A 61,299-nucleotide genomic window follows, 5' to 3' on the forward strand; every position below is an offset into this window, starting at 1 on the left:
TAACGGTATCGGTTTTGTGATATTTACCAAAAAACCACCACAACAAATTTCAGCGAAAAGATGGCTCCTTTCTCACATGTAAGCTGCACTGCACTGCACTTGGTGCACATTTTGAACTGATCACGTTAAAATGTAATGGCATTTTGTTCCAGTCGTGCAGAAGTGGCATTATTTTGTTCCAGTCATGCAGAAGTGAGACTCCAGTTTGTTTCTAGGTCTATGGCTATATACCCCCCCTCCAAAAAAGAGACATAATAAAAGTGAGATTTTCTGCCAGTATCCGCGGGAATAAGAGTGACACGTTCCATAGAAATGTTGCAGACAACACTAAGAACTGTTGCAGACGGCACTAATTCAGCGCTGGATACTAGAAGTGTTGCCAAACCCTAGTGCGAGAAATTGCAAAAGTCCCTTTACCTTTTGACTTCCCCTCATATATATAGCTGCTTATGAGGTAGTGGCAGTTCCACTGCAGGTGTTGGCTACCATGCTGCACCCTAACTGCCTTAAGGGAGAAAACGTAGAACAGTATGTACATTATACAACAAATTGTTTTTTTCTTTCAATATTTTAAAAAGTAGCCTACTGCGTACCTGATGGAGCAGAGCTTTCCACACCTGAGTGGTACTTGTACATTTCAACTTTACGCTCGGCACAATTATATGAACCTGCAAAGGTATGTGTACAACAGTAACTCAACACAAAAGGTGCCACCTCGCATGTGTGATAATGAAACTTGTTGCATAGCAAGCTCAGTCAGCAGTGCAATTCCCTAAAGATACAAGAGAAGTTGCATTTGCCGTAAAAGTTGAAACACTTTCTATCCTTAAAAGACTGCCTTCTTGAACAAACACAAATTACTGCTCGATCTAAAAAAAAGAAAAGCTTTTGCAAAGCTGTGATTAATAGCTGGTGAAATAAAATGCACAATAAGCATTACACTGTTTTGTGCAGTGCTGGTTGGAGTGAACATTCGAGGAGTGAGTAAGCAATCTCCTTTTGAGAAGTAACCTTAGCAAAAGTTTGATAGAAAAACCAATAGTGTATGGGATTATAGGACATACCGGTAGTATAAGTGCTGCACAAGGGAATGTGATGACCTTGTTCTGACTAATCAGAGGGGTTGCACTGTTCACAGAACTTTGCCCATGGTGGCACCACCTTGCTGGACTCCACCTCTGATATCCAACCTCCGATCCTGCCTACCATGCAATGGTACGCCAATTGGGAAACAGGGATTTATGCTGTTTCCATGGAAGTCATCGACATTGGCTCCTTGCCACAATTAGCGGGCTCTCCGTGATGGTTAACTTGTAGCACTTTGAGGAGCCTGGCCTTGATGGTAATTACCATCTACAAAATGCAGCGGTTGCCGTCACCTCGAAGGTAGCTTCTTTGTTTGCCTGTCAACAGTCTGCGCCGAGCCCCGTCGTCATCTAGGAAAGCGCTGTTGAAAGGGTTGCTTCGTGGAACGCACCCAAAGAATGTCCATTGCAATTCTGATACACAACACAGCGTAGATATAGAAGTTTGCTATTCTTCTAATGCACAAGAGTTGATAAAGCATGTATAGAGGCTCGAAATATTGAGCTTGACTTCATTGGTCAGTTTAGCCTTTCATTAGTCTCTCTTCAGCTGGAATTTAAGCATTCAGCCTTCTTACAAATAACGAAATTATTTGAACTTTTATGCAGTTGCAACATGATATAGATAATTTTTAAATGTTAATTGCCACCTCATCTGTCTTTTGTACTTTTTTTACTTGTTACTACTATTATCTTTTTGACAGACTCTTGCTATGTATAAGCATTCATATATGTTACTCCTGCAACGACTGCTGCTGAAGTCGGCCATATTGTAAATAATAAATGTGCTCAGAATCTCAGTGGAAATATTTTTGGAGGTCTTGTTCTTGCAGTCCGTGGTAAGCATTGTAAACGAAAAAGTATTGCTACAGAAAGCCGGAATCTGCACTGGATCAAATGTGGTTTCTGTCTTGAGTGCCACTTTTTTGCGATTCTTTCCTCTCGAGGCAAACACTTCCCTACCGCTCCAAAACGATGAATCATTTTCTTACAGGCCCTTAAACTAATGTGACCTCTGAAGTCTACTTGCTTCAACCTACCCAGTTGTCTTTAAATATTGCTTTCCTGCACATATGGACATGACTTCCAAACAGTAGATTTCAGTCATGATACTGCAATACCATACCTAACAATTTGGGTGTCCCGATGCTTAGCTTAGAAGAGTATTTTTGAAGGTTCAGAATTCCCTGAAAATATGATAGGATCATGACACCAATTTCAAAACAAACTGCAGTTTCTATTAGCAGCGACCTCGCATGTAAAACTCAAACCATGACTGCACTGTTTGAAAATGTCTCTATTTGTATTTTAATGAATGTTTTGTTGGAATACATGATCGTACCAAAATGTTTCAAGGTGGACTCTGATTTTTAAAAAAAACAGTTTATATGTGCATTAAAACACTGTCACTTTCGAAATATACCCCTTGTGCAGCAATACTGCTCTCCCAGCATTCCTTCCGCTTTGTGAATATGCCCTAAAGAAGTCTTCTTTCTGAAAGGTGTCTAGCACCCTAGGTCCAGCGATCTCAGCTTGATTAAGGCTATTGTGCTAAAATAGCGACTTTTGAGTTGTGTATTTAATTTTTGGGAAGAGAAAGATACGCACCTTATTGAAATACAGCTGCTTATTTTCTCTCCCACAAAAGTTGGGTGGAATTTGTGTTTCAGTAACTAAAAGACTTGAAGCTTTGGCAGAAAACAGAAGTCAGCCAAATGCTTTCACAAGCATTTGGTTGTACCACAGATATTGTACAATTCCCCTTTGTCATGTGGTTCATAATATGTCATACAGACTGGAAGGAGCGTGAATGTAAGACTGAGGGAGCACAAAAGACGAGCCAGCCCTCTGTCTCAAATTGTAGTGCATTTAGACATACATGATTGCATGGGCTCCATTTTTCACAGAGAATTTTGTTGCCAGGCATGCGGATCGGGTCACGTGAGATTGTAGAGGCTTTCAGTGTTAAAAGACGCTCAACTAGAGCATCATTCACCCTTCACTTTTGCTTAGCAAGAAATAAATTCTATAACTGAATGTTTAATTTTATATTAATTTCACTGTTTACATGGTGTGCTTTGGTGTGTATATTAATGTATTTGTGTAATAAAACCTCAGTGCAGAGCACTTGTCCCTGTCATTTCTCGTAGTCGTGTGCACTATTTTAGTGTGAAGCACTGGCAGTAAATCAGTTGTGTGTTCTTTAAGCATGTATATTTAGTTATCAGTTTTTATCTCTAGAATCTTGTCAGCTGCTTAAGGCAGTTGACAACAGTCTGTGACAGTCTTCATTAAGTAAGCCACAAGACCACTGCACAGCGTCTTTTGCTGCTCGTGATAGTCTTTAGCAGTGTGTAGATTATTTGAGATAATGAGTTTGATGTCGCACATAGTAAATTATACATATGTGGCACAAAAGTAGCTGACCAAAAAACTTGCAGGGCGGTTCCCAGCATACAATGCGGTGGTAACCGTCCCTTTCAAACGTTACCTCTGATGCGAGCTGGGCGTTTTCGCTACAGATTTCGAGCTCACTGAATTACTTGGGGGTCTGAAGGCCCTGATTGCCCTATGATATTTCGGTGTAAAGGTTGTTTATAGAGTTCTGCTTTAAACTACTGTGCTCCTCTGATGCTTGAGTGCTCGTCAGCTTTCTAAGCATACACTAGCGCAGCTGAAGGTGGCATGACGGCTCCAATTGTATCCTTCAAATTCTGAGGTTGGCAGGTCTGCAATGGCATGACCACGGTATGATGAGGACTGAACAGAGCTGGAATAACGTTGAAAGAATGACCACAGTGGCATTACCACATTGACAATGAATGCATGACAACTGTGTGATGATGAGACAATGAAGATTCTGAAATGATGACGATGGTGAAACAATTGTGACATGAGAGCAATGAGACGAGCCTGTGACAACGACTGTATATTTGAATATCAGTGTGAAACAAAGGGGCACAACACAACTGCTTGTCTCATGTCCCTTTCTGTGTTGCGCTGATATACATTCAAACAGGCATGCAATACCAACTCGCCCAAACAACCACCTTGCTGGATGACTGTATGACATCTATATGATGATGATGGTGACACACATGCTGCACAGGAAAGGACTAGGCCAGACGAATAACAATGCATGTTCTTTTCTTTGCTGTCAATCAGTAAAAATATTGACATAGCTTCAGTTAATTTTTTTGTACAAAAATGTTTATGGTACAGGGCAGCCAGTTGTAAAATCTGTTTTTGATTTAAGGAAAAGTGAAAATGGTAGACAGTGACCTTTGTAATCTCATTTAATTGAGCTGCTATGTATCGCACATTATATTAGCCATTAATATTTGCTAATTTTACAGGGTTTCTAGTTGACAAGGAAAATTCATATGCATTCTGAAGAGCTCCAACCCTCCTTGAAACTCGCAGATGGGCTTGAAAATACAGCACGATTACAATAATACTTAGAACTTGTAACAAGAAAGTACCTCGCTATTTATAGAAGGTACTTAGCCAATGCATGTGCTCAATCCATGCTGAAGAAGTGTCTCAGGCTCACGTGCTAGAAAGTTGATCACATGCAAACATTTTTCTCGCTTTTCTTTTTAAGTGCACTGGTGCATATTATGTAAAATGCACTTTAGAATCATGGTATGATGCCTTAGCGCTGGCTTTTTTATATAAATGACAAGGTGGAATGACAATGAAATTACGTGCACACATTCAGCCTATAGGCATTTGTGACCAAGCCTATGGATACAGCATAGCTTGCCCCTGAATTAATTGGCTATAGGAGCATGGTACATTATGTGTCCCTTGTAAAGGATGATTTTATTTTCATTGGCAAAGTGCTTCTAGGTGGCAATACAAAACATGTCAAACAAGCCAGCTGTTGTGTTAATTCTGTATGCTCTGTGTTCAACGATGCAGACATATCCTATGTGCATATGGAACATCGCAAGAGCTAGGAAATACAAGACACATCACATTCTTATACAATTGTCTTACATGAGGTGTGATTCAGTAACATTCCTTTGTGAATTATTGTGCTTATGCAGCCAATGGGGAATGCTCTTAGCCTCCATTCAAGAAACACTAAAATGACAGCACACATAGTCTATATAGTCTATAGCATTTAATCTACTCTAAATGGTGCTTCAATTTGTTATTAGTGCATGAGATTAATTGTCATACGGTAATTTATGGCCACTGCATTTGCAAGTCTTCTCACAGCATTCTCCACTCTGTGTTCATATTGGCCAATTCCATCCCTTCTATAGAAAAGTAGAATTTTAGGCCAGTTGGTGATGCATATTTGACGTGAGAAGCAATAGATAGGTCCAAAGGCAGGCGAGAAGAAGGGACAAGCACTATTAACAATTGTGAATATTTTGAAAATTTTTGCTGCAGCAGGACAATGCTGCACGAAGAGCCTGCAGAAGACATTGTAAGTACCCTGCAGAAGAGGCGTTTGTTCAAGGTTGTGCCTTATGTGCATAAGTTTTTGCACAATCTAAAGAAAGTTGCAGGGAAGCATGGAGTGAATCTTGTGTTTTGTGCGCCATGCAAGTTGGCACAGCTGTGCAAATGCGTCACGGGAAGTCAAGTATAAGGTAATACGGTAGAATAAAACACAAGTATCAATATGTTCCATGTGCTACTTGTATACAGAATTCCTTTAGGCTGCAATCAAGTTTACTTGGGACAGACGGGCCAGTGCCTGAACAGCAGGCTGTGACAGCACTCTAGGTGTTTCAAATCAGGAGAAGGCTTGATTCTTGCTTTACACTGCACTAGTTGGGGTTGTTATCCACCGGTGGAGAATTACTTTAATGCTCATGCTTTTTCAGTGTTTATGTGTGCACAATATGCATGCATTGATCACATTTTAGCAGCCAATAAGACACAAGCCTCACTTGGTGGTAGTATAGGGAATCTATACTCGAGCAGTTTGATGGGTGTATAGGACCAAGAACTTTGCCGCTTTACATAAGCGAACAGGAGCTTTGCAGGTGCTATAGCTAGCTTGCACGTGTCCAGGTGGTACCACCATGTATGCCTGCAACGTGGACGCAACTTTGATAGCGTTTCTTTCATTTTCAGTTTCTGCTGTTTATTCAATGATATAGCATGTGTACAGCAGAGTTAATCTATAAAAAAACTATTGTACCACAAGTTCTGTCAGGTATTGTGATCAGCTACCCAGACACTGGCACTAATCTAATTCCTCGTGCATAGTTCAAGCTTGCGCTTTTTCAAGTGGTGAGGTTGTGCAGTTGTTTAGTTGTCGCAGCGGTTTAATTACCGTCTGTCTCATTATTTAACGTTTATTGAGCGGTAGGAAAAGGACGCGGGCATCGTAATTAACTGTTTCGCGTTTCCATGAACACCTGAACTACTTCGCGGCCGATGTAGGGAGGGAGCAGCTGAGCTCATAGGAAGAGGAAGACAGAGAAGTAAACATAACAGAACACACTTTCACACACACATGCGCGCGCGCCTGCATCGTGCACTAGCGCAGTCCGCGTTGACAGGATCGAATTTCGCTAGGCTCGCGAACGCTTTCTCACGAGTCCGCAATGTGCCTTGGGGAAAAAGCAGGGTGGCCTTGAAGAAGGACAGCAGATGACAACAAGCGGTACGTAGTGGGCGTCTGCGGGTATTCGGTGCATTCGTTCCAAGGTCCTTGGCGCAATCGGGGCAGGCGCTTCATGCATACTTACCGAAAGGCTGCTTTTAGCGTTGGGCTCCGGTTCAAGCATTAAACGGGATCGAAGTAGCAGCTTAGAGAGTGTCAATTGTTGCCTCTTCAACCAGTACGTGGCATGCACCTAATATGTACCGATATAATTAACGTGGGTCCCGCGGCGACATGAGCGGCGGAATGAAAATAGTATGTGCGTTATGAGAAAATTTTCTTTCCAGCATTCACAACTGCGGTGCACGATTTTTATTAGGCTGGTCAGGACGCGATAGACTGCTGCTCGCGCTAGCCCGTAGACGTTGCTTTCTTCGCCGCTTAAGCTCGCCGATTGTGGTGTTCGTATAGCTGTTTCTTTCGTATGGCTAGATTCAGAATGCGAAGTGATTTTAGAATATGGTGCTGGTTTGGGCGAGTTGGTAGCATTCCACATCAGAATTAATCAGTCCATGCATGCATCGCCGAATGCACTCGAATGCGCCGATGACCCTCCACAGTACATATAGCAAAATATCACTACTAGCCGTATAAATTTAATTTAGACGACACACTTATGAACGCACATACGACAATCGAGGCTACGCACGGCAATTGTGCGCATCAGCGCACTTGCGCCACAGTCACGCAACAATACGATCGAACGATCCAACACGGTAATAAAAAGGACATCGCTAATATAACAGCCTTCGCTATATATATGTGTGTGTGTGTGGTGTGTGTGTAATTATTATATTATAATATATGTATTACAATATATATAATTATAACGTACATAATAAGGAGAAGCACTTCAAATAATGGCCAGATCGAGTGATTTCGTTACAGTGTGCATGATTGACAAGACTTTAAATAAATCTATAGAGTGCATGGCGCATATGTACATACGTACTTATACAGCTCAGGAATGACCAGTGTATGCTGCGGGCACGCCAATATTGACATATCATTTTGTTTGACTGGCCAATATTAATAGGTGTATTAGTAATGACAGACAACATGACAGTGCATGTAACATTGAACGGGCGTTGTTGGCCAATGCATACCTGCCAAGTCTCCCGGATTACCCGGGAGAGTCCCTGATTTGGACCATTTCTTCTGGTTGTACGAATATGACAGGAAAATCTCCGGGAAATTGCTGTTGTGTCCCGTTCCCGCGTCCAGCGCTTTGTGAGGCTACATTGACAAAAAAAGTCCAACCCAATCTAATCCAGTTAGAAGTTTATTGCGCAAAACATTGTTAAGAAAGTAGTAGGGAAACCCTATACATGCGCTCTTTCGTTAACCGCAGAACCGCTCCTTACGCTAACGGGGTTGTTGGGTACCATAGTGGCTCTAGTCCCATTAGGTTGGCCAGCGAATGCCGCCTTCCGCAACTAGCAACACTAGACTCTCCATCGTTCTTCTCGGCCTCAGCCGCTCTGGCATTGCGTAGGCCTACGGTCAGTCATGGCTTTAAAAGCAAGGAGCGCTAGCGCAAAAGGTATCGTCAAGTATTTTTAATGTAATGCTCAGCTAAAGTGACGCTGGGTATTTTGTTGATACCACAGAGCAATGCAGAGTGCGAGCGGCAATTTAACGTCGTGAAAAGTACGAGGACGCAGTGCGGCTCGTCCATGTGTAGCTCGTTCAAGACGCTGGGAAACGTCAACCTCGCAAAATTGGAAATAAATGGCAAGCATTATCTCAATAATTTTTGAACACGTACCCGCCACGGTGGCTATGGCATTGCGCTGCTAAGCACGAGTTCGCTGTATCAAATCTAGGCCGCGGCGGCCGCATTTTGTTGGCGGCGAAATGCAAAAACGCCGGTGTGCCGTCCATTGGGTGCACGTTAAAGAAGCCCAGGTGGTCGTAATGAATCCGCAGTTCCCCACTACGGCGTGCCTCATAATCAGATGGTGGTTGTCGGACATAAGACCCGCGCATTTAATTAAATTTTAAAGAATTTTTGAAGGCAAAATTAGCAACAACGAAATGCTTGCAAAAGTGGGACCTTGATGTTCATGTATATGTATACAGATATTTGTATATCTGTAAACAAAATTGTAATGAAGTTCTCCTGTCAGTACTTGCAAATATAGACGTCGGGGGAGGGGGGGTGTCAGCATGGATGACAGCATGGGAGCACAATGTTTGCAAAGAGGCGCTCTGTGATCAGTGAAAGGAAAATATGTCGAAGAAGTGCGGCTACGGGTTCATTCGCCATTGGACCATGTGTGCACGTGACTTCGTCAATTCAGTGATGACCCTGTGTCATCCTGGGGATGCCTTGTTCCACGACTGGGCCACGTGTGGCGAGCACGCGGCGAAAGGCTTCGTGGCGGGACGTCGCACCTACACAGCGGCAGACGGAATAGCGCAGGACAAAGTGTCGGACGCTGGCGGTCGCTCCGAGCTGCGGTATTCGTGCTGGCGAAACGCTTGCTCAGGCTGCATGTCCAGGGATGGCCGCGTTCCCTAGAGACTTGATCGCCGGCGCCCGGCATTTGTGCCTGCGCTGTTCCGTCTGGTGCTGCGTAGGCGCATGACCCGCGCCACCAAGCATGTCGCTGCGTGCTCGCCGCACTTAAACTAAAATGCCTTTAATTCAATCAACAAACTATCTAATTAACACAAAAGAACGCCATAAATGCCGCCTTAATTTCATCGCAAATACTCTCGTTTGGAAATGATAAAGCTCCCATTGTGGCCTGCAAAACCTCCCAGTCAAATGGGCGTATATAGTGGGCATATTAAGGCGAAAGCCTTATATGTATCATGGTGCGGTCTCCGTTTCAAGGTCGTTTCAAAACCGCGTCGTCGACACGAAATGTTCCTCTTAGGACAAGGGGCGATAATGCGCACAAAACCGCAAATAAGGGTGGAAGAATGATTAAGCAAGTGAACTTGGTGATAATGGGTATACAGAGAGGTGAATTAAGAGTGAATTGATGGGAAATTAAGGGGGTTTAGTCGGGTGATAGGGGTCAAACGAAAGGTAATGATGAGATAGAGTGAGCTAAGATGAAGAGTAAATGAAAGTGAATGAAGGTAAATCAAGAGCGCTGAAAATTGGAAATTTGAAGTGGATACAGCAAACCAAGTGTGATGGAGGTGAAACCTAGAAGACTGATTGAATGAAGATGAACCAAAAAGTGATAGGGTGAATCAAGAGTGAATAAAGGGGTTATTGAGTGGGGTAGTGACTTGCAAAAAAATACATGCGAGATTTGACGGTCCAAGCGAGAGTGACTCGGTAAAAAAAGTGCTCAGTCACGGTTTAGTTTGGTGAAGGGCGACTTGCAAAAAAATATGATGACTTGCAAAGATGACTAAATTGTAATTTCAGAGTGATGACTCAGCCAAAAAAGTGCTGAGTCACGGTCTGAGTTTGGTGAAAAAAGGATGGCTTGCAAAAATGATATCAAAGTATGGGTTCAGAGTGACGATGACAGCAAAAAAAAAGTGCTGAGTCGCGTTCCGAGTTTGGTGAAATAAGGATGACTTGCAAAATGTAAATCAAGAAAATTTCAAAAGAAATTTCACAAAGCGTAAAAAATGATCGTCGTGGCATTGAGTTAGCGGCGCTCGGGCTTTCGCCGTCAGTCGTCTTAATTGTCGCTTATATAAGGGACCCCTAGTAATTTTTGCATACTCCCGTTGTATGCCGAAGAAATGCCCACCTTTATTGTACGCCAATTCAGTGGGGGAGCAAAAACATATACAGATGGGAATGCGCTAGAGGACAAGCGAAAAACGCCCATCCGGGTGTTTTTCTGCTTATTGTGTTAGCTGCTGAAGGGTAAGTCCACATTGCGCGTACCGGTGCATGCTGAGAGTCACCGCTGTCCTAGAGTGTACTAGAATATATTCCGCAGTTGCGTGGGAGTGGCGAAGAGCCGAAGAAAGTGCCGTCTCCTCAAAGAGAGAGAGAGGGGGGGGTGCTTTGAGGGCGAATTTGTTTTGCATGTTGACTCGTGTCAACATGCAAATTAAAGGAGGGTACTGCTTCGTTTCAAAAAAGAAATAAAAGTAGGTAGCTAAAAGGAAAAGAAAAGGACAAACGAAAGCCACAGATGATGCGGCAAGTTGGACTACCCAACATCCGAGTGTGTTTAATTTGGGCAAACGCCGCGTGGGCCGGGCTTTCAATGAGCAAGGTCGGTCAAAATTGGTTATTGATGTCCTCGTAATTTTCGTATTCGCATGATAATTTTTATCATGAAGCTAACTGCTAGAATAAACCGCGAAAATTTCTGCGGTTTTAAAAGCTAATGAACAGTCATACGTTATCATAATTAAGAGCTTATGGACCTGAAGGAACATAGCTTTTTACTTGCATTGATTTTGGCTGCTTCGCTATCTAAAGGACAAACTTCTCTCGGCGGGGAAGTTGAGCGAAGCGGTCAATGACTTCGGACACGTTGATGCCGACGTCTCTGTGGGTGTATAGAAGCGCCAGCCTAAGCATGCGTTAGCATGCGTTCCACAGACATTATAGATCGCAAGTAGTTTTAGATGCGAAGCATCTTATGCTCGGGGCTATGTTACTCCCTCCCTCCCTACTTCCCTCCATCCATCCATCCGCCGTGCGTCCACACCCCTACTGCGCATGCGTATCCTCCTCCCCCTCCACTCCTTGGCTCATCTCCTCTCCTCCCCCTCCTCTTCTCTCGTCTCATTTCCTCTCCTCTCGGCATTCCTCCTCTCCTCTCCGACGCTCCTCTCCGGATTGCGCAACGAATGGCAACACCTGCGGCTCCGCGCGCGATAATGCGAAGCAGCTTAAGTTAGAGACCCGACAGTAGGCGCCCCAGAGGCACCGGCAACAGTCACCAACGCCGCGCGCGTTCGGTGCGAACGCGGGCAAAACGCCGACGGCGTCGACAACAGTTCTGCGCGTTGCTGGTGCTGCTGCATGTCCAAGTTTATACAGCTGATAAAACTACCTTGAGTTGACCCCATGGCTGCTTCGCATACTACTCAGGGTTCCCCTACGCGAAGATGGTGTAATTTTTTTTAGTAAACTCTTGTTAAAAATATTCTCTCTGTGCTGGCAGTGGTCACTGGAAGGGTGACTAGAATCTGCAGCAGTATTTATACATTTACATAGAACCTGCAGTTGCAATGAGAGATGGGCATCTATTCCCGTGCTAAAACCTAAAACACTCCCTCGATGTCGTTGGCATACTTGTTTAGGTACCTAGCAAAACAGCAGGCTGTTCGATTCCAGCGATGTCCGTCCTTTCGTCAGGAAGTATGGAGAAGCAGCCTGCTTTTGCATCTATGCTTTCTTTGATAATTTCTCCACAAACTTCTATAATTTGGTTTTGTGCATCTGGGCTTAAATACGAGGCATTACTGGAGCAACTGTCCAAATGGTTCTTCGGATATGTATCTCCACAATCAGCTCTCATGCGAAGAAGCGCTTATTTTCAGCGGGGGCTATGCTTAAATCCATAGGGCCACTGCATGTCCCTGTGGCTACGGAGAGCAGACCTTGTCGGCCGCAAAAAAAAGTCCTCAATAATAGGCAGTTTACTTCCTTCTTTTTTCTCATATTTTACTTTGCCTGCCCTGGTCCAGCTGATCAATCACATTGGGCACGCTTCCTGAAATCTTTGGAGAAAATTATCAGCTGCTAGCTGACAGTCACGGTGATATTTAGTATTTTCGTGTGTGTGGAAGATTGCGAGTGCGTGCTTCCATTTCTGGAACGCCTTGGACACGAAGGCTCCAGTGCGCGCATGTTGGCCCAAGTTCATAAGAACATTGACCCCATAAAGTTCGAGAACTGAAAATGTTTTAAAACACGCCTTTGGAAATCTCAGGGCACCTTTCGCGTCAAAAGTTTATGGGAACGTTATACCCATAAAGTTTCGTAATTGAAATCCATGAGCTCCGTAGATTTCGAGTACTTTAGGTAAGCAGAATGCTTCAATTCACCATATGCCTAATGTTCGTGGTCTATTTTTCGACGCCACAGCACAGAAATGGCAAAAATAAGTCGTATACGCATATGTGTACGCCGTGACTGATAAATTCTTTTTAATGCGTTAGCATATTAGTGTGTGTGTGTGTGTGTGTGTGTGTGTGTGTGTAAACTGATGCAAGCCGGTTACATGGTAGAAATATGTATATATTAAGACGTCTCTGTTGGCACGACGTTTTATTCGGCCCGAGTACTCGGGAGCGAACCAGTAAAAGCACACACCCGATGATGATCACACATAACTGAAGGTGAGGATCGAGAAACGTAGAATGATGATGATAATATACAGATGAAGAAGACGTGCGTAATAAGCGCCAACACTAATTTCCCGCCCACGTGGAAGCGGCCATCCTGGCCGCAGGTCAAGGTGACGAAGAACGCCGCGTGAAGGGCTTCATGCGGGAGACATGAACGACCTCGGTGCTGCGACAACAGGAGTCACGCGATAATTGACGGGCGATGTCTGCTCCAGGACTATATAGGGCCTGATGAATCGCGGCTGGAACTTGTCGCACAAACCAGGCGTGCGAAGGGGCGTCAATAGAAGTATTTCATCACCAGGTCGGAAAGACACAACGCGATGGAAGGTGTCGTAAATGATCTTCCGCTCTTGTTGTCTGGCCGCTGTGTTTACGCGAGCACGCTGGCGGCATTGGGCGAGTCGTAAAACGAATTCTTCGCTAGACAATGCAGATGGGTTGACAGGAGAACTGAAGAAAGAAACGTCTAGAAGGGAAGTAGGCGACCGTCCGTAAACTAGGTAAAATGGCGAGTAGCCGGTGGTACGCTGAACGGCCGTGTTGTAGGCGGAAGTGACGAATGGTAGAAGCTTGTCCTAATTCTTGTGATCAGGCTGAATATATACGGCGATCATGTCGGCAAGCGTGCGATGAAATCGCTCTGTCAAACCGTTAGTTTGTGGATGGTAACTCGACGCTGTTTTGTGGGTGGTATCAGAGGCACGCAGGACTTCGTTTAAAAGTTGCGAAAGAAAGACCTTTCCACGGTCGCTTAGCAGTACCCGAGGAGCACCATGGCGCAGAATTATAGCTTGAAGGACGAAGTCGGGAACCTCCGAAGCTGAGCCAGTGATCACTGATGTCTCAGCGTAGCGCGTCACGTGGTCGACGGCGGTCAATATCCATCGATTGCCAGCTGCAGGTAACAGGAAGGGGCCCGTAAAGGTCGATGCCAACAACCTCAAATGGTGCGGTGGGACACGGAATAGGCAGTAATTCGCCGGCAGGAGCACAGGTTGGGAGTTTGCGACGCTGACACGGAGAACAGGAACCGACGTATCTCCCCACACTAGTAGAAAGGCCAGGCCAATAGTAACGGCTTCGTATGCGATCGTAGGTCTTGTGGAAACCGAGATGGCCAGCAGTTATGTCATCGTGGAATGCTTCAAGGACATGGGCTCGAAGAGAGCGTGGTAGAACGGGCACCCAGCGTTGACCGTCAAGGTGGTAAATGCGCCGATACAGCACGCCATTGTCCAGCTTGAATTGTGCGAGTTGGCGTCGAAGCCGCGCGTTAGGTGGGCGAGAAGCGCCAGAGAGGTGGTCTATTATACGCCGACAATATGGGTCAGCCCGTTGGCGAGATGCAAATGTTTGATCGTTGTCCTGAGAAAGGTGGTCTATTGAGGTAAGAGAGCAAACCGGCGTAGAAGTGACATCCGAAGAGCTGCTTTGCGACGCAGTTGCCGAGGTGTCGAGTGGGTGCGCAGGAAGCGGGCAACGAGAAAGAGCGTCAGCGTCTTTGTGTTTTTTGCCTGACTTATGAATAATGTGAAAGTCCTATTCTTGCAGGCGGAGAATCCAGCGCCCAGGCGTCCAGTCAAGTTCTTGAGAGTGGAGAGCCAGCATAATGCGTGGTGGTCCGTAACAATTGTGAGATGGACGCCCGTGCAAATAGGGACGAAACTTCTGTACGGACCAAACAACAGCCAGGCACTCTGCTCAGTTATCGTATAGTTCTTCTCGGCATCGGTGAGTACGCGGCTGGCGTATGCAACGACTGTCTCGCGCGAAGAGTTGTCGCGTTGCAGAAGAATGGCGCCGATGCGTGGCCGCTAGCGTCTGTGTGCAAGAGAGTCGGGGCAGTCTCATCAAAATGGCAAAGCACAGGTTCTGACGTGAGAGCGCCCTTCAGCATGTCAAAGGCTGCTTCACATTCTTGAGACCAGAGAAGGGTACGCTGGAAGCAAGTAGCTGTGTAGCGGCGCAGCGATGGAGGCAAAGTTCCGTATAAAGCGACGGAAATAAGAAGCGAGGCCAAGGAAGCTTCGCAAGTCTTTAGGCCTTTCTGGGCGAGGGAAGCGAAGGACCGCAGCAATCTTGTCAGGGTCAGGACGTATGCCCTCCTTGCTCACGACATGCCCCCGGACCTAATAGATCTGCTGGCGAAACGGCATTTCTTCGGGTTGAGCTGAAGACCAGCGTCGGCAAGGCACGTCAGAACTTCATCTAAGCGTTGCAGGTGCTGAGGAAATGTTGATGAAAAGAAGACAATGTCATCCAGGTAGCAGAGGCAAGTTTTCTATTTCAGGCCACGCAACACGGTGTCAATCATGCGTTCAAAAGTCGCAGGTGCATTGCTAAGCCCGAAAGGCATGACGTTGAATTCATAAAGTCAATCAGGGGTCGCAAACGCTGTTTTTTTTCTTTATCGTCCTCGTGCATTGGGATTTGCCAATAGCCGGAGCGCAGCTCGAGGCTTGAAACGTATTCTGCACCTTATAGTGAATCAAGGGCGTCGTCAACTGCGAGGCATAGGGTATACGTCCTTTCGAGTGATCTATATTGAGGGCCCGGTAATCGACGCAAAAGCGCACGGAACCGTCATTTTTTCGAACCAAAACAACCGAGATGACCAAGGGCTAGCTGAGGGCCGGATGACCTTCTGTTGTAGCATGTCCACGACATTTTCTTCTATGATTTTCCGCTCGGCTAGGAACACGCGGTACGGGCGTCGGCGCACTATGGACGCGTCATCTGTCTGAATGCGATGCGCTGCAGCTGTAGTTTGGCCCAGAGTCGACGAATGGACATTAAAAGAATTTGCATGTTTGTTTAAAAAGCAAGCAGCTGCTGCATCTGTGAAGGTGGCAAGTCACTGCTGATGGCTGCAGTAAGGGCGGAGGGAGAAGCAGTAGCACAAGTAGAAGGGTCCGTGGAAGACATAGTTACAAGGGGCACGATGCATACAGCCCTGGGTCGGCCGCGCAAGCCACTGTGTGTGTTTTGCGGAAGGGGAATTTCTCCGATGTCGCGTTCGTGGCGGTGACAAGCGCCGAGCCATTGGAAATCGAACTACACCTGGTGCAAAAACGATGCCTTTATGAAGACAACGGGAAGAGGGCAACACCAAGACGTCACCATGGTCGATATCGGTCGACATAATGGTAATGTAGTGGACAGTGTGCTTCGCGTCCGCCGAAGACGAAGACAAAGAAGAAGGTAGACATCAGAACGATTTCTTAAAAGACAGCATTTAAGCAAGGCAGTTACTGAGTCAATCCTTTCGCAACCATAGGATTCCTCAAATTCTTCATTGGAATTGGCGATCCATTCACTCTTCCGTAATAGATTTAGTGTATTTGGCATCGAAATTCTCCCCGGATATTATTGCACTACAAGAAACATGGCTTTCAACACATCAGTCTTTTCATATAAATAACTTCCGATCTTTCCGATTGGACCGTCCTTCGAAAGGCGGAGGCTTAGCATTCTTCATTAGCAATAGAGTTAGTCTTAAGGTGAAGATTTCATATAAACATATGTCCCCTGAAAGTGAAATTTTTGCCTTAGATGTAACCTTACCGGGCTGCCTACCATTCTCTTTAGTAAATGTATACTTTCCTGCGGGTGTGCAAGACACTCGATATTTGGATTCCGCGTTGACGTCATGGTGCAAGGATAAAATCCTTGTGGGAGATTTCAACTCCCATCACACGTGTTGGGGTTGTCGAACAGATCAATGTGGCAAACGCTTGTGGAATTGGTCAACAGATAATAATATGACTTGTCTCAACACTAGAACTCCTACATTTGTTTGTAATCGGTCGCGCTCAGCCTTAGATTTAAGTTTCATAAGTTCATCTCTCACTAGTTCATCTTGGGCAGCCTTGGACTATGCCACCAACAGTGATCACTGTCCAATAATATTTGAAATTGCTTGCCCGTTAATACCATCGTGCTCTCAGATCCGAGTATTCGTAAACTACAATAAATTTAAAAATGATTTAAAAGCACATTTGGCCCACCATTCTGAAGAGCGCGAAGAATCCAAACCTATGAAAATTTGTGCCGTAATCAAACGATCATACAAAGAAGCTGAATTTATTATTGAGTCTGCCAAGGGAGCCTCTCATAGTCCTTGGTGGAATCCAGACTGTACACGAGACAACAGACGAAGAAAAGCAGCTTGGAAGCAACTACTTTATAACCAGTCCCCCAAAAATTGGGCTGATTACAAATTTTACGCCGCTATATTTAAACGCACAGTCGCTCAGTCAAAAGAAGATTATGATAGGAAACACTTTGATTTCCTTTCAAATCCCAAAAACAAAAAAACGCTGTTTAGATATATGCGAAATCGCAAAATTCTGCCACCACCAATTAATATTGATTATGTAACTCTATCATCTGATGAAATGACAAAATCCCTAGAACAGATTGCGAAAGGCCTTGAGCGTAGATTCATGTCATCTATGTCACATAACTTGCAAAAACCAGCCCTAACGTCAGACTTTAATGAAGTTACTTTGCCTGAATTAGCTCAAGTAATTCGAAACTTACCCGTGTCAGCTCCAGGTCCTGATGGAATTACAGTGCATATGATAAAAATTTTATTCGAACTATTTCCTTCTGATCTCCTAAGCATTATAAACTATTCTCTAAACAACGCCTGGATACCATACGATTGGAAACTAGCTAAAGTAATCCCGATACCTAAAAAACAAGGATTAGGTTACACCATAGAAAATATCAGGCCTCTCTTACTTCTAATATGGTCAAACTCATAGAGAGGGTTCTACATTACAGAATTACTGTCTGGATGTCGGATAATTTAATATTAAATCCAAATCAAATAGGCTTCAGAGCTGACTGCTCTATATGGTGTGCCCATGCTGATTTAGAGAGCCGCATACAACTCGCTAGAAAAAGAAGACAATATGCCGCTTTAGTGACATTAGACATAGCTAAAGCATATTACTCCGTAGAACATACAGTTTTACTGAATGTACTACAGAATCATAATGTCCCAAAATATAGTATTGCGTGGTTGGCAGAATTTTTGAGATCAAGAGAATTTTATTGCTTTAAGGATGGCTGCTCTTCGTCTAAATTCAAACAGACTCGTGGTGTCCCCCAAGGAGCAGTCCTATCTCCAATATTATTTAACATATTAATGAGCTCTATTCCAGCCAGTCAGGACGTGCAAGTTTACGTTTATGCAGACGATATTGCATTCTTCGCCGCCGACAACGACATATATTCTTTATACCAAAAATTGCAGAGATACTTGAGTATGCTTGAGGTATGGCTTCAATCAATTTGCATGTCATTAAACGTAAGTAAAAGCGCAATACTGGTGTTCCCACTTATGCATCCGGTTTCAATCTCTATATTTTACAATCAAGAAAACAGTCCGCAGGTTGAGTCTCTTAAATATTTAGGTATCATTTATGACGGAAAACTCAACTGGAGGTCACATATAGAAAACGTAGCATCTAAGGCTCAGCGTGCTTTAGGTTTACTACGCAGACTGAGCAACCGAAAATATGGGCTACGTAGGCAAGCCCTCTTAATGATATACAAAATGTACATGCGTCCAATATTGGAATTTGGCTGTGTATTGTTCTCGGGAAGCCCTGCTTATAAAACTAAGCATCTGGTTCTGTTGTAGCGTGAAGCCCTGCGCCTGTGCCTGGTACTCCCTAGGTTTGTAGCAAACAATGTTCTTTATCAGGAAGCGCGCCTACCAACATTGCCCTGCAGATTCCGCACCTTAACGATACAAACATTTCTCAAATTTTACAGTTCTCCAATTAGACGATCTGAATATGTATTTATAAACGATCCAAACTCCTTTATTCTTGCTCAGTGGCCACGTTTTCACACCCCACAGATTATTTTTGTACAAAAGCAATTAGACAGTTTGAATGTAAAAATTCGAGACGTTATTCCATCATATGATTCAAATCAGAATTTAAAGATTGAATTAGATGAAATTTTCCCACAGAACCCTAAGTTTCATTCAGTCTAGTTATTAAATAATATGTTGCAAGATTACCTTGCACACGTACACACAATTAACATAATTGCCACTGACGCTTCCGTGAATGACGAAAAGGCGGGCGTAGGCATTTTCTCGCTTTCGCTTGGCTGGTCATTCTCCTTCAGACTACCAGATTTTACTCCCGTATTTGAAGCTGAGCTCTTAGCAATGATTCTAGCTTTGCGGAAACTCCCTTTAAATGAATCCAGCGCGGTAATTATAACAGATTCCCTTTCTGTCTGTACTGCGCTTGCAGCTTCAACAAATTCACCGGCTCTAAAGACGTTTCTAACATTAGTTCCCCCCCAGCTGAATCTTATAAAATTATTATGGGTACCAGGACACTGCGGATTACATTTAAATGAAATGGCCGATTCATTAGCGAGAGCATCCCTGAATGGACCGATACTATCGGTCCTTCCAGTGGTGGCACAAATAACAGCTATCAGATATCGGAGATATACAATTCGTAGAGATATCATGGAAACAATAACATCATGGACTTATTTCAGCACCTAAAATTTCCGTGGAAAATTCATTGGTGTCCATCAAGACAATCGGAAGTCATCCTTACAAAATTACGTTGCCGTCTCCCACCATTAAATCTATATTTACACAGGGCTGGTCTGGCGATATCGCCGCTGTGCCAATTTTGCCTAGAAATAGAAACCGTAGAACACTATTTTTTTAATATGCCGTCGGTATAAATTACAAAGAAAAAGACTTCTTGAAATACCGCTTGCTAAATTAGGGTTAAATTTAACATCAGAAACAGTACTCACGTTCGGTGCCTCGGTATTGGGCTTTAGCCACAGGGACATATTTGGTGCCGTTTGTGGTTTCATTCAATCAACAAAACGAATAAAATTTTAAATCCCCACTTTTACAATTCTCTGAGAGATATTTCAGTTTTAATTCATGGCATTATTATTATAAATTATGCAGTTCAGGAAAATTAATCTGTCTGTTGTCCTGATTACTAAATTGCACATTAACTGTAATTTCAGAATGCATATCTAAAAAAAGTTCAGGTGCTCAATTCTTGGCCAATCCCCCGAAGTGGGTACGAGCCATGTGCTGAGGACATCATCATCATCATCATCATCATCAAACCACCCATGTTCGATGGCATCGAGAATACATGGACGACCTTCAATATTCGACTCGAGGCGTACCTGGAAGCGCAAGAGATAACAGACGAGACGAAACGACGCGCCATCTTGATATCTTCGTTGCCCGACGCGGCAGTACGGGTCATTCAGGGACGATGTCACCCAAGGCAAGTCAATACCCTGACCTATCAAGAAGCCATCGGATATTTACAGTATTATTATGCGCCGGAAGTCAATGAGATAGCCTGCAAGTTACGCATTTTTTATGCGGACGCAGCAACCCGGCGAAACAGTACAAGACTTCATCGCAGAGATTCGGCGTCTGGCCGAACAGTGCAATTTTGGAATCGCTCTGCAGCGTATGCTCCGTGATCGAATCGTTTGCGGAGTTGCAGATGATGTTCGGCGGCATTTACTCACCAAACGTGATTTGACTTTGTCGGAGGCAGAAGACTGTCATTTCGGCACAGAACGCGAGCGAAAACGCCAGAAACTGGCACGCCTCGGAACAGGGGGTGATCCATATACGAGAATGCCGTCTCGAGAAGGTAGAATTAAGCAGCGTCTTCGAACGTGCCAGAGATGCAGAAGTGACACACATTCCGAAGAAGCGTGTTTTCATCAGCAAGCCGTATGTCGGAAGTGTGGTTGGCGCGGACATATCGCCCGGGTGTGCCGTTCTGGAACGCGAGGTAAGCCTCGCGGTACCTACACCATGTTAGCGGATGCCGATGACCGATCAACCGACCACGAAGCACTTAATACTCTCGTGGCGCATCAAGACAGCAACAGAGACATGGTGAATCCTGTTTTTAAGGAAATTGTCTGGAATGGGGTACCACTTCGCATGATCGTGGATACCGGATCGCCGTCGTTTCAGCATCGGTGTTTCGGCAGCATCGGCACCATTGGTCCCCGTTAACGAACACGACTGTTCGATTATCACGTTTTTTGGGAGAGCTCCCCGTAGTAGGTCAAGTACTCATGACCGCGTCGTGTGAAGGACAGATGGTAGCCGGACCTTTAGTCGTCGTCGACATCCCCGTCCCTGGCACTTTGTGGAATAGACTTTATAAAAGCCTTCAATCAATCTGGGGTAGCGATGCTGAAACTCAACCTGGTATCCATGATTCAAGCCCAACCGGATAAAGCTCAACAGACTTTACGGGATGAATTCAGGGATGTATTTGCCTCTGAACTTGGGAAATTCACCGGCCCACCAGTGAAATTTCAACTCAAAGAACAAGCTACTCGTTTCTGAAGGCTGGCTACCTACCTTATGCCTTGGTGGGCAAGGTTTCGGAAGCGTTGGATCGAATGGTGGCAGACGGCATCTTATCACCAGTAACGACTGCAGAATGGGCCCCACCTGTCGTGCCTGTTGTGAAACCGAATGGATCCATCCGCGTTTGTGGAGATTTGTCTTCAATCACACAGCCTTAATTCGCTTGAGGCTACGTTCACACTTGGTCTCGAAGCAGGCGGAAGCGGCAAAAACTTCGAAAAATCCGCCCGCCTAGGCGGCGAAGCGGGCGGAAAACCAGGCGGAAAGCAAAATCGGTCTCGGACCGATTTTTTCGCCATGGCGAGGCGGAATCGCGGCGGAAAGTCGTTCCGCTCGACCGGAAGCTCCACTAGCATGTAAACATCCGGTCGTAAAATTGTACATGGCACCAAAAGAGTAGGCTGCGATGCATGGTGCTCGACGCGATCTAGATCCACCACTTTCTCTACAACAAGAGTGGTACTAAAACGTACTGTCAGCAATACTCGCGATAGTATTCAACATCGCGCGACCGGAGGTGCAGCAACGAAGCCTTGGGGTGACCCAACTTCTCGCGCTTTTGCAAAGCTGGGCGAACCCACCACAGCCGCTTCGGAGGTGTCCGCTCCTTCCGTTTATTCATTGTCCATTTCTAGGAAACAAGTAGGTAGAAGTATGAAAAACAATTTCTTCGCCCACTTCTGCGGCAGAAAAAAGTTGGGCAGATTCCTCGTTGGCGCTCCGCAATTCTCCTCGCACGGGCGCGGTATGTTGCAAAAGTCGCAGGGCGCTTTTTTCGTTGCGCGGTGGTTTTCTCGTCGCGACAATAGATCGGGAGCATAGGTCTCACGTAGGACGCGCAGGCTTCGGCGAGCCCCAACACAAGGGCCAGCCCGGGTTTTAGCTTTGGTGTACTGGAGGCGCCGCCAGTAATACGAAATGATGAAATGTTATTACAACCTGTAAGCAAAAGTTATTAAAGAAATATAATCACGCCTAGGCACCAACCTTTGACTCAGCGCTACCGTGCCCGTACGAGGAGAATTACGGAACGGCTACGAGGAATTTACCGAAGGTCGCAGATGACACGCAAAGTTGCGCGAAATGAACACTTTTGATGACGGGTGGGACAATGAATGAACATACCGCTCGAAATGGTGCGATAATTAGCGCCACCACGCCGACAAACGTACGCAGACTATATGGATGTGGGCGAAAGCGGCAGCGGTGGCAGCGGCGATAGCAAAACAAATGTGAACAACTTGGACATGCGCGGAAAAGATTTTCTGGCCGCTTTGGCCTTTCCGCCCGCTTGCCGCTTCCCGAGTGTGAACGTAACCTGAATCATGGGTCCTAAAACCGGAATGTTTCTGGATCGTAAATCCTTTAGCCATGTGGCAACAGCGTCGTCTACTTTACTGAAATATCCAGTGCACAGTCTCTTGCGCGCGGGCCCAAGCTGCGCAGTTTCCGATGCGGCTGCGATTGCTTGACGCTGGCTCTTAATTGTCGACAATGATGACGCCGGGATCCCAAATGCCTTCGCAATGTCGACTTGACGCTCCCCGGAGTCCAGCCTACGCAAAACATCCAGTTTTATTGCGATAGCAATTATATGGACACTCCAAAGCAGATTTCTGCCGTCGGCGTCGCGGTCGTCGTCGCCGTGAGGTTCCGTATGACGTCAATGGAGATGAAATCGTCGCCGGTAAGTGGTTCTTGAGGGAAAGGGAAAGGTTGGCGCTATCTTCTGCAGCCCTTGAGGGAGCACGGCTCAGCGTCAACGGGGAGGGGTAAGTGGGAGCGAAAGAAGGGATAGAGTGGAGACGCCATGGCTGGGCGAAGCAAAACCGGCAGGCATAGGCGGCACGTATCAGGCCGAGATGGAAGGCCTTGGCGTGCTGCAGAGTCTGCAGGGGTGTTGTGCCAGGCCGGTCAGGCCCGGGGTGGAGTGGGAGGCCGTGAGGCCTTCCCGCTTGTAGAAATGTCCTTAGAGGCGTGCGGAGAGCCCTGACGAGTCAAGGAACTCCACGACGCCTCGAAGTGCAGAAAGGTGGTGTCGGCCGGGGAAGAGGAGATCTTCCTCCTTGCCACAGGGGAGGCCCAGGCGGCGGAACTCCTGCAGGAGTGGGCCCCGCTGCTGGAGGTACGCCGGGCAGGCCAGCAGGAGATGTTCGATCGTCTCCGGCTCCCCGCAGGAGCTGCAGGCCGGGGACGTCGCTCGTCCCAGTCGGTAGCTGCGTGCTGCCGTCCAGCTGCAGCCGATGCGGAGCCGGAGAAGGAGCGAGGTCTCCCTGCGAGCCAGGCCTCGCTGGGGGAGTGGTCGTGGGGGGCATCCCAGTGCCACCCGTTTGTCTGGGTGGTGGGTCGCCGAACGCTGTATGTGCGAGTGAAAGGGGCGAGGGATGCGCGCTTTCACGGGGAGTGAACCCACGCCGGAGAACAAACGCGCGTTCAGCGCCGTGCTCCCTTAAGGGCTGCAGAAGTAGGCGTCTCTTTCCTCCTTTACAATCACCATATATGTAGAGCAAACGTGCCTTATTCCGACGCGCGAAAGGCCGTGAGGGGGGGGGGGGACGTTTCGCTGCGGCACCAAGTGCGTATTTATATAAAAACGTTGTGAGGCGAGAAGGTGGTAAAGACTTCCGGCGCAGCTCGACGAGTGTCCCGTTCTGATGTGGTCGAAAACCACCGAGCCGACCCCAGAGGCCTAACGCCGCACGCGTTTTGTGCGAACGCGGGCAAAACGCCGACGGCGTCGACAACAGTTCTGCGTGTTGCCGGTGCTGCTGCATGTCCAAGTTTATACAGCTCATAAAGCTACTATCATTACTCCGTATAGCTCTACAAATTTGCTATCGCAGTTGATGCTTCGCCTTTCGGGTGAAACTGCAACAACTTTTTTCGTCTAGAGACAGGCGCTTCCGTTTGGCACTCAATAACGAGCACGCGATTGCAGGGGTAAGGCTGCAGCTGTCGCTGCGGCTGTTCGCACAACTGAATAGTTCGTTTAAGAGACGTTCCTTCAAGTGGTATTTTACTGTACCCATATAAGCTCGTCACTTCAGTGAACAATCCGTCGACGTCACACGAAGTTTCCAGTGTGACTGTTATTAAAGGTAATATATATGCATACATGGGTGGCGTTCGGAAAGCTGGTCAGGCCCCAGCCCCCCCCCCCCCCCCCCCCCGGAAAAATGAAAACTTTCCGCCTATGCCCAGAGGCACCGCACCAACGCCGCGCGCGTTCGGTGCAAATGCGGGCAAAACGCCGACGGCGTCGACAACAGTTCTGCGCGTTGCTGGTGCTGCTGCATGTCCAAGTTTATACAGCTGATAATACTACTATCCTTACTCCGTATAGCTCTCTGCCAATTTGCTATCGCAATTGATGCTTCGCCTTTCCGGTGAAACTGCGACATTTTTTTTCCTCTCCTTAGAAGCTACTATATTCCCTCTCCTTGCTTGGCCATTTGCCAAGTATTTTCTCGACTCTTGTGACTATATTTGTTATTTTTTCGGCGCTTGAATTTGAACTGGCCATTCTTCGCTCCTTGCTCTTTCCCAACAACATATCCAATTTTCAAAATGTGTTTATGGTCACTCCATATGTTGCTACACCCTTCCTCGTCAATGGCCATTTCTCTAAACTTATCATAAATTCCTTTGGTCCGCCACAGCAGCGCCTCTGACGGCTGCTCATGTACTGACAAAGCCTCACGCTCCCCCATGTATTCGCTCGCCGCTTTGGCCACTCTACCCGTGGTTGGGGTGACTGGAGCCACCCTACTGTTGTAGACACTATACTACCGTGGTCTTGCCATGAAGTTAATGGAAATGCGACTTACTTGCCGAAACCGAAATTGTATAGTGCATACAGTTAGAACTCGATCTAACGAAACCCGATGTTACGAAGCTCCCGATCTAACGAAGAAATTTCCATTCCCAGGCAGGTACCCATAGGGTTGAATGTTGTCAACCTGAATTAAAGAAACTAATGGCCACCAAACCCGATTTGACGAAGTTTTTCTTGAAATAAATGAGTAAAAAAAGCTGCGATTTGTTTCTAATTTTGACACAGACGGGGGTCGTGCGCTCTAACACTATCGCGTTAAAACAAACAGGCGCCCTAGCCAGGGCCTTTGCGCCCGCGTCTCTGCATATCGGCAACTTGTCATAGCTTCACGCGACCATCCATCTGGCCTGCATTGCACATCGCACAAGCAATTCGGGCCGCCCTCAAGGACTTTTCACACGCGCAGGCGTGGGTCAGTGGCAAATACAATACCGTGGTATCTTTTGGGTGTCGCTAAGTTGCAATTTTAGATTTCGAAAGAGCGAAAAAAATATATTGATCGATTTTACGAACTTCCCAATTTAACAAAATAATTCGAGCACGGTCATCACTTCGTCAAATCGAGTCTCAACTGATGTGTTTTCAAATTTACGTTTGTTCGTCCCGAATACTGAAATTTGAACCCAAGCAAATACCGGATAGCATATATTATTCGATCGGATACTCGAAAATATACAATACTGCGCAAACCTCGCTTTTACCCTTACTCAATCTCTTAATTTTGTTCTCATTTTTGACGGCTAATTACGCCTACACCAAGGTGTCGCTGTACGCCTTTCTCCTTTCCCCGATGGTCTCCCCCCTTCCCATTGGACTACAGACGTCACGTGATGTTGCACATTTTATTCCACATCTTTCCTATTTGTTGTGTTTGAACAGGCGCACTCTGGCACCATTAAAAAAAAAGTTAAATTTGGGCTTGTGTGTGCCTAAACCACGATTTGATTATGGGGCACGCGAAATAGCAAGAGACTCCGGATTAATTCTGACCACCTTTTTGACATAATGCACGGTACACGGGCGGTATTGCATTTCACCCCCATCGAAATACAGCCACCACGGCCGGGATTTGATCCCGCGACCTCGGGATTAGTAGCGCAACGCCATATAGCCATTTCTGTCAATTATTGTTTCAGTTTCGCGACTACGTACGCGCCATAATATATATGGTGCCAAAATACCTCATCCCAAGCGCATTAGTTCTTCCCAGAAGCAACTTTCGAAAACTTGGCCGCATTAATCTTGCCTTCCGAGACAATTGACATCGGCAGAGTTGCCCTAGTCGAATACAAGCTGCTTCTTTTACGATGTGGCAAACTGGACGTGGAGCTGCAAATGGTTACGTCCTGAATCATTTTATTGACAAATTATGTTTACACCGTAAAATGTTTCCGTGCTTTCCAAGGCGTCCGTGCAACTGCAGTGAAATGTGGTTTTGAATTTGCTCCTGCAGGCTAGGCATTTGGCCATAGATAGCTGCGTGGACTGAAATGTTGGAATATTATTCACATGGATTTCTAAGCCCCTCCAAAATTATGTGCTATATGCAATTCTGTAATGAAGTTTTAAGGGAATTGCACTTGCCTGTAAAGGTACATGCCTAAAGAGCCTGTTCTCTCTTTGCATGCACAGGTGAGACCAACAGCTCATGGTGGCTGCACCTATAAGCAGCATTTGTACTCACACCATACTTTTCAAACAACACTTGACAGCAGCAAGTCCAGAGAAAGTGCATACATGTACAGTGCCTAGAATAAGTATATTCTAGGCGCTGTAATACATGCACACCGTTTCTAGCACGACCATGGCTCCATGAACATGGATTGGCTACCTTTGGCTGCCTTGTGCGCTTTTATTGCGACAGCAATTAGTATATGGTCACTTCAAACAGATTTCTGCCATCGGCGTCGCCGTGAGGTTCCGTATAAAGTCCAAGGGCGATAAAATTGTCGCCGCGCGCCGTTTGTGCGCGCGTGGGACGCGCGCTATCACGGAGAGCGAACGCACGGCGGAAAGCAAACGCGACTTCCGTGGCGCGAAACGCCGTGGTGGTATGAGAGGGAGGGGGGCGACGCTTTGCTGCGGCATCAAATGCGTATCTTGCAACCGGGGGCAAGGCGACGCAATCTCCCACGCGAAAGGAGCAAAAGCGGGAAGGCAGCGCGGGAGGGTGGCGGATTCTACTCTGCCAACAAATGCGTTCATGTAATTCGCGCTTTACGCTTGGTTTGCGCCGGTACGGACTGCTCGTGTTGTGGCGCGCGCCGTATCTTGCAAGCGATCTCCATACGGCTCGGACCTTTGTATGCGCTGTGCATTTGGCCGCTCAGTTTCCGTTGAAGCGATAGACCGCACGAACCTTCGCTTACTGCCAGCGTTTTGACAGTGGTTGTCTGCGGTCATCGAGTGTGATCTATTAATGTGTGCTTGCGCGCTGACACCACGCTTGTTACTTCAGTTAGTAAGTGAATGTGTCCAAGTTTATGCAGCCGATAACACTACTATCCCTACTTCGAATAGCTCTCTACTAATTTGCTATCGCAATTGATACTTCGCCTTTCGGGCGAAACTGCGACATTTTTTCTTGCTCCCTCTATTCCAAAATCCCTCGCCATCTCGACGGCATTGCATCACGATGTACAATGCAGTCTTATTTTGGAGAAAACTTCACTAGTATTATACAAATGATCACATACAAGATTAAATTTTTGTGTGAAGGCCCGCAGATTAACCTATTACTGATACATACCTACATTGGGCCTCAAATTGGCCACTTGTAATGTCAAACGGGTGGAATGTTAAGCTATATTGCCTTGAATAATAATTAGGAATTTCCCTTTAAGAACAAATGGCCCTGTACATCATCATCTTCCTTTGTAACACACAACAGCTTTTCCTTCATGACTGTGCAGTTCGTGCCGTCGCATGTTCCCAAACAGTCTTTAGCAGATTTCCTGCCATTTATCGACAAATACAAGTGCAGTTCATACAGTGATATATATTTTTTATAATTACATAACTGTAAACAGCTCATTCACCTGCTTTGCATCATCTTGTAAAATGTAGGCGAATACAAATACAGACTTCACCAAGCTTCCAGTTTTATCACATTGCCTTCACATATCACAAGTGGCTCCAGCATTTGGTCTAATGTGCCACTGTTTCGAGACATGTCAACAAAGCGGGGAAAAGAAACAGCTTCACATTTAAAGCATCTTGTGTACAGACTATGGTAAAGCTTGCATATAAACACACACACATCCAGAAATCAAGTGACTAACAAGCGAGGAATGACACTGAATTTCATAGGATAGTGCCTTCAATGGAGTCTAGAGCTGGAATGATTTGTCAACTATGGGGTAATAAATAGCGCATGCATTTCAATTCGCTTTGCCTAGGGCCGAGCCACAAAGTCCTTGCATAACAGCATTCCTTTTGCTGCAGAGTTAAGAAGTGGACCATCATGAAACCTTATGCCGGCAGCGTAACCTTACAACCTTACGTATGTTTAAAATTTGGGCAAAAATGATGGCAACAGTTCATGAAGGTGATTTTTTTAATGCTAGTTTGCCCCAATGATTATCTTCAAGACCTTGAAAGCATTAGTGAGAAGCTCTTGAAAATTGAACATATTATTGTCATATAATGGTGTTTCAACTGCCATGGTGGCGGTTACCACAGGCAATGACTTAAAATTCTTCAATAGTACTGAAGTCTGCAAGGTGTAGCCTTGGCCGAGTTGGTTCTGTATGACAAACAAACAGCACATAACGGTAGAGGAAAACATCGGAGACGTGTTTTATGTCTCCCATTATGTGCTGGTCGTAATAATTTAAAACTAAAGTCTGCTCTGCAGGACTTGATGTCGCACAGCGACAATGAACAGTGCTGCTAGAAGCTGTGAACAAGAATTATTAACGATCAGTGTTCACTAGCTTCTAATTGGAAACTGTAGCTGCCATAGAGAACTCAAGAGCTCGCAGATTTGCCTGTGAAATCAAAGTGCAGCGCATCACGATGATGATGAACTGTGGGCACAAGAAATAAAAGCATACACATGCTTGAGCATGAAGAAAGTGAAATACAGCATACCGATCGAAAAGTGCCCATAGTGAGAGGTTTAAATAATACAATTGCCTAAACAAAGTTTTTTTTGCTGTTATCACAGATGGAAACTGCTAACACAGAGGGCTTGGCATATGACATGAAGAGAGAGAAACGTGGTGGGAAAGGCAGGGAGGATGACATGAAGCATTGTATATAATGCTTGTGGTGATGCAGCATATGCTCAGACGTTATGATAGGTAGCTTCATTTGAAACATCTCTTTTCTGTACAGCACTACGGAAAAAATAAACACAGTGGAGTTTTATTAGTACTGCTATGTCATCCTAGGTACACGGAACATAAGTACACGTTTATTTTTGCACAATCAAATGCCTATTTCAATGTACATACATGTGTTAAGTAGTATATGATAATCTTCAGAAATGGGTGCCAGAGAATGAAGATCTGTCTGATGTGCCAAAGATTCCCAAGATAAGTCTAGAATTTTATGTCCCCAAAGATTCTGTACTCTTCATATAGTAAACGTTTCTAGGTCTATAACAGAAAATCTGAATTATTTGGACTTTCCTGCTGTTTCTTGCAAACACATGAATTAGTCCGACATGAAATAGCCGTTAAATTAAAAAGCACCGGTACATTACGAGTGTCGCAGTAGCAACATTAGTGCAGAAGCAAAAATGATCAGGCAAATGAGGAAGGTACACTGCAGTAATCAAAGCCGAGAAAAAAATGCCAGTGTGCTGTATTTCTGTTTTCCCATGTCTTGCTATGAACGTATTTCACTTTCATCCTATATGAAACATGCAACGCAACAAATGCTGTGGAAATTGCAGATTTACAGAAAGTGCTTCAAGTGTGACCTGCATACTGCTCTTTTGACTTGATGGCTAAATCATGGTGACTCGACAATGTTCCAGCCCGAAAAACATGGGAAATGTGTCCAAGTGCGAAAAAGCGTGATTCTTTGAACAAAGGTGTTTAAGACGCACCAATGCCACACAATCACACGGTGATGGAGGGGGCGAGGCTCACACTACAATGGAATTCAATTCCAAAAGTTTACAAGAATTACACCATTAGAATGAATTGACAAATACTGCAGCTTCTGCACATATTATGTGCTACACACAAAAAGTAGGGTGGCTCAATCCTCCACATTTTGATATGAAATACTACAACACAAATACACTGTTCTTGTCGCTCTGCACTTTGGTCAATAAAGCGACTGTTTTTTTTTCCCCATTTGGATAAGGTCAAGAAGCTCTTCATGTAGTGTTCCTTACTACCTTTATAAATACCGAAAGCGTGAATTTAATTGCGGCATGCAGGTCATTTCTGACAGTATCCAGTCATGAACAGTAAAAAAACTATATGTACAAAAAAAAATAATCAGAGTTCACAAGATTTTAATGGGTTTCTAAGTCATCATGCTAAACACCTAAATCAGGAATCTCTATGGCAGGCGATTTTAGACATGCTATCTAGTCATGAAAACCAAGAAACAGTGACAGACTATGTACAGACAACATGGACTAGAGAAACTTGCAAACATTTCAACTGTCTGTCTGTTGCCACTGAAAACACGTTGATACACATGAAAACTTGATGATCAAAGCACTACGGTCAGAATCACAATGACTAAGAAGCCATGGTTTCAGCACTATCCAAAGTGGCCACAAGCATAAGCACAAGAGTATTTTTCATTTACATGCTGAAAGCAAGGACAAAAGAGGAACTTTAAATGTTGGTGTCACATTTGGATGCTTCATGGAGCACTTCGGCACATGGTGGCTGTGCCGTTTCTCAATGTTTCAGCAAACAGTCACAAGCCTTCTGAAAAAAAAGCATCAAACATTCTTGCCATTTAGTGCAGTGGCTTGGGACATCTATGCAGCCAAAAAAAGGGGGCAATAAAAATAATAATACACTGTATACGGTTCAGTAACGAATGAATGACACATGAACACAACAGCCTGACATCACTTTAGGTTAGAGACAATAGGGAGTTTTACATTTTGTGCACCCTAAAATTAGGAGACACAAACCACCAAGCTTATCAAAGAATGCAAAGGGCCTAGGGCCTACAATGAAGTTTGTGTACTTGCGTATGCAAAGTCGCTTAGGTATGCTATTTCTAAAGACTCCCTAATGAGTGTACACGTCACAAGCAACTATATGACATACAATTTGTGTTTAATTTTGCACTGGTAATATGAAATCTCTCAGAAGACTGGGTTTACATGCACCAGACAACACACTTTCTGTTAGAGGAATGTTAATACCTTTTCGTGCAAAAGCACCGATGACCACAAAGCACACAGACATGGGTAGGAAATGAATCCACGAGCATGCCAGGAACACTACTGCTATTACAAACCATTTATAAAGCATACATGCATGCAATAGTGTGAATCATGTATTGCTGCTTTACAAAGCACAGAAAAATGAAACAACAGCATCATATCCTGTAATCTCTTTCGACCCCAGATTCAAGATACCAACAAGAATTCTCTGACGCCAATTTACAGAGCTGTATTGACCAGCACTGGCAACACTTAATTCACACAAGACCGTCTACAGTCTTCCTGCACGTTTGTAACTGTTTACTAGTTACAAGGCTAAACTATAAGAAACCATGCTTAATGTCTCAATTATTCCACTGCATCCCATTCATTCATGAGCATCGGTAAAGTTGCTAGTACAAGTATCCTCTCACAATTCAATACTTCGATTACTACCATCTACCCTGCTACCCTTCCAAAGGACCTAGCAATCATCTTTTGGCCAACACAAATATTCCTTGCACACTAAGCTGCCTCAACTGTCGTCACAAAGAACAACTGTGACTGCAGGTAACACATAAGCTCACAGTACACATCAGCAAAGGCACACAGCCCCAAAGACTGCAGCACACGTCTGTTAAGTTACGGCGAGTGCTACGTGCAGCAAGCTGTGGTGACACCGTCTCCCTGTAAAGCTTCTTCACAGGCGCTTTGAAACTAGTTGAATGTCTTCTTCGAGTACGGTGGCTCGGTTTGGCATGAATATACGTGTGGCGAGAATGTACCAGGGCGCATGGTCGTGACCATGCGTGGAATGTGGGTGCCAGCGCACAAACTTGTCGCATCAATCGCTCAGGCTGCTGTCATCGGAGCTGTCGTTATCCGCAGGACATGGAGAAGTTGGAGCACCAGGGGGTGCTGGTGCATCAGGATTGCTGCAATGCACGAGAGGAAAAGAAACAAAAAAAGAAGCATGGGTAACTTAAGCACCAGCCGATGAGTAGGCTTGTTTTGAACATGCTCAGCTGTTCACGTGAATGCATTATCCTGCAACTACGCGCGGTGGCGCAAAAGATGACACGCTCAAGCCACGTCAAGCTCATCCGTATGACTAACTGTGCTGCTTGCAACTAAGAATGGTAAACAGTAAAGTTAAAAACTTCTTATTAGTGAGGCGAATGACGGTAACTGAGAGGCTAACTTTTTCTTAGTTACAACCACACAACCAGTTGTCTTTTCCTCCAGTTTTATTTCTCTTTTCCCTATTACCGTATTTATTCGAATCTAGGCCGATAGTTTTTTTCAAATAATCACATACGAAACTCTAGGGTCGGCTTAGATTCGAGGATTTTAAAAAACGCGCCAGTTTTTAACTGAAACTGATAAATAGGGTGCATAGTTAGCGCCATCTAGAAAAGTCAGTATCGCAGCCGCTACTAGCCACGCCAGTAGCCAGCTGAAGTACACGAGCGACGTCGCCTTTTTGACCTGCGTCGTATCGGTAGTATCGGTATGGTGCAGCATCGGCGCACGGTGTGGCGTTATCGTAATGGCACCAAATGGGCGATGCCACTATAGTGCCGCTTTCTAAACGAATACTGTATTTACTCGAATATAACGCGCACTTTCAACACGACCCTAAATCTGCGTCGGCATTTCAAAATGGCCGCCTCGCACGCGCGTCGTGCCTAGCTACTGTAGCATGCGGAAGCTTCCTCCGTGTGCTGCAGTACACGTGCTTAGGCAATAGTCTACCGTCTGTCTTCACGTTCTCAGCGTCTGCTCTATCTAGATATCAGCATGAAGTACCGAGTTCATCATGATGCCGCGTTTAAAAGGAAAGTGATCATCTGTGCGGAGACGGACGGAAATCGGGCCGCATCACGGGCGTTCGGAGAATCCGAAACTTGCGAGCGGGACTGGCGCAAACAGGAGAGGATTTTCGCCAGCAAGGCAATGCGGAACGGTTTCAGTGGACCGAAGCAGGACGTAATCTGCGACGATCCATTCCGGCGATACGATCAGGCTTGGCCCTATCTTGAAAGCAATCTGCGACTGGTAAAGTCCGCCGCGCGCCGTGTTCTCGCTGCGTTGAAGCGAGAGGCATGCTAGCACGAAGGCGCGCTTCGTCTCCAGCGTTTTGACAGTTCGTTTCCGCGGTCAACGAGCGAGGTGTGTTCATGTTTGCTTGAGCGCGCGTGACACCGTGCTTGTTAATAGCGGTCTACTAATTTGCTACCGCATTCGATGCATCGCCTTTCGGGCGAAACTGCGACTTTTTTTATTCATCGCAACATCAGTGCATCGGGAGGAAATCTATTTTTCCAAATTTTTCCTCACGAAAAACGGGCGCGCGTTACAATCGAGGAAGCATGAGAATCGAGTAAATACGGTAGTTGTGCTAGCCGTAGAGGCATCGTCAAATGTTCAAACCGGACGGAACTTCGGCATCGGTCTGTCGTTGGAGGGGGCCACGGGAGATGGTTTTTGCGTGCGCCGCAACATGCGCTCCTTCCAAAAATGCAGCATCTCTAATGCGCTGGATGGTACTGAATATAGCGCACTGTTTGAAGATGTCAGCAGTAAGGAAGATAGCGACGAGGCTAGCAGCGATGGTGACATAGAATGAGCTCGTCATGTTCAAATTTAATAAATTCTGTTTCATTTTGCGAATGCTGTCCTCGCTTTTTCGTTCGGCCTACATTCGAGGTAAGTTTTTTTTTTTTCGGACTTCAAACTTTTGGGGGGTCGGCTTAGAATCGGAGTCGGCCTAGATTCGAGTAAATACGGTATTTGTACATCCCAATTAAAAATGGCAGTTAATTTTCAACATACAGTAGAGCCTCGTTCATGTGTTTTTTTTAAGACGCGGTGAAAACGTACCAACTGGGGGAATGCACAATCCGAGGTAACTAAAAATTTTGACAAACTCAACTGTGGTTGACATCTACATACTGCGAAGCGCTGCGTGAATCGTTGCGACATGAAACGCCGACATGCGTCGAACTGGTGGGGTTCCGGCAGCCTGAGACGCGTCTTGTTTTCCCAATACATAGTGCAATAGGTTGGCGACGAAGAATGCCACCGGAGTAAAACATGATGCTCACATCGCACCGCTTACAGCAGCGAACGGCGGCATGTTTCGGTTATCGCCTATTAAAAGCGTGTAATACGCTTCCAACAGCACTATGCCCCATGTGCTACAAAACAGATAGGTGAAGATGCTTATCGCAATAGGGTTGGTGGCGACAACTGTGAAAGTGGCGTGAGACGACCTGGGAGGAGATTTGCTCGTACCGGAATAAGAAATCGAGTGTGCGCCGGCGTTTTCACATGAGACGGCCGGGCGATCATTGCAGGAAGTGGCTGTAGTGGGCGGCTACTGTTCTCGATTGCGCGTGCCTAGTGGCTTTTCTTGTTCACAAGGTACCTAGCAGCCAGAAAATGTATCATATACGATTGCCATTTGCCAATGTATTGAACGTTGGTGCGGAAATATTGTGTTTTCCTGGAACGTATAAACCAGTATAAAATGAGCGTAACTCAATTGGGTCATTCTTTTTTTGGGTGTTCTCGATCACGAGCTTTGGTGCCAGGAAATCGTATGTAACGGGATCGTATCAACGAGGTTCTACTGTAATTTCTCAGGCTTCATCATCTATCTGCATCATATGGTTTTAATTTATTAGGTGAACATAGTCGCAGCCAAAATTATTCGTTAAAAAAGTGTAAGCAGGTTCCTTGGACAAAGCCAATGGAAACTTAATCCGACAATATCATACTGTTGGCTGCATTTCGCCTCACAAGCACAAGGTTTGGGCAGGTGACATGTTTAGCATACTACCTGCATTATCGCTGCAAACTGCACCATGATGTACATAAATTCTGGCACAATTGTTCTCGAAGAAAAAGACACAGTTTCGCCCGAAAGGAGAAGCATTCATTGCGATAGCAAATTATATTAGTCATTTATATTATATACCTCATTAATATACCTCATTAATACGCACCCGCTTAATGTGTAATTGCGGTTTAAATGTAGTCGCGAAGATTCCCCCACCCAGCCACCATTGAACCCCATGTATTGGGGGATCACTAAAGCCATAGTCACTCATTGCCCACCAAACAGTTAGTGTGTACTATTTTCTTTCTTGTTCTACACGCACAGGCACAAAATCGCCAAAATCTCATGAGCGCAGACCTTCGATTCTGGAGTTGCGACGCCCGGACGACAGTCGCCAGTGATAGTGAACTTAAAACATGGCCACCATGACGTACTTCCTGTTCATACAGCTGTTGCTGATTGCAGCGCACAAAAGCATGGGCTTTGAGATTAGCTTTCGGTAATGCAAGAAGCTACCGGTAGAAGGTGCGAATTCGCTGTTGCCATCAAATCCAATCAAATTCAAGTAGTAACCGCGCAGAAGCACATTTTAATGCGATAGCAATTATATGGACACTCCAAGCACACTTCCGCCATCGCCTTGGTCGTGGACATCGCTTTGAGGTTTCGTATAAAGTCCAAACAGAGTAACATCGTCGCCGTGCGCCGTACATTGTACGTATGTGCGAGTGAAAGCTTGCCAGGGTCAGCCAACGATTGCGGCTCAATCTCGCGTGCATGAGGGAGAAATGCAGGGCAGAAGCACACTTCTGTTGCGCGCGAGGCACGGCTGGGGAGGCGAGAAAGGGGGTTTACTTCGGCAGCGGACGCACAGGTGCAGTATCTTGAAAGCGATCTGTGACGTGGAAAAAGTGAGCGCCACCTCATCTTCAAAGCAGTATCCGGACAAAGTGCAACTAGTGCCCGTAGCTTCATATGCGCTGTGCTTTCGACGTTTAGTTCGCATTGAAGCGAGAAACGGCATGAAGGTCAATTCGCTCACTGCTGCTGACGCGCCTCCTCACTCCAGCGTTTTGACAGTGAGTTTCCGTGGTCATTGAGTGAGATGTGTTCATGTGTACCTGTGCATGCATTAAACCGTGCTTGTTAATTTAGTTAGTAAGCGGGGCCTCATGGACAAACTGGGTCGTGGCCTTATCGAGTTTGAATATGCCGTTGTCGCGGCAAGGCCACCACAGCGACAAGTGAAGATCACCGATCTTTTTATGCCTACCTGCAAATAAAGCCTGTCTGAGTGTGTGTGTTTGAGAGCACCGTGACATATTTCTTTTCTAGCCAGTAAACTGACAATGGTGGTTAATTCGTACATCGTTTAGTGCGTACCTAAACGTCCTTCCCGGCAGACTACGTATTAGCTAGTTTGAATGTGTAAGTGGCAGTTTGATAAAAGCTAAAAATGTTAGAGCTGGAATAGCACAACTCCGCTGAAGTCTAATATGATTGTCCCGCAGCGCATTTTCGATTGGAATTGAGGCGGATCGGGATCGAGTACCTATTTGCGACTGGCTCCTTTGCGCAAGCTGTGGGAGGGAGCCAATAGGGTCTTGGTTCGAGCAACTTTCGGCATTTTTGGAACGTAGAAGGTAGCGGAGTAACATTTGTTCCGTTGCGTACTACTTCCACAGTGCTGCGGCCACTGCAACTGTGGCGCCGCTGCTGATAATGTGCGGGTGCAGCATGGAACCTCACGGATACGCCATGACGTTCTGTATAGAGTCCCAGTGCGATAAGATCGTGTCAGCACTCCATATACCGTAGGTGCAAGGGTAAGCATGTGCGGCTGAGCCGAGAACATACCTGCCAAGGATTCCAGTTTTTAACCATTTCTTCAACTCGTACGGTTGACAGAAAAATCTCCTGGAAATTGCAGTTGGGCCCCATTTCTATCCGCGCCCTGCACTTTGTCGGCGGAAATACAACTACAGTGTCCGTATAAGTGCTATTGCAATAAAAGAACAAACTTAAAAGGGCGAGCGGTGAGGGAAGGCGTGTGCGATGAGCAGGAATTGCGCTAACTTGAGTTTATTTACCGCACTTAGGCACAAAAGGCGCTGAACACCACTGTGAATGCGCCCCCGCTTGCCCGCCGCGAAACACTTTGCTTGGTGTGACAGTTTGACAGTTTTAAGATGCAGGGAAAACGTACCAAATGGAAGAACGCATGATCCGATCCCTTGATAGTTTGCTCTAAGCGGAGCAGCTTGTCGGTATGCTTCGAGTGATCGGGTTTAAAATGCATGCGTTTTGGTTGGGGCTAGGAAGAAATTTCAAACAGAGTGATAATTCGCAACGCGACTTCAATGTAACAAGGGTTTACTGTAGTTCTATCAACCGTATAAACTGCTATAAACATTCCCTTAAGTAAATTAACAAGCACAGCGTCACACGTACATAGGCAAACACTCAATGTGTTCATGTTTGCCTATGCTAAATGACCGTGGGCACCTGCGGTAGGAACGCTGGCGTGATCAAGAGCGGCAGCAGCAGCAAGTGAACTCCTCTACAGGCTGCCTCTCGCTTCAACGCAATCTAGGCGTGACAAAACACAGCGCACACAAAGCCATCAGGCTTCTCGGGTTGCCTAGCCTTTGTGCTGACCGCAGATTACCTCCAAGACAGGGTGCGCACAGCCACTCCCAGTCGTTCAATGCGCAGCTGCAGCCAGCTAGAAGAGGAGACGGCTGCCTAACCTGCCCTCTTTCCCCCCTCTTGCGTGGGCAAGAATCTGCCGCCACATCAGGCCACCATCCTTCTCGGCTCACCCTCGCGCGCTTTCCCTCGCACCTACAACATACAAAGCAAGGCTACGACCTTATCGCAGTTTAAACAGAACCTCAGGGTGGCGGCGGAAATTCACCTGGAGCATCCCTATAATTGCTATTGCAATAAAAACAATTAGGCAGTTTTGGCCAAAGAGCGAAACTGCATCAAATAGGCTCTATCTGCACAACAAGCCAATCGAACAAGTTGCTTCTTTAAAATACTTAGGAGTGATTTTTGACCAGCACCTGCAGTGGGAAAAAATTTACAGCGTATGCAGGAAAGTGGCGTATGGCTGCTATACATTAATGAAAGCATGCCAATTCTTTCCCCATCGTGTGCTTCGGTTGCTCACTTTGCATTTTGTCACTCTCACATTAGCTATTGTATAGATCCATGGGGTGCAACACATATGACATATCTAAAACCACTACTGCGCTGACAAAACAAAGCTATAAGTGAATTATGTGGTAACAGCGTAAATGGTAATATTAACACCATATTTCAGGAGGAATGTATACTTCCAGTACCAGCACTTCGTAACTATAAGGTTGCCTTTTTTGTTGACAAAATAATAGGGACCAGCTTTTCTCTATCACTCTTTGCACCATACCATCTCATAACACTAGACACGCATGAAATGGCAATTTAATTAGTCTACATCATGGGTTCTCAAAGTGGGTTCCGCGGAACCTACGGGTTCCGCAGGCCCCTGCTCGGGGTTCTGCGAGCCACTGATAAATTTTCCCTGGTCCCGCTCTCGACAAGTGTCTAAAACGGCGAACACGAGGTGCGCTTGATCCAAAGAACCTCCATTACCCATGACCGAGTGTCAAAAAGCACATCACAGTGCGTAACAGCAACGCGCGAACTGCGCAATAAATACGCAAGCAGCGTGTAGCAGCCCAACCTCTGAGAACGGGCAGCGCGCCTAAGCTTTCGCACTTGAATCTCGGAGGCCGTAACTTACCACCATGCGCCTTTCTCCTATTTGTAGATAGGGTAGGTGCCGATAGCGTGCGCACTGACCTATACGTTGGAGGAAAAACTAAAAAAAAAAAAAAAACGCGGAGCACCGCAAATGCGCGCCACAGAAGAGCAAGAACGGCGTAGCGTCCAACCGAAACGAAGCGGCGCACTCCGCATCGCCGTGGTCCTCAGCGGCAATCGTACGTGGCACGTGACTGACAGCAACGCCGAAGCGCTTCGTGCCTAATTGTGCCTTTAAAGCCTTTATTCTTGCGTTTATCGCCGCGCGTAACACCGCGTTGGCGGCTAGCCGCGTGCCTCCGTAAGTGCGTAGTCGCTATCTCTGATCGCGTCGATAACCACCGCAGTTTCGTCCGCAGCGGTTGCGGCAAATAGTAGTTTCGTTTTCACTCGATGCGCGCGTTGGCTGCGTGCCTTCACAACTGCGTAGTCGCCTCCCATGGCAGCGACGATAACGACCGCAGTTTCGTCCGCACTTCTTGCCGCGAAAGGTAGTTTTGTTTTGACTTGGTGCGTCTGTCAGCCGCCTGCCTTCTGAACCGTAAAGTGGCCGTCCATGATCGCGTCGATAGCGGCCGCGGTTTCGTCCACACTTCTTGCAGCGAACGGTAGTTTCGTTTTGACGTGGTGTGTGCGTCAGCCGCCTGCCTTCTGAACCGCAAGGTCGCCGTCCATGATCGCGTCGATAGCGGCCGCGGTTTCGTCGACAGCGGTTGCGGCAAGCAGTAGTTTCGCTTTTACTCAGTGCAAAGCTGTCGAAGATAAAAAGCACCGGCTACATCGCGATGGACGGACAATTTGTTGGCGAGCAGCTGAGTGGCGAAAAAATAACCAGGATGTGCGCCCGTTGGTGCAAAGCGCGTCTCAGATGAAAACGCGCGCCGCGAAGGAGTGTCGTGAGGCCTTCGCCGCTGCTAGCGCTAATCAGTCACGAGATGAAGAGAATTTCAGCTTCCGCACTGGTCTTGTGCTAAATAGAAACAAGATTTGCCGATTCATTGAGTAAATAAAAGCGTGTTGACGTATTGCAGCATTTGTTTGTTTTCTTGATACGCTCGATAATTCGGTTAAATCGGGGGGGGGGGGGTTCCTTGGCACTTTATGGAGCTTAGCAGGGTTCCTTGGGATGAACGTACCTGAGAACCCCTGGTCTACATGCTACAACTTATATGGAGAAAGACTGAATTCCGTGGGATGAGAATTTAGAATAAGCTACCCCGTGGAAATTAAGGAAGCAAAAAATTTTAAGTGTGGTTCTAAAATATTTTATTTGCAAAATCAGGATTTCTAAACGGTCCTTTCACACGTAGTCAATGTTTTACTTTTGTGCTGCTGCGATTACGTACAAGCCTTTTTTTTGTGTTACAGCACATATTTATTTACTGCATTGCTGACCTGTTTCATGCATCTTTCACTGATTCAGCCACTAGCCAATGTAGGCTATCAGTCCAGATAATTTGTATCCATATCGTACAATATTTCAATAAAGATTGATGACGATGATTCATCGGACGATGTTCTAACTACACGCAGGTGCGACATGCTGAGGCGGCGCAGTATGTAAGCCAACTCCTGCCGGGTAGAAGGAACAGCACCCATGACTGAGCGTGGCGTTGACAGTGTGTCGACTTCGCTTTGTCGTTGCTGTGTCTAAACACACTCCATGTCTCTAAAGGCCCTCCAACCATCTGCGCGGGAGCCGTGTGTGTGTCGTCGAGTAGAAAAGCATCACAATGGCGTCAACAGCATCCGTAAAGTTGCCATTGCAGCAAAATCATAGGCGTAACATCTCAGAGATGGGATAACTGCAGTATACAGTAAGTAAATGTAGGTGAGGGAAGGTCACCAGCTAAAAAAGTGCAACTTACTCTAATATGCTGGGATCCACATTTTCTTGCCGCATCTTGATTTGAACAGCACCAAGAGGAATACCCTGAGTTCATGAAAAGGAACAGTAAGAAACAAAATCACCTGTCTACGGTTATCATGTGCCATAATGTGCAACATTCAACTAATGCTATTTACAAATAGGCTCAAGTTACCTCTAAGCTAAGCATAAAGAGAGTGTATTAGTCATAACTTGTCATTGGCTACTGTACTACCAAAAACGCCTGTCCAATGGTAAAGTGACATCAAGTGTCAGCCTGTGTTGCGACCCTGTCACACGGTGCATAGTCTTGAGGGCACAGATCGCGAGCGTGCATGCAGGTCTTTGAAATCAATTTGGGGAAAAGTATGCAACTCTTCACCATGCCGTTGAATGCATGTGACCAAAGTGCCCAGGATAATGTACGATACGATTGTTGTCCAGTGCTTTTTTTTGTGTGCATAAATATCCACCTCGAAGCATCACCAACTCACCTAAGTTAGCCTTATTGCACAATACAGATTTCGCACCTGCAATAAACTTAGAAGTATTGCTGGGGTTGTACTTCGAATAGTTTTATTATGACGAGTAGGTTATAAGGCCTCCTTAGCATTGTATATAACCTATCTTCTGTTGGAATGCAAACCAGCAGGTGAACACAACCAAGGTAAGTCAAATGGTTAATACTTTCCCCCTACACATATTTTTGAACTTTGCATACACATTTAGAGTGGCATACTATGCAACCACAGTCATTGAATAAAAATGTGCACAGGACTTTAGTGCAAACAATCAAACCTTAATATAATGAACACAGCTAAGTGATTTATCGAATGTAACACAGTATATGAAATGTTTCTTGCTGAAATCAGCCTATAACAAAAACGTGCTCTTAACGAATTGGATATAACGAAGGTGTCTGATGCAACTCCATTGAAGCGAGGCTCGACTGCAATACAGTGCTCAAGTTGAACAGCCAGAAGGCAACACGGATATAGACAGTCTCAACAGCGATGCTGGCAAGATTTCGAGTCACTTACAACGTTGAGCATCTTGAAGTACTTTGAAAACCTAGGATCCTTGGAGACAGTGTTTGTTGGTGCAGCTGGAGGCTGTGTTGCTGTGTCTGCTGCCTTGAGGGGTTCAGCTTTTGTGTCAGTTGTGGGACCATTTGCCTGTGGCTGCTGCGACTGGCTCTGTTCAGCTGTGGCCTGTGTTGTACTCTGCCGATCATTCGCCTCCGGCTTGGCTTCAGTTGCACTGGCCGTTACATTCTCGAGGCCAGGAATTGAAGAAAGCTGAAAGAGCAGAAAGCAAGTTAACTTACTCCTCAACAACCACTCCAGATGATTTTGTTCAACCATAGCCTTCTGTATCAAATGTGAGAGCATTTCCTCGGCTACCCTACCACACTTTGGCCTATTTACCCTGACCTTGATATGATAACTGCTAACAGAAATAAAATCTAGCCCCTACAAGAAATCGAACCTGGGCTTCCAGCGTGGTTAACAAGTACCTATCCTTGGTGTTACATTAACAGTTGAGAATGGGCACAGAATACGAGGGACAGTAGAGCCAGTACTGCAGCCGCTGTGCTGTCAAAATATTGACACGCATGCGCGTGTCAAGGGTTAGAAGCTCTCCGGAGATGCACAGTGTGTTTGGCTGCAAAAGTGACAGAGCAAGACGGATCCATTAAGCGCTCCATTATGTCAGCTGTAGTGGAAGTTGAATAAAGTATGTGAGCTGTGCGAATGGTTCTCACATAGCTTAGACAATCATTTCAGATAGGTTTCGCCATAATTTGCTGTGTGAGACAGAGAAAAAAAAAAAAAGAATAATAATTAATAAATGCCACTGGAGCTAAACATTTCTCGGGCACTTTTATGCTGTCATTTTTCAATTCAGCTCATTGCAGATTGAGCACTACTACACATCTTAAAGCACATTTGACTTTGAACCTGGTACACTCAATCATGGTTCGAATTGAAAAATTCGATGCTGATCGACTTCACCGAGTATCAAGGCTGCCTATGTGTTGAGGGTCCAGAGCACTGTGTTGCTTCACCAGCATATGAGCCCTTTGTCACGTTGGTACTTTCAAACCCTGTTAAGTCTAAGGAGATCAACCTCGAGGCCAATCGAACCTATACATTCGACAGGGATGTCGAAGAGAGCATGTGAATCATTAAGATAAACGTAATGCCATTTTCACACAGGCAGTTGCCATCACCTTGAAGATCAATCTGCACTATATCCTGTCGAACACAATCGAAGCACGAAGAGTGAGCAAGTAGGGCAGAACAGATGTCAAACATGTTTAATAATGACTCACAGCAGCGCTCAATCTGCATCGACCCAAGCGCGGTTGACGGTGCCCACGTAATAGGGGTATAAGCAATGGAGCACTATGCGTTGCTCACGTAACAAATATACCGATCGATTACAATAAAATCTGTTGTAAATGCGCTGCTCGATAAACTCACTTTCGCCTCCAAGATGCACATAGATGCTTCCAGTCTCTGTATTCTGACGAGTAGGTCTTCCAGTTTCTCATCACAAACCGTTGCGAAATGATTGAGAAACGAAGTTGTCCTTGTTAGGAAATAGTTGAGAAAAGCTAGAGTCCTCTTCTGCTGGATCGGTGGGACCTGAAACGGATCAGAGTCGATAATGATCGGAACGATGAAACTACAAACAAGAACTGGCGCAAACCATCACCAAAGTTACACATGCTAAACATCAGATATGCAACATCGTATTAAATGCTTAGGAAGAGGAAGCAGTGCCACGAAGACCACCTCAAATTCACCCGCAAGCGTCCTATGCACACATTTTCAGACAAGAAACCACTGACTTTCGAAAATACACCCACTACGTTCGATTAAGTGTTCCCAAGGCCTCAACGCTATTTACAAAGAACGAACTTCTTTGAGTTAAATTAGCATATAAGTGAAATGGGAGTCTCCTTAACTCTCCATATCTTAATATTTAAAAGACTTTATCTATTTACCTTGGCATAATCAACACCGTGACCAATAATCGGCAGCCCATCGTCGTCCATGTTGCACACGACAGGTCCGCATACGCCGTCGCTATTTCTTAAATCAGTTTAAATGCTTTAAATTACATATTAGTAAAAACTACCAAGACACTTGCGTCAAAAATTAAATAAAACAATAATAATAAGCTCGTGAAGACGTAACTTACGTTTGCGTAGATAAATTGCGAGACAAAAACAAAATGCACACAAATTTGACAGCTGCGGGGCTGCACTTAATGGCGGTTAGCAGTTGATGGGGTCTCTTTTTGACATTCAATCATTTTCTGAGCGTGTTACGCTTAATTGCGGACGTTCGGTGGTGCGCACAATCGCCGTGAGCGTGTAGGCGGCGGCACAGAGTGCGGATATAGCGTCGCCATGGACGACGCAAGCGGAATGCCATCGCTGCAAGCGGTCGTCCAAGCCATCCACGCGCTCTACAGACAGCCAGACACTACGGGCAAGGAGAAAGCATCGGTCTGGCTGGGGGAACTGCAAAGATCCGTAAGTTTTGTAAGTTTCGTGCGTTCAACTCTCGCCTATGCTTGTGTGAAACCAACGGGGCTGATTGCGCGTATTGGTTGGATTCGTCTCTCGACTGAGAGGTGAGACGCTGAAGTGATGTCATGGGTTGTAGCACAGAAGCTGACGATGTGCAATGATAGAGGTTGTGAAGTAGTTGAGGGATTTGTAAGTGTCGAAGTCTTTTTTCCTTTGCCTCCTATTGGCATTCGAGTCTACCCCGTTACGCGCCGTCGGAGGCGCGTTTCTGATCCTAGCTCCGAAACCTATCACCCCTGACCGACCGGTTTTTTTTTTTTTTCTTGACGTTTTTAGATCACGTTTCACCGTGCGAAGTCGTGCGTCGCGTGTCAGCCTACTTCTCTATGCTTCCACGTTGGCCCGTCGACACTTCGCGTCTTCCCGACGTCTCAAAAATGCCAGACTGTAGAAGTAACTTTTCACCTTGCAATATCGCGAAGCGCTGCTTGTCGTGCGTTGTTTTGCCTCCCGATTTGCTTCAACGCGACGTTCGTCTCAACTAAAGGTGTACTAAAGCAAGGAGTAAACACGACTCCACGGCGCCGAGTACGCTTAGCACACGAACGTGTAGCCGAGAACTCGTCTAGCGCACCAGCAAGACCTCTTCATTTGCGTTCAATCGTTTACGGCTTTTTCCGCTGAAGTCTCCGCAGCTGTCGACTTTGGTGTGGTTAGATGTAGTAAAAAGAAGAAAAACAAAAAGCCTAGCGCATACCGTGTTACCTTTTCATTTGCGTCATTCTGACCACATAGGTTCGAACTCAGGTACGCGTGTTGTTGTGGACTTGCGTGTTTAATCGGCCCACGATGCCTGTTTATTATAGTTTCATCACGCACGTTTAAGCTGAGCGAATCGTGCTTTAGCTGAGGACCTAAGTGCACCAGCGTTGAACAGTTGCAACACCGTTGACGTTTCTGTTTTGTGGCAAAATTAGCATTAAGGTTTTTCTCTTTCCTTTTTTTTTTTTTTTTCAACCAAGGAAGTAGGAGTGCATACTGTGAATAAGTGAAAAAAAAAAGAAAAAAACTGAACAAACAAAACAAGGGAGGGGGGGGGGGAGTCGTGTCTGGGAAAGGGGAGCATTGTTCTTTTTAGAGGGCGCCACGCATCATTAGGATTCCTACAGTGACCATTTGGAGGCAACTGGCTGCTTCGGCTAAGCTGGGGCATTTGAGCTGTTGTTGGTGTAAGTTTCTTTATTGTGGTGGTTGCGTGTGTGTGTGTGTGAATGTCTGCTTCTGGCCTGTTTTGCCTGAAGTGGGTAGTTTTTCAAGTGGGCTGCAAGGTGTGAAACTTGACAAATGAAGCATATTAGGGCTTTCTTTCTTTCTTTTGTCAATCACGTTCGTCTAACTTATGCTGTGTGCCCTATACCAGATTGTTTAGTATCGACATGCTGTGTCTTACATATGTCCGAGTATTCTTAACTAATATTTGAAGCTACTTCTATGTCTTGTTACGTTTCAGTCCTGTTCCCTGATGTCTGTTCGGCTAGCGCATTAGTCCACCTGTCGCCATATTAGTGCCACAGGTGTCCCGTCCTGAGTCCACTTCTCTGAAATCCCTGCATCTTTGAGAAGCAGCAACAGCCTTTGAAAGACATTGCCTCCTCTTTTCTCTCGGTTGACATTGGTCGCTTGTCACAAAGTTGCTTGCAGTTCTCGTCTACTTCTGCCAGTTATAGAAGAAATAAGCGCTTTTTCTTTCAGTTTTCTGTTGAATGTGACACCTTTTCTTGCACCAGTTTGATCATGCAGCCTAATTGAGGAGATGCAGGATATCTATGTACAAAGGCCTTGTTGGGTTCCAAGCACAGAGGAAGAAAGACAAATGAAACTTATAAACAAACGATAAAAATATGCAAGCCGCATGTCTTAGAAGAGGAGCGGCTGTGCCATAGTATTTAACCCACACAACTTGAGCCTGCACTCTTGGCAAGGCTGGCAGTACAGAGACCGGCGTTTTTCCTTGACATCATTAACACGGTCACTGCGGGAGCACTTCTTGAAGTCACATTTTCATCTTGGCAAACCAGGCAAAGTGTTGAACTATCTGGGCCATAAAATGCAATCTTGTGGCAAAAATCTGACCAAGAAGGGAGGCTCAGTTCATGCAGAATATCTTGTAATGTGAAGGAAAGACAGAGGTCTCTGCATAGGCTTATGATGTGTTCTGTCAAGTTTCTCATTTAACCTCTATATTTTGGTCCATTGATTCCTGTCGCATGCTATAATGGGTTGTATAACACATTACAAACTAAGTACAGATTGCAGCAAGTTAGAAAGAGAAGTAATATAGCACTAACGAAACACACTTCAGTGTCCCATACAAAAAGGAAAAGAGTATTCATTACGCTAAATGTGGCACAAGTAATGTTATTGTAGGTTGTAGGAGTTGAATTTTTGTTAGATTATTCCAATCATTGACAGTTTGCAGAAAAATATGTGAAACAGTGGCTTTTGGTTCGAAAAGGGTTTATAGTTGGCCCGTGACCTTGTCTTGTGGCGTATCCTTAAGAAAGGAGATCATTTTCGTGATGTCAGTGTTATAGTGTCATTTAATTAATTAGTATTGTAATTTTAGTCTTACGATTTTCTTGCGCTAAGAGTTCAAGTTTAGATCTTTCTAATAACTGCTTTATTGGAGGTACATCTAAAATTATTGTAAATAAGGCAACTAGCCTTCTTTAGCACTTGTTCATGTTTATCTATGCTAGTTTTAGTGTATGGGTTCCAGATTATACGTACATGGTCTAACATAGGAAGAATTGCAGATTTACAGGCAGGAAGCCTCATGGAGGTAGTAGAAAGCTTAAGCACTCTTCGAAGAAAAAAATTGTTTACGATTAGCAATAGGCTGTTATTGTGGCAATGTGTGTAGTCCATCTAAGATGATTAGTTAGTTATTCAGAGACCTATTATTTGTATTGTGTTGCCTCCGAAAGTGATAAATTGCAAGTATGACAGAGAAACTTGAGAGGATGTTTCTTGTGTGTAACGCACACAAAGACAGTTTTTTTTAGACATTTGCCTGGCTTTGCACCACGAAACAACTTTTCGGAATGCTTTATTTAACTGCCCTCAAACTTCATAAACATTTGTGGTGCAGATAATTCTAGCTTCGAATATTTAGAGAACCTGTGCCTTCCGTATACAGATCAATAGCCTGTGAATCTTCAATAAACAGTCATCTGGAGTAATCAAACAATTGATAGTATTTTTTGGCTGTGACTGCATTATTTTTCAATTTCTAAGGTTGGCACGTCTGCTGAAGGAATCGTAGTGCTTTACAAGAAGTATCCAACACGGAAAAGGGGCAAAATCCAAAACTAAAATGAGAAAACAGAGTGCCAACAACTAGCATTTGGTTCTCTCTGAAATTCGGAAAAGTCGACACAGTTGCCGCATGCTGATTTTATGTCTGAGCTGCATTCTTAGAGCCTACCACCTAAGGTACATAATATGTCGTGAGCATGGCGTGAAAGCAATCTTTGAATAATTTGTGCTCATTGTTTAACACACTTGTTTAGAAGCTTGGAAGCTCCACGAGCTCACCTGCAGCGTACTGAATTTGTGACAGGTGGCTCTCGCATGTAATGAAAAATTGCTGTGGGAATTTTTTCTTCTTTCTTTTCTTACTTCAATTGCGCATGATATAACCTGTTACTTGAAAACAACATTCATTCCAGAAAGGGTTAACGAAGAGTGTGATTACTGCTGCAAACGTTTCACATAGTCTGTCATATTGCCATATCAAAAGTGTGTGTGTCTTGACTGCATGGCACTGCAGTGAACAGCGTGTTGTGTGCTCTACTGCAGGTCTGTGCCTGGAAGATTGCAGATGAACTCCTGCAGCAGAATGTGGACCTTGAGTCCTGTTACTTTGCTGCTCAGACCATGCGAACAAAGGTGAGCAAACAACTTCCTGTCTTTTTCGCATTTAGCCACATCAGTTAACAAAGGCTAAAGAAAACAGGCATTGGTATTTGAACTAAGGAGGTGGGGCTGTTCACATCAAACGTGCAAGGTGCGTGTAAGATCAGGCTAGTGCTAAACTTCTAGCACGCAAAAAAAAAAACAAGCTTTCCAGATCTATGCCAATCAGAGCAACTTGTGCATCAGACAGTGAAGCTGTATACGAGAGCTCTTACATCCTTCGGAAGTCCAGTGTCTGTTCTGACACTGCCCGGAATCTACACAAGACTTTGCAAACGCTTCCCTGTATTCAGTGCAATTCCTTCGCTGAACCCGAGCCGTTTCATATGCTTTACTATATCTGAGCTTATTACTTCTACACTGTTACATCCGACGCACTTTCTTGCTTGCTGTGCTGGCTTCACCAATGCTGGCATCTTGCTGCACATTCCTATGGCCTGGTAGGGCTGTGTTGCTGGCTGCTCTTGGGTAGCACACCATCTGTGTCCTGGTTGTATGGCCACTTAGGGGTGCCACCGCAGGCTCTCACCACCCCCACCATACAAAAAAACTGTTGTGGAACTCCCCTTGACAGGTTCGTTGTAAGACGTGGGCACAGACGGTATAAGGCAAGCACTAGATTTGCTGCACCGCTCGATGTTGCAAGTTTGAAATTATAAGCAGAATCACACTGTGTGAAACATCGCTGGACTGCTCATAGCAGGCGATGTGACCATATGAGTGACAGGTTGGTAAACAGTGATGATCTGGTGAAGGAATCGTCACTTTGAAAAAGTGAAACAATATACACGTGGTAATACATTGAGCAAATATGAAAGCTAAGAAAGGGCCCTGTTTTTTATTAGTGACTGTCTCTAAGTACCATGAGCATAAATTGAAATGCAAATAGAAGTTTTTCAGTACAGCTGCAATGTGTAATTATGTGGCAAGAATATATGCAATCACTCTGTGGTTGGTTTATGAGCATAGTGTACTCCCAAATCATTGCTTTGGAAACTCAATTAAGTCGCTGTTACAAATGCAGGCGAACCCAGAAATGCAAGAATGTGTTCTAGTCAGTTTTGTGTTCTTTGCATTTGAGTTTGTGCTCATTAGCGCATGTCACTGCAATCACCACAAAATGGCATGTGAAGGTTAAATTAGCATTGCCCTGAAGCCACGCATAAAGGAAAAGTTCACGTACAAATGCACTATGCATTACCGGGGATTGCACTGTGCCTTAACCGAGAGCACTGGTGGCTGGATATTAGGGTTTCTAAATTAGATAAATTTGCAAACATAATTACACGCAAATATTATAAATATAAGGGCTTAGCAGATAAGCAGGCACTAATAGTTGTTGTTCTAAACGCAAACAAAAACAAAGAAAACAACAATAAAAAAGTGGAGAGGAATGATGGCACAGGGAAATAGTTTCTCTTTCAACTGAATGCATTTAATGCAATTTAAAAGCTTATTCTAATGAGAAGCTTAAAATGAGGAAGTAAAGCAGCATGGGAAAGATAAATATGTTTGCAACCAGCACACCCAGTTCATTCGTGGAGCTTGTAGTGCTGGTTATATGCATAGAAAAAGAGATGAGGTGCTCCTGAATGACTGCTATGTTCAGTTGTGGAGCTGTAAACAAGTTGAGTGTGGTGCCCGATATAAACCTTTTTGGCAACTTCTATTGTAGCACACTTTTGAATGTCATATTATAACTACAAATTGTAGGTGGTTGTGGTGTCACTAGTGCAAATGGTCTTTAGCATGCGAGCACAGGATGCTTTAGTATGTAACACAAGAAAGTGATACACACTGTAGTGGCTGGGGAAAACAGGCTTTTTGTACATGCTGTCACTTCTTCCAAGAGCATGCTGCAACAGTCTTTTAATGGTGTCTGCTTCTTTTCTTTTTTCTTCTGGTGCGTGTTAAAGATCCAGTACGTGTTCCATGAACTCCCCCCTGAATCCCATGGCTCCTTGCGAGACTCGCTCATGGAGCACTTGGCGAAGGTCAACAAAGATACAGCACCAGTTATTGTTACACAGGTAAGCTGGATGTGTTTTTTATCTTTGTTTTCTTGTTGATGTGACGGACCACTAAGAGGGCATAATGCTTTTGGCATCGACCGCAGCATGAAATTGAAATGCAAATAGTAAGTACAAGGAACACAGAAATACCGTAGATACAAAAAGTGTAAGAAAGAAATGTTTGGCAGTGTGTACTAGACTAAATGACAGGCCACCTGGCCCCATATTGATGAAATGAGGATAATGCGCAGGCTTGAATGGATTGTCAAAGGAATGAGGTCGTGAGTGAGGTACGCAAAATTTTCGTGAAAAATGGTTTCGCTCCTTGCCTCATTTTGATACCGAGAATTTCATGTCTACCAAAATTAATTTGGGCTAGTTGGTTCATTGCTTTATAGATCACGAACTGCTTCTTCAGATGCCTTAATCGATGTAGGCAGGCTAAACATGAAACTGTAATAGATATGTGAATGGCATGGAACAATGACGAGGACAGGAGTGTGTGCGTTACCCTTGTCCTCTTTGTTCCGTGCCAATGACGTATCTATTAGAGTTGGATGTCTCGTCTACCTACATCTTCCGAGGCATTGGCAGTGATGTCATTGCAAATCTGAAGAAGCAGTTGGTGATGGTCATATTGGTCTTGTTGCAAAACAGGGCAGAGACCATGATGGTACTCTTACGACCTAGGTTGAAAAGTTTTGGGATGTTACATTTGCAAATGTTATGTGCAGTTGCACTGTACTACTGTGAACGAATGAAACCTGATAGGGAAATTATTAAGTAGAATAGCCTACAAGTCATATACTTGGGAGTCAAAGGTCGCAGTCATGCCAGCATCAGAGAGAGAGGCGAAAGTGGAAACAGAAGAATGTCTTCTGTTTAGCCACTTGACCTGTCATAGTGGATTCAGTGACTGTGGTGCTCTGCGACTGAGCAGGAGGTCGTGAGTGTGATTTCTGACCTGTTGCAGCTTAGAATGCTAGAAGACAGAAAACAGCCCCAGGTTGTTGAATTTAACGAGGTCCGTTTGGGTAGTGTGATGGTGGTGATTGCCCTGAACGAGGTGAGGGAGGTTTTACAAATTACACCTGCTGCGATGGCTTGTTGGTTATGGACCCGATGCAGTAGCTTAGTGGCTATGGCGTAGCGCTGGGAAGCACGAGATCGCGGGCTTGATTCCCAGCCACCGCTGCCACATTTCGGTGGGAACAAAATACGAAAGAACGCTTCTGTACTTGGATTTAAGTGCAAGTTAAAGAACTCCGGTTGGCTGAGAATAATCCCGTGCTCTCCCCCTCTCCGCTGCGGTGTCCCTCATGGCCCATGTGTTTCTTTAGGACGTTCAACCCTATAATTTGATTTAGATTTTTCCATTCGGAACTTGATCTCGACTTCAGGGAAGTAACGTATAGAACAAACTTGTTCTTTAGGGATGAAATGGAAAAAAGGATCCGGCCGCAATACATGCGGCAAGCAGTTGTTTGGTCAGACCAATCCACACAGCATTGTGTGCTCTTTGTACATATGCATTCTTATGATCCACGACTGTGGTTCAGCTGCTGTGGCAATCCTCCTTGCTGAGCTTGAGCCCACACATTCCATTGCCAGCCACAGCAGCTGCATTCTGATGGGGATTAACTGCGAGAACACTTGTGTGCCAAGTTTTGGTTGTGTGTTGAACAACCACGGTCACCATTATGCTAAAGTCCACTACGGTGTCTCACATAGCCTCTGTGTTGTTTTGGTATGTTAAGCCCTGTAAATCAGTATTGCGTAGTGTTTGAGAAAGCTAAACTGTAGAATTGTGCTGTACAGCTGCAGCGGAAAAAGATAAGCGCAAGTGACCGATGACTGGAGCAGGGAAATTGCAGTACGCGGCGCTCTTGTTCCCGTGTACACTGGTACTTAACTGCCAGATGATTCATGTTTCAAAGAGGTAGTGCCTGACGCTGTCGTTTTAGGCGTGCTAAGGAACAACATCGCATATTGCGATTTATCTATTCGGGTGATCGGTCACTTGTGCTAATCTTCCTCCGCTGCAGCTGTACGTGGCTGTTCTGTATCTGTATTGTTGAGTCTAAGGTTGTTTTCTTTTTGGTTCTGGTGTTCTAGTTGTCTCTCGCCATGGCAGATCTTGCCCTGCAGATGTCGGCATGGAAGTCTCCTGTTGTTGACTTAATACAAAGGTAGGTGCATGCTGGTGGATGATAGCTATTATGGATTGATCGACTGGTACTGCTGAGCTCAAGCCTTTCATTGCTAATTATAAAGGGGTGCCACTGATAAAGCGCCCTTTTCTCATTATATGCCAAGATATTGTGCTCGCTTTGTGTGTTCAAGGCTGTACAGTTTAATCCTGCTACAACGAAATTGACGGGGTAATTTCGTTCTCCCGGAAATTTGTTGTTGTGATATTATCAAATACAGTAAAACCTCGATAATTCGAACTCGGTTAATTCGAAATTTCGGTTAATTCGAAGAATTTGAGCGGTCCCGTCATTCTCAATGCAAATTCTACCGGATAATTTGAATGGCCCGCGCGGCTCTATTCGGATAATTCGAAGTTTCCGGCTAGTAGCAACGTGCGGCGGTTAGGTTAGGGCGCTCCGTACAGTCGCCAACCGATTTTCCGAGCTCGTGGGGACTGAAAAATAGTCCGGAAAACTCATTCGGCCGAAAAAAAAAAGTAATTAGTGCGGCTTTAAAAAAAATCTTTAATAATGCCCTGCCTCATACTACGCTTGGAGAGGATCGACTTGCTTGGATTTGCGCAGCAATGACGTCGTCTCCGTGTACAGTCGACACGAACGCCACCGCGTTGGCGATCTCCGCCAACGGAGTTCGCCATGGAGATCCAAGAAACGAGCTTCGCACCGCTTAGCTCTCGCGAAGGTACAGGAGGTAGCGCCGATCACTGAGACATGGGTCTCCGAGACACCTGCTCGGTGTACACGCCATGTTCAAAATAGCAACCGAAACTTGAGAGAAAAAAAAAAAAAAAAAAAACACTGAATCAGTAGCGCACCCAGGATCTCTGCCAGGGGGGGGGGGGGGGGGGGTTGACAGTTTGTCAATACCATCTAAACAGCACTAATTTCGATTTCTTGACGGCAAATTGTCAAAAAAATGCGCTTTTTGCGAGTGTGCAGACGATTGCGCGTCTTACATCTTAGTTGCAGTACTCAAATGCCTAAGGAAAGAAAAGGGGTTAAACAAAAGGGGGGGTTAAGTCGGCCTCAGGGGGGGGGGGTTACAACCCCCGAATCCCCCCCCGTCGGTGCGCCATTGCACTGAATTAACACGCGTGGTGTCAGCGCGCACGAGCGAGCGCGGCCGCCGCAGCCCACAGCGAGTGAAGGTTCGTGCGGTCTATCGCTGCGAGCGGCGAGAGCACAGCCCATACGAAAGGTCAGAGTCGTCTGGAGATCGCTTTCAAGATACGCTGCGCGCGAGAAACCGTTCCGGCGCTAAGTACGCAGTTGTTAGAAGAGTAGAAGTCGCCCGAGGGAGGAAGTCGCCTCCGCCGTGCGTTCGCTCTCCATGAAAGCGCGCGTCCCCCGCGCGCTGTCACTCGCACATACGGCGGGCGCGCGGCGATGATCTTATCGCCCTTGGACTTTGTATGAATCCTCAGGGCGGCGACGCAGACGGCGAAAATCCGCTTGAAGTGTCCATATAATTGCTGTCGCAATAAAAAAAAAATAAAAAAAATCCCACAATAATGGTTACAACGATGTCATGGCCTCCGAGACTGGAGGATTGCGCGAGCTCTCTATTGATAGCGCGCGTTCTGATCTTGGAGGCTATACAGCGAGTCACTGGAATTCAAGCCAGTGCAAAATCTAACATGGCGGCCTCCAAGATTGGGTAACGCGGCTAGGAAAGAGCGATTTAGTCCGCTAAATCGAACTTTGGGGTCTCAATTCGTCCGAAAAATTGGGTGCGAAAATGCATGAACTCAATGAGAACCCTGATGGTGCATTTTTGAAGTCCGGAATATCCAGCAAGTCCAAATTTTTGGAGTCAAGCACCACCACGCCCGCTTTCGCGGCAATTATCGATTCCGTGAACATCGTCCGCAACTTTGTTGAGTGCAGTGCGGGTGATATTTGTATGCTACGTTTTTTGAGCCAGCTGGAGAGCATGGCACTAGGGGCGGCGAACCAGCGCGCCAAGTAATCCCGCATCGGTGATCACTTTGAGTAATTTTTCTCGGACATGGAAAATAAAGGTGATTTCTTTTTGCGGCAAGTTCTTGCTTGTTTTTTTTTTTTATTCATTTCGGTTAATTCGAAAATCCGCTTAATTCGAAGAATTTTCGCGGTCCGGCGACCTTCGAATTATCGAGGTTTTACTGTACATAGGTGGCACATGACTCGCTGATGCATAAAGCAAGCTTTAAATCTAAAAATCGGTTAGTTTAGCCTGCTTGCACTTCTTGCCAAGCGATGGCACAACACGACTCTTGCACACCGCTAACAGAGCCATTGCCGCATCGTTGTCTTGGGACCCGATGCAACGCCTGATGCTATCGAATGTGTCCATTACCTGCGATGTAGTCGGTGGTGCAGGCTCACGTGCAGCTGTTTCTTCTTCGTCCGATGAAACACAGTCTTCCCATATGCTCCTCAGGATTTATTCGTCGGTCATTTCTTCGCGCACCACCAAGCACAAGTCAGCTTGGATGTACTCATTGGGATGTACATCGGGGGCACATCTCCACTTTCCTGCAGCGACGACTTCATTGGACAGCGACCTGTCTCTATCTGTCTATACAGTAGCCGACGGATTTTTCGAACTCCAAAAATTAGGACTTGTTGGATATTCCGGACTTCATAGATGTACCAGCAGGATTCCCATAGAGCTAATGCATTTTCGCGACGGATTTTTCGGACAAATCTAGGTGCCAATGTTCGATTTTCCGGACTAAATCGCTCGCTCTGAGTCACGCTACCCGATCTTGGAGACCGCTATGTTGGATTTTCCGCTGGCTTGGCCGGGCTTGGCTTCCAGTGCCCCCCTGTATAGCCTTCAAGATTAGTACACGCACGTTATCCTCTGTACACGCACGTTATCCTCTCGTCTCCGAGGCCATGTCCGCTCTTCCTTGGCCAACAAAACGTTCCAAAAAGCGGCACTTGCTTGCTTTTTTTTTTGGTCAGCTCGGCACTATCGTCACATCACGTAAGCGGAATCCGTTTTTTTTTTTTATAAGTTTCGGTTGCGCCGTACACTGTGTGCGGGTGAAAGCTTGCGAGGGTTAGCCGGCAACCACAATTTAATCTCACGCACGCGAGAGAGGAAGGCAGCCGGAGGCGCGCGCGCACTTCGTTCGCTCGCGGGGCACGGGGAGAAGGCGGCGGAGACGGTGGGGAGTTGCATTCAACTCTTGCGGCTGCTGCCGCGCAAGCACCGTATCTTGAAAGCGATCTGCTATGTGGCCAAAGTGTGCACCCGCGATCTGCGATGGGTACAAAGGGCGTGCGCCGAGTGCCAGTAGCTTCGTATGCGCCGTTTTTTTTTTTTTTTTTTCGACGTTCGCGTTGAAGCGAGAGAATAGACAGCGCGAAGGTCAATTTGCCTGCGGTCATCAAGCGAGATGGGTTCATGTAACCTGTGCGCGCGTGACACCGTGCTTATTTAGTAAGTGCAAATTTACAACTTTATACGGCCGATAAAACTAACATCCGTACTTCGTATCGCTGTCTATTAATTTGCTATTGCAACCGATGCTCCACATTTTGGGCGAAACTGCGTCATTTTTCTTACGCCGCTCTAAGCCTCATAATTTTTTTCTCTTGGGGGGGGGGGGGGGCGAGTTTTTCGGACTGTTCGGTTTTTCGGACTGCTCGATTTTTCGGACTATTTTTCAGTCCCCGCGAAGTCCGGAAAATCGGTCGGCTACTGTATCAGAATGCGAGTCTCGGCAGCCTGCACACTGAAACCGGCATGGCGGAAGCAGTTGAAAATTATGGCACTTCTCATTGCGCACCACGACGCAGCAGTAATTTGGAGTGCCATGAAGAGGTCCACTTTCGTTCCATGGCTTAACTGACTGCAGAGATGCAGCCTTTGAATATAGCACTCACGGTAGGCCCGCTTGACGGTCTGGATGACCCCTTGGTCGAGGGGTTGAATGATAGCGGTGCAGTTCGGTCGAAAAAACTTCAACTGCATGATTTCCAGCTTGGTGTCCTCTATGATATGAGCGAAACAATTGTCTAAATGTAGACAAACCTTTTGGCCTTGCCTGCCCATGTCCAGGTCGAAGGCGTGGACCCTTTCTCCGAAAATAGCCCGGGTCATACACGTCCAGATGTTAGCCATGTACTTCACAGGCAGGCTCTGATTTCCTTTAAAGCAGCGTGGTTTGGCACTTTAACGATGACCAAAAACGGCCGCTTGTCCGAACCGTCCATGTTTGCGCACATTAGCACGATTATTCTTTTCTTGCTGTGCTTCCCTCTGTGGCAGCACAACCCCTTAAGATGCAGGATCCTGGTGGGCAGCATCTCGTAGAAGAGCCCAGTCTCATCGGCATTATATATATATCCGATGGTGCATAGTCTTTCAAGGTGCCTGCGAGGCTGGCTGACATCCCTGCAACGGCGCCATCATTATCCACTGAAGCGGCTTCACGCAAAACTTTCTTGGCGATGCTATGGCGAGACCTGAACCTGTTCAGCCAACCTAGGCTGGCCTGAACGTCATCTATTCTAAGCAGGCAGGCATATTCCAGCGCTTTCTGCCGCACAATGTCACCGCTAAGTTGTGATTTTCTTCGCCCATATCTCCACGAACCAGGTGCAAACTGCCTTGTCTAAGGCCCCGTGCACCGGCTGAGTCAGTTTCTTGTGCTTTGCGTACGTCCCTTAAGCTAGCGCTTTGGTTATAGCGTCCTTACTCTTCAACCTTGTTGAAAGAGAGCTCGTCGGAATTCCAAATTCTTCCGCGATGATTGATGATTTTTCTTTCCAGCTTGAGCCCAGGCGATAACTAGAGCCCACTCTTCTAGGGACAAAATCTTGCGTTTCTTTGTCGGCTGCGACATGCTTCTCCAGATATCATTTCGGCAGCTTCGGGAAACCAATTGGCGGAGCAATCGTTCGTTGTCAAGTGTGCGTCGCCCAAAAGCCTCGTTGCACGTTACCAGGATTGGACCTTGCAGCCACAACTTGGTGTACAATCGGCAATTGCTGTCGTACACCACAGCCATTTTCACGAAGCTGTATAGAAAATTGATGATTAGAAATACTATAAAGATAAAATTATTGCATGTATGTTGTTTGTATGCACACTGTTTTCCTAACCAATATGATCCAAAACGTTCCCTCGGATTTTGGATGCTCTTCCATAAGAATGCGTTGCTTCGCCATCACTAACGTGGATTGCTGCTGTCTGTTTTGTTTACGTTGCGTCATGGTCCGAGCAGCGTCTCAAGTTCGTGGTTTTTTTTTTTTATGCTAGCATTGCTAAATATATTACTATCTTTGGTGCTGATACCCAAGTGGTCCGCTGATAACGCTGATGAGCCGCCGTGACAATGTGGACATGAAAGCTTCGCAGGCTTCGCTTGTGCCGTCGATGTGAAGGAACTGTTCATGCGACATGAAAGGGTATCTTTGATGGCTGACTGTCAGACTCGACATAATCAATACTCTTCTTGTGTAAATTTGTTTTTTACATTTGCCCAATAATTGGGACAATTTTACGTCCCCTTCCATGTGAAAAAAATCCGTCAGTGAGTGTACGTATTTGCATATAAGGTCAAATTTCTGTATAACGAAATTTCAATATAGTGAAGTAAAATATTAACTTTACCAACTTTGTTATATTGAGGTCTAACTGTATAGCTTTCCCGTTTGACATGAGGGGCATGTGTTTAGCCCCTAATGCTTGCAAAGCAATTTTCTTTTATATATGCTATAGCTCGAAGTGTACATTGGTTGATAGCATCTCTTTCTGTTTGCTTATCAGACCCTTGGGAAGATATCATAGTGGTTTGTTTATTTATTGGTTTAAAAACTTGTGTGTTGTTGGCAACAGCCCAATATCTCGTATGCTTGCCGTTGCGCTAATAAGCCATAACATTCTTTCACCTTGGCCTTTTCTTGGGCATGCAGTTGACTTCTGTACAGCTTTCAGTACTGTTGCTGCAGGCTTTTGTGTGTTTTTTTTTTCTCTTCTGCATAGGTTTGGCTGCAGTCCATCCCACATTCCCGTTCTCCTTGAAGTGCTGACGGTGCTTCCCGAAGAGGTCAGTTGTCATGCTGTCTTAGTCATTTGCCTGGCGTCTTAAGAGACTGAAAGTATGCTAAAGCACATTATCACTCTTGATATGATAGAGTGGACTTACTTAAAAGGAAGCTGTACTTTGTTTCATACTTGGCAGGCGACGCTGCAGAAGCTGCACAAATAGTTAGTGCAGTCTCACTCTCCCAAATCTCTCCCGAATCATTCGTCAAGTTTTATGATTTTACGAATCTTACGGCAAGCTTTACAAAAAGTAAAGCCCGTTCACAGAAAAGTTTAGCTCGTCGGTCAGTCCCCGAACCTTGCATTGCTAGTCTTCTGATGGTGAAAGGATGCAAGCGGGGCACTTGCTTCAGGTAAGTTTATGCAGTCAAGTTCCTGAAGCAGTTGCTGAAAAGTCACCTAAAAGCAATGTGTGGCCGGTCACTATTTGCTGTGCCAAGTTGCTGCCTGTGTGTTGCATGTAAAGGTGCACAATGTTTAATAAAAGGCTTTTTTGAAAAAAGAATAATAAAACTGGTGTGGGGGGGGGGCTCCGGGCAAGCTTTTAAAGAAATTGCTTGTGCTCGGATGGTAGAGTGACCACCCTGGACAGGTGTTAGACCTGGGTTTGATCCCCGGACCAGGACCAATTTCTCCCATTGCAAATCTTTCTTTCTGAGAAAACTGTGTGGGTTTTCCTTTGTAGCTTCGTGCTGCTCTCGAGTGCATGACAATCTGCCCTTTGACAAAGAACTAGTAACTAAGGATGTGTTGTGTAATAGTTGAAGGGAAAGGAAAGCAAATTCCATTGGGGGCGACGAGAACTTGATGGTGTGATAAGATAGAAAATTTGAGGGCGTACAGATCTGTGGGCCCAGGGCAGGAGTGCTCGGGAGACTTCTGGGAGGGGCCATTGACCTGATGATGATGACTTTGTTCCTGCATTGTGCTTGCAGCTCAACAGCCGGTCACTCCGGCTTGGTGCCAACCGGCGCAACGAGATCATTGAGCTTTTCACTCAGGTTTCGGGACAGGTGGTGCACCTGCTGGTAAGCATTGGCGCTTCTCATCTACCGTCTCTGCTTGCTTAGGCTTAGTGATGTAGCTTAAACTGTATGGAGATTGAGTCCCTGTCAATTTCAGACTTTTTCTTTATTATTTGTATGCGGTCAAACTCGCTCGTAGCAGCCCTGCAAAAATGCAAACAGTTGCCTTTCATGAACAGAAATACTTGTGCTATGGTCAAATAAGGGCGTGCAAATACTGAATAGTAAATTTTGAATCAAATATTGAATCAAATCAAGAGAAAAAAAGATGAATAGTGAATTGGAATAGTGAATATAAAAAAATTTAGCACAAAGGTTTATGCTTACAAGTATTGTGGAAAAAAAGAAAGAAAACGGGGTGCTGCCCATGCTCAGGAGTCTACTGACATTGCTATCTATTAGTAACTTAGGTACCCAGGAATTGAGATGTATAGTATGGTCTACTCTTAGAGGGAACACCAAATTAGTATGCCAGCACTGATAACAACGCAGTTCGTATACGAAGGTCTGGAAAATATTTTTTATCAATAGAATATATCTTGAATAGAATTCAGTGTTTTTTTTTTTTCCTCTGAAGCTGAAGAAATAGCAAAGTTGTCCTAAATACCAGTGGGGCTTTCAGTTTAATAGAGGGCCATACTGTGCCTAATGGCAATCTTCTATTGCCTAGAAAGTTTTGCTTTCCAGTTTTCTTCCAGAAAACAGAAGGGTGTTTCCATCTTTATGGCATTTGGTTTCTGCGGGTTGTCGTCAGCTCGCAACAGACAAAAGCGGGAAGCACGCATCGCGTGACTCAGCACCGCACCCGCGGCGCGGTCATTGGGGCAGCACGGCTCAGCTGTAGTTGGCGCAGACGGTAAAAGAGCCTTTTCGTTTGCTGCCTGTCGTGGGTTCTCAAATCGGGAGGCCCACGGCAAGTTTGTTCGACAGCGCCCCTTTCTGACTGCAGCGTCAGTCTGTCGTCCGTGTAAATGCGTCTGCAGCAGAGCGGTCAGCGCACTAGCCGCATGACATTTTTGAGCTCGCCATGTAAATCTAAAGCTAATCTTACCATGGGTGTCCCGAAGCTACGAAAAGTGACTGATGTGCGCCCAGTAACGGCATTCGGAATTAAGGCCACTGTACAGTGTTTCGCAAAGATAGTGGCGGTGTGAACAATGGTCATCCCGTTTGAGATAACCGCTAGTCTGATAAATTAACAGCGTAATTACCAAGAGAAGGGAAACACAGTTGAGGACAACAATAGGCAAGGTGGTGTGATGAGATTAACTTGTCAAGCACAGGATAGTGTCAGCTGACGCAAAATATGTGTAATTGCAGATTGCTACGAGCGGCTGCTGTCC

General features: G+C 45.6%; 2 protein-coding genes across 3 annotated transcripts; one reads left to right on the forward strand and one right to left on the reverse strand.

The window, feature by feature from the left end:
* Nucleotides 1-28,251: 28,251 nt before the first annotated feature.
* Nucleotides 28,252-44,230, reverse strand: LOC119434736 (WASH complex subunit 3). The gene is made up of 5 exons (XM_037701815.2): nucleotides 44,152-44,230; nucleotides 43,625-43,789; nucleotides 42,179-42,436; nucleotides 41,140-41,204; nucleotides 28,252-32,552 (listed from the first exon to the last, which is right to left on the reverse strand). The coding sequence occupies exons 1-5, from the start codon at nucleotides 44,200-44,202 to the stop codon at nucleotides 32,462-32,464; spliced, it is 630 nt and encodes a 209-aa protein (XP_037557743.1). The 5' UTR covers nucleotides 44,203-44,230; the 3' UTR covers nucleotides 28,252-32,461.
* A 183-nt stretch (nucleotides 44,231-44,413) lies between these two features.
* On the forward strand, nucleotides 44,414-60,096 carry LOC119434734 (transportin-3). Of its 2 annotated transcripts, none has more exons than XM_049659584.1 (6): nucleotides 44,414-44,694; nucleotides 48,544-48,633; nucleotides 50,577-50,690; nucleotides 52,788-52,861; nucleotides 58,869-58,932; nucleotides 59,867-60,096. In XM_049659584.1, exons 1-6 carry the CDS (start codon nucleotides 44,560-44,562, stop codon nucleotides 59,999-60,001), a joined length of 612 nt encoding a protein of 203 aa, XP_049515541.1. In that variant the 5' UTR covers nucleotides 44,414-44,559; the 3' UTR covers nucleotides 60,002-60,096. The 2 variants fall into 2 exon arrangements, with proteins under 2 accessions (XP_049515541.1, XP_037557741.2); XM_037701813.2 differs by having other exon boundaries at nucleotides 44,414-44,685; nucleotides 59,867-60,091.
* Nucleotides 60,097-61,299: the final 1,203 nt, after the last annotated feature.

Source organism: Dermacentor silvarum, unplaced genomic scaffold (genome assembly GCF_013339745.2).
Source record: "Dermacentor silvarum isolate Dsil-2018 unplaced genomic scaffold, BIME_Dsil_1.4 Seq210, whole genome shotgun sequence".
Classification (NCBI taxonomy): Eukaryota; Metazoa; Arthropoda; class Arachnida; order Ixodida; family Ixodidae; genus Dermacentor; species Dermacentor silvarum.

What these genes read in the sequence shown, in the direction of transcription:
- LOC119434736 (XM_037701815.2), bottom strand. Translation starts at nt 44,202, where the DNA reads ATGGACGACGATGGGCTGCCGATTATTGGTCACGGTGTTGATTATGCC. An exon ending in ACGGTGTTGATTATGCCAAG is followed by an intron (nt 43,790 to 44,151) that starts GTAAATAGATAA and finishes GATCCGTTTCAG; the next exon opens with GTCCCACCGATCCAGCAGAA. An exon ending in ACTTCAAGATGCTCAACGTT is followed by an intron (nt 41,205 to 42,178) that starts GTAAGTGACTCG and finishes TCATGAACTCAG; the next exon opens with GGTATTCCTCTTGGTGCTGT.
- LOC119434734 (XM_049659584.1), top strand. Translation starts at nt 44,560, where the DNA reads ATGGACGACGCAAGCGGAATGCCATCGCTGCAAGCGGTCGTCCAAGCC. An exon ending in TGCAAAGATCCGTAAGTTTT is followed by an intron (nt 44,695 to 48,543) that starts GTAAGTTTCGTG and finishes GCTCTACTGCAG; the next exon opens with GTCTGTGCCTGGAAGATTGC. An exon ending in GTTGTTGACTTAATACAAAG is followed by an intron (nt 52,862 to 58,868) that starts GTAGGTGCATGC and finishes TCTTCTGCATAG; the next exon opens with GTTTGGCTGCAGTCCATCCC.